This window comes from Helianthus annuus, chromosome 12, assembly GCF_002127325.2.
Source record: "Helianthus annuus cultivar XRQ/B chromosome 12, HanXRQr2.0-SUNRISE, whole genome shotgun sequence".
Classification (NCBI taxonomy): Eukaryota; Viridiplantae; Streptophyta; class Magnoliopsida; order Asterales; family Asteraceae; genus Helianthus; species Helianthus annuus.
The window spans coordinates 30,996,253-31,068,341 of record NC_035444.2 but is presented as its reverse complement, the minus strand read 5'-3'; the positions used below and the strand labels follow the sequence as shown (position 1 = coordinate 31,068,341).

Sequence of the window (72,089 nt, the reverse complement as noted above, 5' to 3'; positions counted from 1 at the left end):
CTTCAACAATAGCAAGTGCAAAGTTGATGTGTGTAAAATGCAACATATAAAACACATCAATTAAGGCATAAAACTAACCCTTTTTAAGTACTAATGTTGGAAAAAGAGTGTTTTTGTCTTCCTTTTGTATTTTCAGGATGAAATGAGCTCAAAATCACAAAAGAAGCAAAAAGACCACTAATTCTACCATAAATACAAGAAAAGGAACAAAAGTGGACTGCCAGGACCCTCAACGGCACCTCCCAAGGCAAAAAGAAGGAAACAGAGTCTGAACACGCCCCGTGTCCAGCGAACACGGGGGCGTGCCCAGGAAGCAGCAGAAAAGACAAACCAGTAGAAGCTTCCATTGCCCACCACGGGGCCGTGTCCAGCGAGCACGGGGGCGTGGTGAAAGTACAGCAGGCGCATTAATTGTAATTCGCAATTACAATTAATGAAGAGAGAGAGTGTCAGGCGGGCACGGGGCCGTGTCCAGCGGACACGGGGCCGTGTCCAGCCTTCTGTTCAGCCTATAAATAGAGGAGCTTGGCTTCATTCTCTCTCATCCCTTGGCACACCACCTCTCTCACACTTCATCCACCACCCACCACCACCATAACACCATCATCCACCACCATCATCCATTGTCCATCGTAGAGTGTGTGAGTCGTCTCGGGATCCAAGATTGATCGTAAGAGTTCTTGACAATCAAGGCCATGTTTGCCTAAGTCTCTTACATCACTTGGTGAAGACAAGTGTTTAGTATAATACTTTTTATTTTTAATCTTTTGCACTTTTTATTTGGTTTTGTATTAATGACTTTAATAACTAGTTACTTATGTTGAAGGTGATCTTTCCTTATCGTTTGTCCGTGGTGTCTTGGCGTTATTTTACTGTCTATATAAAATAAAAGATTTTCACCATTCATATCTCCACGGTCTATATGGAGGTATGTTGGCTACCTGGTCAGGGGTTAAGGGAACGGTTTGGTAAGGGTCTTGCCCTTGTTCAGCGTTTAGAGGTCCTGCTTGGGACCTGGGTCAAATTTAGTAGGATCTCCTTCAATGCCCATAGGTATTGGATGGCGGGGATCCAAACTCTTTGACCCCCTCATAAGTTAACTACTATTAATACTATAACCCGGCTATTTAGGACTGTATCCCTGCTGACTCAGACTACTTAGCCGAGGGTAACGTCGCCGCCAAAAGCGGGGCCTACCATAATTTGCATTAATAACTTAATTCATTATCTTTCAATAATCCGACCCTTTAGGATTGTATCCTTGCTGACTCAAACTACTGGGTTGAGAGTAACGTCGCCTTCAAAAGAGGGGCCTACTACAATAACTAAGATAATCTCTTAAACAAGTGCAAAAGTGCGAAAATAATCAAAGGTTATACTAATACACGTGTCGGAACCAAGTGATTCATCTTGTCTATCTGTCTTTATTTTATTTTTATTTTCAGCATTTAGTTAGTTTTTATTTTTCTTAGTTTAAAACATTTTTCTAACCTTTTTGATTTGATTAGACGTTGAGGATAAACCGGTATTAAAAGCTCTTGTGTCCTTGGACGACCTCGGTATCTTACCAACACTATACTACGTCCACGATGGGTGCACTTGCCCATATGTGTGTTTAGTGTTAGTAAATATCGTGTTTTATAAATTTAAAACTTGGCTAAAAGTGTAAAAAGGGCTTAAATATATATCTAAAAACATATATACACTAACACGCATCAAGTTTTTGGCGCCGTTGCCGGGGACACAAGGATTTTAAGAAAGTTAGGAATCAACGGCCTAATCATATTTTTATTTTTCTTTAATTTTTTAGGATTTTTTTAGATTTTTAGCTTCTGCAGAGCTCAACACGGGGCCGTGCTTGCTGAACACGCCCCGTGCTCAATCATTGGAACTGGCAATCCTGTTTTAAATCAGATAGTAGGCTGAACACGGGGCCGTGTCCACTCAACACGCCCCCGTGCCTAAGATTCAGTTGCTGAAAACAGAACCGTTAGATCCCGGCGGTTGGTAATTTCTGATACAAACATGAGTGATAGTGATTCTTTTTACTTTCGGCACTCTTATGGTTTGTGGTGTCGAATATGTGGAGGCGAACATGAGGAATTAAAATGTTTCTTCCTCACTTATAGGCCCCACTATATAGACCCACCGATTCCTTGTAACCTTAAGAGGGGCGAAAGTAAAAATAAGCACTATTTCTCCCTCGAATGCGCCCAGCCAGATATTCTAGGAGAAATGCTCCTTGACGAGCTATTTCAACTAGAAGAACTACTTCTTAATTGGTCAAAAGAACTTAGGAAGGATTTTTTAGATCCATCCCAAGATGATGACCATGAGGAAATGTTGGAACCGCATTCCGACAACCTCGTTGCTCCCGAAAATACCTTCTTACCTAGAAAGGACGTGGACGATAGTCGTCCCTGTGCCGATTGTGCCGTGAAGGACTCCCCATCGACTTCGTTCGGTGAATACATAGACCTGAGCGATTCGGCATACACCTTCTTTAACGAGAGCCCGGGAAAGGGTTGGACTTGTCCACCTAGAATGAAAATAGGAATTACCCTCACCGACAACCTCTTGCGTTCTCGCCTTAGTATAGGACAATTAAGGTATCTTAGGCACTATGGGGTTGTTCCAACAAGTCAAGAGCCACCCGATATAGATTAACTCCTTAGTAAAGACAAAACTTCATAAGATAGCTTTCCGACACGGGGCCGTGCCCGGCCAACACGCCCCCGTGTCCACCAAAAGATTCCCTCTGATCAGAATGTCAGAATACGGACAAACTGCGTCAGAATTTTATCTGCACACGGGGCCGTGTCCAGCGGACACGGGGCCGTGTCCAGCAGGCTGTCGTTTTCTATAAATGCAGCCAAAAATCCTGCACATTTGGACCAACTTGGGGACAGAGATTTGAAGGAATCTTCTCTCAAACAATCCTAGGTAAGTCTAAAAGAAGTTTCCAACAACCCATCTTGTCCTTTCCTCTTCTAGACATTTCCTTCTTCTTCATCTTTCTTCAAGAACTACCATGAAAAGTTTGAATTTTCAATCTTTGTGGTAGGAAACAATGAGTTTTGATCATAGAATCTTGGTAAAAACATGTTATGTAACATTGTTTAAAGTTATTTACTGACAAAAAGCTTGCATAAACTCAGAAAATAACTTAAAAACCCAAGATTCCTTGCCCCAAAATTCTGCAGAAAGATGAACACGGGGCCGTGCTCAATGAGCACGGGGCCGTGTCCAGAAACTGTTTCGTCATATAAACTGCTTTTGGTTTATTTTTCGTAGAATGGCGAGTGAAAACAGCTAAACATCATCCGTTCATTCCTCAAACAGCCGAAGGGGAAGGAGGCCTTCCGTTGAAGCTACACTTGTGCACTACGTGATAGCGCTAAGGGAAGCTCTCGACGAAATGACGTCAGTGGAGGAGGTCCTCATTGACCGTATTAACGATCTTACAATGGGACTTGAAAGCAGCTTCCAAGAAATTAACCTTTTGCACCAAAGGTTAAACATTTTGGTAGCACCCCCTATGGAACCGGTCCTTCCACAACAAGACTGGAACTTGGCGCTCGGTGCTAACAACCCTACCGGGTGGGGAGACTTTCCCGCAGAACCTCCTATGGAAAACCCACAAGAAGTTCCAGCGGAAGTTGAAACTCCTCAAACCAATGCAAACGAGCCTTCTTTTCTCCTCCCAAGGGAGGTAGAGGAGTGGCTTGCCGACATATGAGGAGAACCGTACCCGAAAGGAGGAGCTCTACAAAGCCTTATCTAACCAAGACTAATATCTTCTTGGAAATTTTGCTAAATTAAAATAAAAACATAGGGCTAGAACTCCATAAGTCTAATATCTATGTAGTTTTTATCTTAGTGTAATGTGTCTCTATGATTTGCAATGTTATGATGGTTTTTATGATTGATGGTTGTTTTGAGAATAAAACACACTCATGGTGGTAATGGATGAAAAAGAGAACGAGAAAAATGGAACCATGCATGAAGAACAGAGCAACCCGACAAAAATCTCCATTACAGAAGGCTCAACACGGGCCGTGCCCAACCAACACGGCCCCGTGCTGAGCCCCTGCAGAAAAATCACCCAGTTCAGGTAACTGGACACGGGCCGTGTTCAGCGGACACGCCCCCGTGTCCAGGCTTCTGTTTCAATTCTAAAATTTTTGTTACTGGCACTTGACCACGGGGCCGTGCCCGGTAAACACGGGGCCGTGTCCAGAGTGCCAGTAACATAAATATTTGCTTTTTAACACACTTTTATACATTTTAATCACCCAAAAATATTGTTTTTGGACACATTGAGGACAATGTGTAATTTAAGTGTGGGGGGGATGCTAAAACCTTGAAATTTTGCAAAATCCTAAACACAAGCCTTACACAAAACTCTATTGGAACCGCTAAACACCCCAAAATTTTTTCAAAAACTTTTTCATTTTTTTTATTTACTTGTCTTAGTTTAAGTTGGGAAGAACAAGTCTAAAAAGGTTATATTTTTACAAGTTTACAACCGATAGCGTCGTGATAAAAAAGGAACCAACATAAGAAAATTATGAAACGGCATAACAAGTCTAGTTTAAAATTCGATTATATATGCTTGGTCACATTAAAAACCCATTCCCACAAAAGTGAGTTTTGAGCCTTTATTGAGCATAAAAATACACATATTTAGATTAAATGCTCATTTTTCGTTTCTTGTGTGAATAGCCGCTCGGTCCTTACAAATCTAGAACTTGCCACGACGATACATTCCCGGTCCTTACCAACTTAAACCCAAGTAAGTAAATGATGGAGGCATTAGGACTAACTATTTTTCTTTCAAAACCATTATTTTTCATTTTTTTTAACCTACCCAAAATCCCCCTAGATAGCCCCTTTGAGCCTAAACCTTTCATTTCATTACCCCAAAAACCATTTTTACCCACCAAAAACCTTTTTCATTTTTTTTTCACCCTTTATTTTAGTAACAAGCTCGGTTTTTCGTCAACTTACCCTTTCATGTGACATCAAAAAAAAAATAATAATAATAATAATGATGAAGTCAAAAAAAAAAAAACAAACAAAAGCTATAAAAAGCTTGTCTGGAGAAATACTTCAAAAATAATAAGTCACTAAAAACAAGGTATTTTACGAAAACCGACGCTTGCTACGATTTTCGCCTTTTTACTAACCACTAACCAACCACCCACCTTTAAACCCAAGCCTTCACCCAAAAAGTCCTCTTGATATTTACAAAGGTAAAAAGTTAAAAAGGAGGAGGATTGATTGCTTGGCAAGCCTATGGAAATACGTAAGTTCCGTGCCGCTCTCGAGTGATTCACTAAAATATACACCTTCGGCCGAGTGTTGAGTGATCTCCCGTGAGGTATGTGAACTTGTATATAAATGGAATTTTAATAAGGCATGTTATGCCCAACTAAGTAGTTTATCTTATGAAAAGTTCAAAATAAATCATAACGAATAGGATTGTAAATAAATAAAAATAAAGCCTATAAAAACCTTGGATTCCCGACACTCTAGGACAAGCTAAAAAACTTCTCTTCTACCTATTCCATTTGGGAGTGTAAGCCACATTTAAAGAGTTTTGCTTGAGGACAAGCAAAAAATTCAAGTGTGGGGGTATTTGATGTGTGTAAAATGCAACATATAAAACACATCAATTAAGGCATAAAACTAACCCTTTTTAAGTACTAATGTTGGAAAAAGAGTGTTTTTGTCTTCCTTTTGTATTTTCAGGATGAAATGAGCTCAAAATCACAAAAGAAGCAAAAAGACCACTAATTCTACCATAAATACAAGAAAAGGAACAAAAGTGGACTGCCAGGACCCTCAACGGCACCTCCCAAGGCAAAAAGAAGGAAACAGAGTCTGAACACGCCCCGTGTCCAGCGAACACGGGGGCGTGCCCAGGAAGCAGCAGAAAAGACAAACCAGTAGAAGCTTCCATTGCCCACCACGGGGCCGTGTCCAGCGAGCACGGGGGCGTGGTGAAAGTACAGCAGGCGCATTAATTGTAATTCGCAATTACAATTAATGAAGAGAGAGAGTGTCAGGCGGGCACGGGGCCGTGTCCAGCGGACACGGGGCCGTGTCCAGCCTTCTGTTCAGCCTATAAATAGAGGAGCTTGGCTTCATTCTCTCTCATCCCTTGGCACACCACCTCTCTCACACTTCATCCACCACCCACCACCACCATAACACCATCATCCACCACCATCATCCATTGTCCATCGTAGAGTGTGTGAGTCGTCTCGGGATCCAAGATTGATCGTAAGAGTTCTTGACAATCAAGGCCATGTTTGCCTAAGTCTCTTACATCACTTGGTGAAGACAAATGTTTAGTATAATACTTTTTATTTTTAATCTTTTGCACTTTTTATTTGGTTTTGTATTAATGACTTTAATAACTAGTTACTTATGTTGAAGGTGATCTTTCCTTATCGTTTGTCCGTGGTGTCTTGGCGTTATTTTACTGTCTATATAAAATAAAAGATTTTCACCATTCATATCTCCACGGTCTATATGGAGGTATGTTGGCTACCTGGTCAGGGGTTAAGGGAACGGTTTGGTAAGGGTCTTGCCCTTGTTCAGCGTTTAGAGGTCCTGCTTGGGACCTGGGTCAAATTTAGTAGGATCTCCTTCAATGCCCATAGGTATTGGATGGCGGGGATCCAAACTCTTTGACCCCCTCATAAGTTAACTACTATTAATACTATAACCCGGCTATTTAGGACTGTATCCCTGCTGACTCAGACTACTTAGCCGAGGGTAACGTCGCCGCCAAAAGCGGGGCCTACCATAATTTGCATTAATAACTTAATTCATTATCTTTCAATAATCCGACCCTTTAGGATTGTATCCTTGCTGACTCAAACTACTGGGTTGAGAGTAACGTCGCCTTCAAAAGAGGGGCCTACTACAATAACTAAGATAATCTCTTAAACAAGTGCAAAAGTGCGAAAATAATCAAAGGTTATACTAATACACGTGTCGGAACCAAGTGATTCATCTTGTCTATCTGTCTTTATTTTATTTTTATTTTCAGCATTTAGTTAGTTTTTATTTTTCTTAGTTTAAAACATTTTTCTAACCTTTTTGATTTGATTAGACGTTGAGGATAAACCGGTATTAAAAGCTCTTGTGTCCTTGGACGACCTCGGTATCTTACCAACACTATACTACGTCCACGATGGGTGCACTTGCCCATATGTGTGTTTAGTGTTAGTAAATATCGTGTTTTATAAATTTAAAACTTGGCTAAAAGTGTAAAAAGGGCTTAAATATATATCTAAAAACATATATACACTAACACGCATCAAAAGTCATATCATCATTGCTAGAATCTTGGACCATAAAAAGCTTGCAAATCAAATAAACTCTTCTAAGACACATAATATCGGCGAAACAACAAGGAACAAACCAGATACAAAAAACACTTAGAGCATCAAGAGATCAGAGCATGATGTCGACGAATTGTTACCTCTACCAGATGAACCAACAAAGCTAACAAGTCCATGCCTTTCCCTATCAATTAAAAGGCTGAAAAGTCAATCGCGGTTCAAATATGTTCAACATATGAGTGAATGTAAAAACCTAATAAGCTTACAGTGATAACATTTCCAACCTGTTCAGCATAGATCTGCATAGGTTGTCAAAATTCATTAACACTTGTAACTCAAAATAAGGAGCAGAAAATGAAATTACCTTAAAGGCAGTATCAAAGCCAAAACTTGTAAGAGCTTCTTTGAAACAAGCAGTACGGTAAGTTTGATGAGACTCAAGGGGTGGGGCCAAATTTGAAACAAGCAGATGATTATCTTCACCGGTATGAGAAGTCTGGTACCACGACCGCTGCTCCACCGCCGGTGACAGAGGAGAAGAAAGCTGAAGAGGTGGCGAACCCATGACCTTACACGGGTACAAAATAGTGTGTAACATCAAAAACATCATGACCGTTAAAAACTTGGGTTTTACATATTTTCTTTGTAAGTGTTGTTTGTTTTAACTTATCGCCAAAAAGAATAAACTACTTCCTATGTGAACTACATTGCTGCTAGACTTAAACGGTTGAAAGTAATGTCCATCCATTAAACATAAAAAGCTTTAACGTAACTATTAAAAGTTTAAAATGTGTAATTTTCTCTCCATCTAAATGATGAAAAAGTGCAATTTACTTCAACGGGAATCGAATGATCTTGCGAATCAAGTCTCCAACTTTAGACTATGTATTGTGGGCTTTGAAAGGGGCATGGAAGGTGCCACCTCAGCGGGGCGCTAGGCACTCACACCGTCACAATAGGGTGCTAGAAAGGACGTATGGCAGGTCTCGGCTATAGGGATGACAATAGGTCCGGTATGGCTAATTTCATATCTGGTGTAAAATCTTGTCCCATACTCGGCTCATTACCCGTCGGGTTTTTATCAGGCATTTAGCCGTCTAGTATCGGGCATACAAGTGGGTATCGGGTATACCCAATACTATTTAAAAAAAATATCTATTGGGATTTGAAAAAATTACTAAACCAGGAAATATAAAAACAAAAGTTAAAAGATTTCAGGTATTGTTTCAGGTATATTGTTTATATTGTTTGGGTAATTGTTACGTGTTGTAATGGGTCAATAAACTTTAGGGGGTATTTTGTAATAATGGAATTCTATAAGGGCTGTATAGTTAGTAGTTAGGGTTAGTCTGTTAGTCGTTATATACGGTTGTAACTGAGTTGTGGAGATTAGCTTGGTAATGAAACAGATTCTTTCCTCTTACGATTCTTCTTGTTTTCTTACCATAACATTGGTATCAGAGCGATCGATCCTTTGGACGCTCTAGAACCCTAATTCACAGAGAAATTATTCACAATTCGATTCAATTCTCACAGGAAATAATCATTTGTTCGATTAATTCCATTGCGTTTCGTTTGATTTCCAGAAATTGATCACTCTTTCGATCAATTTCAGTGCGTTTAATTCAAATTAGGAATTAATCTTCGTTCGATTAGTTCCAAAATGACTACTCGTCAGCAGGAAATGGAGAAATTGGAAAGAGCAGCTCAAGAGAATGCAAAAACTCTTGAAATCTAACAATCAATTTTAGATCAAAATTCGGAAGCCTTTAAAATGTTGCAGATTGGGATGACAACATTGGTTTCTCAAATGACAGAAATTAACAACAAATTGGGAAATGATAGATTTGGGGGTTTTCAAGAACAGCGAATGGTTCGAACAGGTAGGTTGGATTTTCCCAAATTCAGTGGCAGTGAAGTGGAAGAATGGATTATACGTTGTAATCATTTCTTCACAGTGGATAAAACTCCTGATTGTGCTAAAGTGTATTATGTGGTAATCAATTTGGAAGGGCCAGCATTGGAATGGCATCAGGGGTATGTTGAAAGTCAAAACAGAAGTATTGAAGAAATTACATGGGATGAGTATTCAAGGTCAGCCATCAACAGGTTCTCTGAAAGGTTGTCTGAAGATCCTATGGAAGAGCTAAAAAACTTAAATCAAACAGGTTCATTATCTGATTACACTAAAGAGTTTGATTCATTGTTGAATAGAGTCAAACTACATGATGAGTATGCTGCAAGCCTTTATGTGGGGGGTCTTAAACCAGAAATACGTTGTTTGGTTAAAAACTTTAAGCCTAAAACTATGAGGGATGCCATATCCATGGCTAAACAACAAACTGTTGTTTACTCAACTTTGTTTGGTACCAAAGAAAAAGAAAAAGAATTCAAGAAACCAGTGGGTAACAACAGCTCCACTTATTACAGTGGTTCTTCATCAACACCTAGGGGAATAGGAAATCCAACTAATACCCTAGCTTTATTACCTACCCCTACAAACAACAAAAATCAGAAAAGTGTTAAAAAAGTACCTGCAAAAGTGGCTGAAGAAAAGAGAGCTAAGGGGGAATGTTTCTGGTGCAGTGAAAAATACTCTCCTACGCATAATTGTAAGTTCAAACACTTGTATGTGCTGGAAATCCATGATGATGAAGAGATGGAGGAAGACTGTGATCAGATGTTGATACAAGAGAGTGAAATTGACCCTCATATCTCGGTACATGCTATAACTGGGGTCAGCACTTTTTACACAATGAGGGTAGTTGGGACAATAGGTACAAGACAAATTCACATACTCATTGATTCTGGTTCAACACATATTTTGTTAATTCTCAATTAGCATGTAAATTGAACTGTTTAACCAAAGAAGTCCCTCTAATGAAGGTATTAGTGGCTAATGGAAAGGAATTAGAATGTAATAAACCGTGTCATGATTTTCAATGGCTTATGCAAGGGGTATGGTTTAAAACTGATGTTTTACTATTGCCATTGGATAATTACGATATGGTATTGGGAATACAGTGGTTGCAGTCTTTGGATGATATTGTGTGGAACTTTAAGAAATTATCTATGCAATTCAAGGTGGATTCCAAGGTTATTGAACTAAAGGGGAAGTGTCACTGTGTTCAGTTGAAAAGTTGTCCAACTTAATGGGTAAAAGAGATTCAATGGCTAAGATGGAACTTTTCAGTTTACAAAAAAAATGGTAGGTGGTGCATTCCAACATCAGACCAAGGTTGATGAAGGCAAAAACAATGATGAGATTCAAGCATTATTAAAGGAATATGAAGATGTTTTTAGAGAACCAACTTCATTACCACCCAACAGGAGTTGTGATCACAGAATCAAGCTCATTGATGAGAATGTGACCATTAATCAGCGAGCTTATAGATATCCTATGGGACAGAAGACCATTATTGAGAAAATGGTTCAAGAAATGTTAGACATGGGAATCATCAGACACAGTATGAGTTCCTTTGCATCTCCTGTGGTTTTAGTAAAAAAGAATGATGGTTCATGGAGACTTTGTATCGATTACAGGAGGTTAAATGATCATACAGTTAAAAACAGGTTTCCTATACCTCTAATTGAAGAACTTTTGGAAGAGTTGGGGGGAGCAACAGTGTATTCTAAGTTGGATTTACGGTCTGGTTACCATCAAGTGCGGATGTATGAAGATGACATCCACAAAACAGCTTTTAGGACCCATCAGGGGTTATTCGAATTTTTGGTATTACCTTTTGGGCTAACTAATGCTCCGGCAACCTTCCAAGGATTAATGAATTCAGTATTTCAAAAATTACTAAGGAAATCTGTGCTGGTATTCTTTGATGATGTGCTGGTGTATAGCAGAGATGTGGACCAGCATCTTATTGATTTGAAAGAGGTATTGCAGCTGTTTAGAGAGAATCAATGTATGCAAAAAGGTCTAAATGCAGTTTTGCTGGAGAAAAAGTGGAATATTTGGGGCATCTGATCTCTAAAGATGGTGTATCAATGGACCCAGCAAAAATAGAAGCTGTCAAGAATTGGCCTGTTCCTACAACAGTCAAGCAGCTTAGGGGATTTTTGGGCTTAACTGGCTATTACAGACGGTTCATCTCCTCTTACGGTACTATTGCTAAACCCCTTACAAACCTGTTACAAAAAGACGCTTTTCAGTGGTCTAGTGAGGCACAGCAGGCTTTTGAGACATTGAAGTCAGCCTTGTGTCACACCCCGATTTCCACGTGTATCACCGGTGGGCCCGGTGGGGATTATCGTGACGTAGTTGGCAACAATATAGTCAAACCACAATATATATATGCACAGCGGAAACATAAAGATAAATATTATCCAACCATTTATTGTAATATCGATTGTATCACATATAGTTGAATAGTATCCACAGGAGGGATCAAAATAAATAAAAATGTTGTTCAACAGATAAGACATCAAGCTTGCGAGACTTCTTAAGATGCTAAGGAGCTATTGCCAGCCGATTACGTGTAGTACCTGCACTTAATCTTTTTGGGGAAAATACGTCAGTTTACACTGGTAAATACATTCAACCGACACTTTTGTAAAATGTTTATGTAAAATTGATTTGAATGCACGAGGCACAAACTCTTTTATAACTTGGGAGAATTATTTAAAATTATAATCTTGTGAACGAATTACATGTTCCTTCTTTGCGTTCAGTAGCCCGGATCTAGTCCGGGTTAAAGATCAATAGACACACCACATTGCGTAAAACCGAGGTGGGTAAACCATCGGCTACGTCTTTTAATAATATAGACATAATACCGGGTGTACGCCTACACCCGACTGTCAAGGTCGTGGCCATTTCTTCGAATGATGCCAAGGATATCCGGGACATGGTCATTAACCCCCCAAAGGCTTTTAAGTAACAAGACTGTTTAAATGAGCCGATCAAATTATTCAATTAACCACCTAAGCGATGGAAGATTTGATGCTCAATCAAACGGTATTTTATATACCGTAACCCAAGCCCGTATAAGGGAAAATAAGTTAAAAGTATTTACCTTTGCAAGTATTGTCCTTAATCGGTTAAATCACAGATATCTTTTACTGGGGCTCCTATTCTGGAACGAAGGTTTTAAAATAACCTATTAGAATCCTAACGGGTCTTTATATTAGCCGTAGCCTAGACCGGTTAGTTTCGAGGGATAGATACGGTTTAATCGCGTGAAAGGCGAAAACCGAGAATGGAATGTGATTCTGACCCAACAAGTTCGGAGACTTGTTTTATACGGGTTTAATATTCACACTCTGAATCTTGGGGTCAAAATAATATGGTTTGACCCGTATCGGCTAATTTATATAAACTAGTTACATAAGCCGAACCGTGCGCGCAATAGGCGCAACGGGTAACCGTAGGAGTCCTACACTGTTTTCCTAAGTCAATATACTTTAAAGAGGTTGTGGTATCGGTAGGATACCTTCCATAATGCCCGTAATACGAGTTTTAGTTCATTATACGCCCCGTAGGGGTTTTCCGGTCATTTTAAAGACTTTTAAAGGGCTTTCTGAGTTCTACAGGAAACCTGAATTTCCCGATCAGTTTAATAAGTCTAAAATACTTTATTTATTAATTAAAATCAGTAGCAACTGGAATCGGGTCAAAAGACCTTGTAGAACTCAAGTTTTGGCCGAAAAGGGCATATTCGGTATTTACCGAACCGTAGCCATAACCGCAGGTTATGAGCAGGTTAAAATTAATTAAAAATCTTTAAAAATCCGAAATATTATTTTACTATAGTGAGTAAAAGTTGTGGTGACGAAATCTTGGTTTAGGTAGGCGTTATGCTAATTGCGCCGTTTATTACAAAAGTTTCTTATAATTGCGCTATTTAGCATAATTCCCATTCTAGACCTCGGATTGGCGTGAAACTTTAGGGACATGCTTAGAATTTAGTAAGAAAGGTTATGGTCCCTTCACGTGTCCGAAATACTCGTTTTATTTTAAAAGGGGCGTTACGGTCAACTTTTAAGTAATTAACGGAAATGCGTAAAAGACTCGGACAAACAACGAACCGGTCACGGAGGGTGATACCATCACGTGACCTGGTCCTAAGAGAGTCCTAAGGCATATCTACATTGCACTAAAACGGGTCAGAACTGAAGTCAAAGCAAAAGTCAAACTTTTGCGACATTCGGCTCCGAACCGGGTCAATATATCAAATGGCCGAATCAAACGAGTTTAGACAAGTTTATATACTTAATATCATGTTTTATAAGTGTTCAAACAGGTTTCATATCATCTATATTACAGATTATGCAAGAATCGCAAAAATGGCTTTCTGTTGACTTTTTAAGTATACGTTTGACTCGACATTTGCACTAGTTAGAGTGGTGATCAGGGGGAACCCTTTTAGGGGTTTATTACCCACATAAATACCAACACATAACTACTTTCAATTCGAGATATGACTGAGCCATTGTAGACTAATCTCGAAGTCAAACCGTAATTACGACGGTTTGATTTTTAGCTATATACTAAGCAAAACTAAACCACAAAAGAGTTAGACAACTTACAGAAGGTTAGTGCACGACTTAGAATGATAGAGTAAAGCTTGAGAGCTCCAAGAATGATCAGAAGGTGAGTTTTTGAGGTGTGTTCTAATAGTGATCTATGAATGGCCTTTTATAGTGCAAGATGGGCCTTTAGATCATTACAACACATCCTATAAATGAGTATGGATCAATGGCAGGTGTCCTAAGGTGCTATGGGTCGAGTAGGGGACGCCCATACCTCTGGGAAACCCATTCATATATGTTTTACCGCTTTAAACAGCCAACAACCAACTTTCTGTCGCTGGGCATCGCTTACGGATCGTATGGCTGGGGCCTTGCGGTCCGTAAGCTTGTGGCGGAGACAAGCTTAATCATTCACCCCTTTACGGTCCGTAAGGCAGGACCCTTGCGGTCCGTAAAGGTTGTTTTTAAATCTTTTTCAATCTTTTGTAATGATTAACAAAATCCTGGTATTTAGTAACGAAATCTTTGGTAATTAATAACCTGACCTTTCGGGTTTGAAGGGGTAACTTTGCGATTTGGCCCTCGGTTAATTACAATTAAGGGCCTCGTGCCTTTTACCCGTACTGTTAAGCCCCTGGTTAGTTTAATTATTATCCGAACAGCCTTAACTTTCATTGTTGACGCTTTTAACCCCTCTCATACGAATTTGATCATAACTTTATCGTTTTAAAACGGAACTTCGCGGAATTTATATAGTACATTATAGTGAGCGTGTTTTACTGTTACAAAGCCTCGGGTACGTCAAAGGGTCACTCAGAGGTATAATTAAACATGTTGACACAGTTAACCCCTGCAGCTTGTAATCTCACACTTTCTTCCGCGTTTCGCTTCCTTACGATCCATGATTTATTCGTTTGAAGGTTCAAGCATCGTTTAGGGTTACTATACAGTATACTTACCCTTGTTTGACATTTATAACCCTCGAATTTACATACTTTCAAGGTTTGTCAACTTTAGTCCTTTATTTAATATTAAATGCCACGTGTAAACTCAAGACACGTGTCAATACATTATTGGACACAAAATTTCGAGGTGTTACACCTTGATACAAGCTCCAGTTTTGGCCTTACCTGATTGGACTCAAGAGTTCATTATTGAAACGGATGCCAGTTCTAAAGGGTTGGGAGCTGTATTAATGCAGGGTCGACATCCTATTGCATTTGTTAGCAAGGCATTATCTGCAAGACAATGTGCATTGTCTGTATATGAAAAGGAAGTGCTTGCAATACTGTTGGCAGTCAAACAATGGCATCAGTATTTGATTCTCAATCATTTCACAATCAGAACTGATCAAAAGAGCCTAAAGCATCTTTTAGAGCAAAAGATTACAACACCACTTCAACATACTTGGCTGAGTAAGCTGATGGGATATGATTACGATATTGTGTATAAAAAAGGAGTCGAGAACAATGCAGCTGATGCACTGTCAAGAGTACAAAGCTCTACATTGTTCCAAATGGCAATCTCTTCTTATGAGCCACTATTACTTAACAAGATCAAGGCTCATTGGGAGACTGATGTTATTGCTCAGCAATTGATTCATTCGTTGTTACAAGGGAAAGTAGTGAAACACATGAAATGGGATGGAGTATTGTTAACAAGGAAGAATAAGCTTTGGATTCGTAAAAATGATGAATTGAGACAAGAGATATTGTTATTATGTCATGCTTCAACAGTAGGTGGTCATTCGGGTGTCCAAGCTACTTTGCAACGATTCAGGGATTGGTTTTATTGGAAGGGTGCATACAAAGACATTAAGAAGATGATCAAGACTTGTGATATATGCTTAAAGGCTAAATATGAAGCTATTGCCACACCGGGCCTATTGAATCCATCACCTGCACCTCAATCCATCTTTAGTGATGTCTCCATGGGTTTCATTAGTGGGCTACCTAAGTCAAAGGGCATGGATACTATTTTAGTTATGGTGGATCGGTTTATAAAATTTGGCCACTTTATTCCTTTGAAGCATCCATTCACAGCTGTTCATGTAGCTCAAGTGGTATTGGATAATGTGTTCAAGCTTCATGGTTGCCCACAATCAATAGTTTCTGACCGAGACCCTATTTTTCTGAGTAATTTCTGGAGAGAATTTTTGAAATTGCAAGGAGTAGAGCAAGCTCTATCAACTGCATATCATCCACAGTCGGATGGCCAAACTGAAGTATTAAATCGGTGTTTAGAAACTTATCTACGATGTATGGTTATGACAGAACCTGCAACGTGGATGAATTGGCTGCCATTAGCTCAATGGTGGTACAATACTACCTGGCATTCGGCAATTGGAATGTCTCCATTCAAAGCTCTTTATGGTATTAATCCTCCGATTCAGTTGTCGTATACACCATGTACAACTACTGTTGCAGAATTAGACAGTTGGTTCCAAAGTAGAGAAGAAATGTTGATGGTCTTAAAACAATCTTTGGAAAGGGCAAGGAATAGAATGAAACAGTTTGCAGATCAAAAGAGAAGTGAGAGGAGTTTTGAGGTGGGTGATTGGGTCTACTTGAAGTTGCAGCCTTATGTTCAAACATCTTTAAGATTGCATAAGTATTCGAAGTTGTCACAAAAGTATTTTGGACCTTTTCGTGTGTTGAAAAAGATAGGAGGAGCAGCGTACACACTAGAACTTCCTGCAGGATCCCAAATTCATCCTACATTTCATGTTTCTTTGCTGAAAAAGGCATTTGGTCCTCCTGATCAGCCAATAGTCTTACCTGCTGTGGTGGAACCAGTATCACAGCCATTGTCTATTTTAGACAGGAAGTTAGCTAAGCAAGGTCACAAACCGGTTGTCAAGTTCTTAGTTCAATGGAAAGACCTGCCAATTCATGATTCAACTTGGGAAGATGCTGATGAGTTCATGTTGAGATTTCCAGATTTTAATGTGGATTCTTGAGGTCAAGAATCTTATTGGGGGGAGTTTTGTTACGTGTTGTAATGGGTCAATAAACTTTAGGGGGTATTTTGTAATAATGGAATTCTATAAGGGCTGTATAGTTAGTAGTTAGTCATTATATACGGTTGTAACTGAGTTGTGGAGATTAGCTTGGTAATGAAACAGATTCTTTCCTCTTACGATTCTTCTTGTTTTCTTACCATAACAGTAACGAGTTTATAGTTTCAGACAATCGAGTCGAGTATCACCTAATCTCACGCCTGACCCATACAATGATTTTTTAACCTTAAAGCATCAGTAAAATCCCTCACAAGATAGTCGAAGAACCCTAAACTTGGCCCACAAAAACGAAAGAAAATAAAACGGACCTCAAACCCACTACAAAAAGCCAAAACTTTCGATTCCATCTTTGATCTTCCCCCTTTGTTTCTTCATCATTCTCCACAACAACAAAAAGGGGCATATTCACCATCCTATTCCACCAAACCCCACCTTTTTCAATCAAGATTTTGACCCAATTACTCATCAATGGCGGCAGTTAAACCCTGTTCTTCGTCTTCTCCGCATACCCTTTACCGTTATCTCACAAACCCACAACGCATTCATCGTCCTTGTTTGTTTAAACTACCCTTTAACTCCCGTGATCGTAAATTGCGATCTGTTCGTTGTCAAACCCCTGAATCTGAACCCAAAAGATCTGCTGTCAGTTCTGATGTTACAGAGACTACATCTTCTTGTTCTTCTTGCATTGATTTCCTCACGTTGTGTCATAGTCTTAAGGTATGTGTTTTGTCGTAATTGCATTTGTGTTGTTTTGTAAATTGAAGAATTGGTTTTGTTTAAGATTAAGTGGTGAGTTTTAGGTACCCTTTGCATGAATCTGTTTTATGCTGATTAGTTTGTTTGTGATTGTAATTTGGGGGATGTGATTGAGGGTGAATTGTATATAGATTTTTTTTTTTTGAAATTTATGAACATGAAGATGCTTCTACAGTTAAAGGTAAGATAATACCATGGTTTGAATAATTAACATTCATAAAAAAAAGAGTTAACTGCCATTTTCGTCCTGTGGTTTTGTCCAATCATGCCAGTTCAGGCCAAATTTCAAATTTATACCATTTTCGTCCCTAGCGTTCTTGAAACATGCCAGTACCATCCAAAAACTAAGGTTGAATCGAATTTTTGGACAAACCACAAGGACGTAAATGGCAGTTAACTCATGCTTTTTTGGATGGAAATGGCATGTTTCAAAAATGTCAGGGATGGAAATGGTACAAATTTGAAATTTGGTATGAACTGGCATAATTGGACAAACTGCAGGGACGAAAATGCCAGTTAACTCGAAAAAAAAAAACTCTTTTTTTTGAAATAATGAAAATTAATTTACTTTTTTCTGTGAAGTATTTCAATTAATTTACAAGAATGAATAGATGGATAATAAGTATGCTAGAATCTTGGTTATAAAATGCGTGCGTAAGGAGAGCATGATTTGGTGATGAGATCGCATTTCCGCAGTTGATGCGTGCATCACATGATGTGCATGTGATGTGGTATATGAACGAATTAGACCATTGATTGCAATGAGTCTGAGGGTTTTTAAGTCTGATTGAACAAACTGAAAATCGATTGAGCGATGGGTTTGAGTATTTGATCAAATTAGACACCACTGATTGATCAAATCTTACCAGAGCCGATGATGAGAATATCTAATTATCTTACTGTCTATGCAGTTAATATCGACCCCTTAGTAAAATACCGGTGTCAAATATCGGTACCGATATTATCGGCGATATTGACCGATATAACCGATATATCACTGAATTATTGGTGTTAAATTGCTATATATATAAATTCTACATTATATTAAAATTACCGATATCCCACCGATATCTCGCCGAGATAACCTTTATTTCAAATATCGGTCCTTGACCGATATCCGATATTTTACCGCATTAACTGCATAGCTTAGTGTTATAAGTTAAAAAATATATCTAAGTAACTTTTTAGTATTTTTTTTAATAACAAACACCTCGCACACGTGATGAGCGTGCATCATGCTCGCGCATAAGCTTTTGGGATCAAAATGCATCGGAGCGCCACACGCTTATTAAAGCCAAGCTAGAATTAAGCCGACATTGAATGGTTCAAATTATATTTTTAAATATTTATATCAAAGTGTCAGATCCAAGAACCATGGGTCTCTGAATTAATAAGATGCTGCTTTATTTGAGTTCTCTTTTTGTATTATTCTTACAAAATTTGTGATTTATATGTAGCTGAGTTAGTATTTTTTTCCTCTAATGTAGACAACAAAGAGGAAGGGATGGGTCAATCATGATATTAAGGGTCCGGAGTCTATTGCTGACCATATGTATCGAATGGCAATAATGGCTTTAATCGTTGGTGATCTTCCCGGTATTAACAGGGAAAGGTTCGATTTAATTACCCTTTTCTAGCATTATTAACCCTAAACCAGTATAAAATAAAAAGTAACTTTGAGCCATAAACTTCATTTACTTGATAATAGGTGTATCAAGATTGCACTTGTGCATGACATTGCGGAAGGTACATATTAGTCCTCCATTTTTTAGTTACTTTTATGAATTTTTTTTTTTATTTATTTTGAGTAAAATGTCATTTTCGTCCTTGAGGTTTGGCTTTTGCGACTTTTGTCCAAAGGTCTGTTTTTCCGCATCTGGATCCAAAAGGTTTGAAGTCTTGCCATTTTCATCCGGCTCGTTAACTCCATCCATTTTTCTCCCATTAATACCGGGGTATTTTCGTCTTTTTTTCTCCGTGTTTATGTTTTATTAGTAAGGGTATTTTGAATACTTGTACATTATGCTAAATGCTTGTACATAAAGTGAAAAAGACCGAATTGCCCTTTAAGTTAACAAAAAAGACGGAAATACCCCAGACATAGCGGAGAGAAAAAAAAATGGATGGAGTTAACGAGCTGGATGAAAATGGCAAGATTTCAAACATTTTGGGTCCAGATGCGGAAAAACAAAACTGTGGACGAAAGTCGCAAAATTGGCCAAACCGGCTCAAATGGCATTTAACTCTTTTTATTTTTAAATTAGTCTTTAAATATAATCGGACTTTTATAGCGATTGTGGGAGATATAACACCATCTGACGGTGTACCTAAAGTAGAAAAGACTAAACTTGAACAAGCGGCTTTAAACGAAATGTGTAACATTCTTGGTGGTGGAATGAGGGGTACTTTTACTTATTCTTTATCTAAAGTTTGTATTTGTTTCTTTTTTTTTCAACAAATCTGAGCCGTTAATGATTTCCGTAACCAACAGCGGCAGAAATCCAAGAACTTTGGAGAGAATATGAGGATAATGCTTCCCTTGAGGCTAATCTCGTGAAAGATTTTGATAAAGTATGTTTATGCATAAACTTTTTTTAGTCTATTTTTTTTTTTGGTAAAGATGTGATTTTTCAAAACATTGGTTTTTGATATAACAAGTTAGTGTTTTATTATAATTTATTATACAGGTCGAGATGATATTGCAGGCACTTGAATATGAAACAGGTAAACAACTAGAACTTGTTATTACTAGTTTACCACGTACGTATAGCGTGTGAGTTTCTGTTGGATAAGAATGCCATTCCCATCAAGCACAAAACATCCATGAGAGTACATATGCACCCACGGTATTTATATGTTGGTCCCAAAAGAAGATTAATCTGGGACTTATCATGTCAAATCTAATTGTTTGAGTGTGTAATTAGGTAATATGAGAAAAAAGAGCAAAAGAATTGTACTTTGTAGCTTTCTAAATCATGCTCTCTTGTATCGTTTAATTGTGTATTTCTTTTATTATTGTTTTTTGATTCACCTTTCTGAATTTTTTTTCTGTTCTTCTGATATATATCATTCTATTTTTTTTGGTTACTTGAGCTTATTTAGGTTGTACATAGAGATTCTTAGGTTGTACATATGTTTGAGCTTTCTAGTTATAAATAGCTTTTTTGGTTGGGCTTATATTTTAGCTTTTTAGTTGTTTGTACAAAGAGCTTTTGTTCATTATATATCTGTTCTTTTGAGCCAACTCTAGTTGTACATAGAGCTTATTTGATTTTACATATTTTTTTTTTAAACTAAAGATCTTAACTTTTGAATAAGTTCTTCAATATGACAACTTGCCAAGTTACATCAAAACAGAAGGTAGACAGGCTGCGCCGCCACCCCTTTCTGAAATCGTATGTATATTTTTATTAATTCAAGTTTTGGGTGCTCAAGGATTAAAAATGTAGTAAATGTTCTCAAATCACCTCCTGCTTATTAAAACCAAGGGTAATTATAAAAGTTTCATATCTCTAGGTTTAGATTTCTCAAGATCATGGGTAGATAAAGTTGTAGGTCCGTGATATAAATGGCACGAGCTGAGCAATGGATCTAGGGAACTCCTCCATAAATAATACATTTCATAAAGCCATACTAGCTATGTTGTCAAAAGCCCAAGGCACACTCAAGGTGCTTAAAAAGCGAGGGCTTTTTAAAGCTAGGCACATAGTATAAAAATACCATTTTTAGGGGTTTTAGACATGTTTTAGGCTTGTTAAGGGCTAGTTTAGGTAAATCAGCTCCTGAGAGTAGGGGCGTTCAGAATTCGTTTCGAATTCGAAAAATTCGAAATTCGTTTAAATTCGATTCGATTATCAAGAATTCGTTTCGATTAAAAGAATTTGAATTCGAATTCGAATTCGATTCAATTCGAGTCAAGTAAATCGAATACGAATCGAATACGAATTTATAATTTCAAATTCGATTCGATTCGAAATTCGAATAAAAACTATACATTTTTATTTATGATTTTTAAATATAATGCATATAAAACTTTTATTAAGCTATACTATATATTTTCAAATTTTTTTCCAAATATTAAAATTACATATTACCAAACCCACTACATGGCCCATAAGTCCATAACTAAAACCTAAGTAACAAATCTATCAATAGATTTATAACCCTATAAATATTAACTTTTAGTGTGGTGTGGTTATTCGACTTCTCGTTTTGAATTTTAGACTTATGGTACTTTATTTGGAACTTTATAATGTGATATCGTGCTTATGGATGCTTTAAAATTTATGTTTCATTTTGATAGTTTTTACATGTTTATAAAGAATCTGAATTAAATCGAATTTATTCGAATTCGATTCGAATTCGAATTTTTAATCGAATACGAAGCGAATACGAATTGGGTTTTTTATTCGAATACGAATTCGAATCGAATTCGGTAAGTTTTAATCGAATTCGAATCGAATACGAATTCAAGGAAAAATAAGAATTATTCGAATAATTCGATTCGAATAATTCGAAAATTCGATATTCGATTCGATGAACACCCCTACCTGAGAGCCTGAAAGCTCGCTTTTTAGGGCGCCACGCTGGGTTGCGCGTGATTGGGGGCTTTTGACAACATAGCATACTAGTTATGTGTTTAACTATAACTGTCATACTCTAGACATTAAAGATTTCTAGTCACCTAACAAAATAGTCGTCATCATCATCATCATCATACTTAGTAAATCCCACCAATAGCAAAGCAAAGGTAGGGTCTGAGGAGGGTAAGATGTAGACAGACTTACCTCTACCCCGTAGGAATAGAGAGGCTGCTTCCACCTAACAAAATAGTAAAAATAGTAAAATGTAAACCCTTATTTAAACATATGAAGAAGTTGGACACTGAAGACATTTTTTGGGATATGTCTAAGCAACTTAGATAATTACGTCTTAAGTTAGCTAAACTTGATTTATTATATGGTGCTTGTAATAGACTTCTTGTGTCTTGAATTCTTGATTTATCATTTAATGATTGTATTTGACTACTTGTGTCGATGTTTAAGGTTAATGGTGCTTTCTTTTTAATTTCAAGTTTAATGTCCGTTTGTGTTTTCGTATGCTTTAGTTTACGTTTGTTTGTGGTTCGTGACCAGTGTTCACAAACTGTTCGCGAACAACTGAATTCGCTTAACAAACGAACATAAACATAAACTTCTGTTCGACATGTGTTCGCGAACAGTTCACGAACATCTGCATTTCCTCAACGAACGAACACGAACATGACCTCGTTCGTGTTCGTTCAGTTTGTTTACAGCCCTATCTGTAAGTGTAATTTTTTAAAACTTGGGACTAAAACCATAGCATCATCTGTGTACTTAACTCTTAAATAAATTTAGAGTTAAATGCCATTTTAGTCCCTGTGGTTTGGGTCATTTTGCCAGTTTAGTCCAAAGGTTTCATTTTTCGCATGTGGGTCCAAAAATGTTTCACCTTTGCCATTTTAGTCCACTGGGTTAACTTCATCCATTATTTCTGTTAACGAGAAAGGCAATTCGGTCATTTTATATGGCCGAATTTCCCTTCTAGCTCACAGAATTACATATAAAATGACCGAATTGCCTTTTTCTTAATATAAAAATGGATGAAGTTAACCCAGTGGACTAAAATGGCAACGGTGAAACCTTTTTGGACTCACAGGCGAAAAATGAAACATTTGGACTAAACTGGCAAAATGGCCCAAACCACAGGGACTAAAATGACATTTAACTCTAAATTTTAAGTAATTAATGTGCTAATTATGATGAATATAAGTGAAAAAATAAACAAAATCTTTCAATATCGTTTGTTATTGAGATTCTCATGTTACCATGTTATTGCAGAGCATGACAGAGTTTTGGATGAGTTTTTCCTGTCAACAGCCGGTACGTTGAATCTTTCTGCTTACAAACCATCATTCACAATAAAATGATTATGTTCATCTTATGCAGCCTCTATGTTTTTCTTAGGCATTGTATGTGCTTGTAAGCTTTGCGTTGATGTTTGTACTGCAGGAAAGTTTCAAACAGATATTGGCAAGAGTTGGGCAGCTGAGATCATTGCTAGGAGAAATTCCAGATTGGCAAAGAAACTAAACTAGTGAGACTTGTCCCCTTTTGGTCAACCAAATGCATCCATCATCTCTTCCATTTTATTTAATTTTTAAGGGATACATTTCATTCAGTTTGGTATCCTATAGTTGCAGCAACACATTCAAGATCTTAGAGTTTTGAAGCTACCTTCTTATATAACATATTAGCTTTGAGCCAATGATCTGGTCCTTAGTTTAGCAAAAATCCTCGACTTTTTGACCTTTTTTTGTGCTTAAAAAAACTTCTTGTTATGTTTTTGATAATTTGGTAGATATCTTTTCACTTATATACTCCCAAGAGAAGTAACCAAAAAAACGCGTCTTTACAGTCGCTCGTATAGTTTTTCTTACGTGTCAGATTATAGTCGGATCGACGTAGGCTATTAGGTACGACACAAAGGGAAATGCAGATTTTCTCAAATGTTACTCCAACACAACGTTGGGACATAAAGCACGCTAGAATTGTAGGAGGGACATGTTAATTTTTATAGCTCCTGTCTGCCCATTGAAAGCAAAAGAAGTGTTTGATCTGGCAACTAAATAATTAGTGCTAAACAACACTTTTTAATATCATATTTAGAGTAAAATGTCAAAAACTGTCCCAGAGGTTTGCTCACTTTAGTTTAGAAATGGAATTTTTGTAACTGGACCCTTGATGTTTCAATTTTGTTGTCATTTACATCTAAATCGCTAAGTTCAAATGTATCATTAACACGTAGATGATTTTGGCAATTCCAAAACCTCAGGACAATTTTGGTAATTTACCCATCTAGTTTTTTTTTATTTTAACTTTAAATAAAAAGCAAAAAATAATTATAAATATAATATATTAGGGATGAGCATTTGGTACTGGGTACCGATACTGAACTGGTACACTACTGGTACTGAACTGTACCGGGTATTTTCGGTACTGGTACCAATTTTCCTCATTTTTCGATTGAAGGTGCCGGTACCGAATGGTTACCATGCTCATCCCTATGATATATATATACACATGCACACACATTTGTATATACGCATTTATTTTTTTTCTTTTTTACCTTTGGAATAAAAATAATAATAAATTAACCATAATACACGTATTGGCGAAGCTACCCCTGTCCTCAACGTTTTTTCACTCTTAGTGATAATTTTACCGAAAATTTATGAATATTAAAATATTGGATTTTTTAAGAGTTCGACCCCTAACGATTTGGATTTTGAGAGTACGACCATCTGAGTTTTCATTCAAGCTTCGCCACTATAAACACACACACACACACACCATACACACACACACACACACCACACACACTCTTATCTTTTATCCTTCTCTCTTCTCTACCTCTATCACCACCACTGCCGCCGCCACAACCACCCCATCTATACCGTACCTCGTGGATGAAAATGACAACAAAAATAAAACCTTAAGGGTCTGTTTGGTATGGGGTAATGGAATAGATGAAAGAATGAAATGGACGAGGTAATGGAATGGACAACGGAATGAAATGGATCATTGCATTCAATTGTGATGTTTGGTTACTCATACGTGAATAGAATGAATCATTACTTTGTACAATTTGATAAACAAAAAAAGATGAGGTAACGAAACACAACTGTATTAAAAACGACAGAAATATAATTGCCTCAATAATAATAATAATAATAATAATAATAATAATAATAATAATAATAATAATAATAATAATAATAATAATAATAATAATAACAATAATAATAATAATAATAATAATAATATATTAATGATAAAAAATTAATAATAGATTTTTGATATATATTAATATTAGTATGAATATTAATACATATAAATATAAATATAATAATAATAATAATAATAATAATAATAATAATAATAATAATAATAATAATAATAATAATAACATATTTCTTTCCATTCCTTGAAGGAATGGAAAAAAAACACCTACATACTAAGGAATGAAAATTATTATATTTGGAAGGAGTTACATTCCTTTGGAATGCTCCATTTCATTACCACATGATAACCAAACATGTTCCTTTTCATTCCATTAGAATGATCCATTCCATTCCACCTTCCATTCCTTCATACCAAACGCTACCTAGAGGTCGAGTTACAAAAAGTTTCATTTTTAGATTGAAGTGGAAAAGTGATCAAACATCATAAACAATTTTGACATTTTACTGTTGTATTTATTGTAACACGTGACACAACTTAGTTATTTATTTAATAGATGTGTGTGAATTAAATTTGAATGTTTTTTAACTTGCGTAATATATTTATAGATATAGCCTAGAACAGTGGCGGATCCAGGAATTTTTTCCGGTGGGTTCACTATTTTTAGCTGTTCAAATTTTATATAACCAAACATGAAAATTTTCAGGTCGGTTTGACGGTTCGGATCGGGTCAGGTCGGGTCGAGTAAGGTTCGTCACATAATCATTTCATTATGCATTAGCAATTTAACAGTATTCGTATAATCATATTCACATTTTCTAACTTAATAGGAAATTAATAAATTGAAAATTTACATAATTAATAATTCCATTAGCAAATTAAGAAAATGGAAACCAATACTTTGAAAGAAAGAAGAAACATAAATGAACAGTGAAGAACTAATTTGGTCCCTTGCTTCTACTTCTATAAATGGGTTACTGGTATGTACAATTTGGTCCCTTGCTTCTACTTCTACAAACTAGGGGTTAGCAAGTTTAGGTCCGGATCGAAAATAACCGAGAACCGACCCGAAAATTACCCAACCCGACCCGAACCCAAGTACCTAGGTATTTAGATCGGTTCCAATTTTTCATATAAAATCGGGTCGGGTCGGGTCGGTTCTCGGTTCTTTTCATGGTGAAACCCGACTTTGACCTATGGACCGGAACCGACCCTATATTTAGGGTAGTGAATCGGTTCTATATTTTATGTTTGATCGGTTCTCGGGTCGGGTCGGGTTTTTCCTTTTGCTCACCCCTAAACGGGTGCAGTACGTAACAAAATCACAATTCAATTATATTTGCAAAAATTATGATGCTAGTGGGTCTCGAACAAGAGATCCTTTGTTTTGTTAAGAGGAGCCTTAACCACTAAACTGTAAATTGTTTTTGCTTATGGGTGTATTTCCAATAATATTTATGGGTTCATTGTTGTTTTTCAAATATAATCTCTATTAAAATTCCGAAACGTCGTGAGTTCGCGTAAACTCGTATCATTCAATGTAGATCCGCCCCTGGCCTAGAAGTATATTCTTGTTTTTTTAGACACACTGAAAGGTGTAAAGCTGACAAAGTTGGTAATGAATTAGACACGTTTTGCAACGTAACTCTCGATCTAGCATGTGGACATACCATTGTATTGGGTTAGATACACTCTTGTTATGTACATATGTAAGAAACTCCTTAGGGGTGATATCACTATCCAAAGGTACCCTAACTCCATCTAATCCTGCAGTATCACATCACTTTCTTCATCCACTATCCGAAAACACTCATTCGATAGCATTACTACCGTAAAACCCAATTCGATGGTTTTTTTTCCTTGGTTTTTTAGATTCTTTTAGTGGTTTACACACTAAAAAGCAATAATTTCCAAGATCATGTAATATCCTAGAACAAAAATGCCAAAATTTATAAACAAAATCTAGTTTACTGAACATCAAAAAAATAATAAACTCAAAAAGATAACAAAAACCCACTAAAACTAAACACTAATTCAACCAAACCTAGATAAAAAATCATCAAAACAAACCAATCAAACCAAATTCAGCAAAGCAATAACCTACAAACCTTAGGTAAGTAAAAGTGCAAAACCCCTTTTCACAAACAAGAGAATGAACTTCAAATCACAAGGAAAAAAACCCAAAATTAGTACAAAAAAATGAAATTTAGGGAGAAAGGAAGCACCTTTATGAGCGATTACGATCTGTGTTATGGGTGTGATACTATAATCAAGGTAAGAGGGAAAGGGCCGTTGCCCACGGCTCCATTTCGTTGCTCGACATTTTATGTCGGATCATGTTAATCACATAATAAAAATTTGATGCAGTAATTAATATAACATTATCGTTTTAAATTAAATAAAAAAACACAAAATAAATATACCAAAACTCAACATACAATCCAATATGTTGAATAGCGGCCCAAACTTAAAAATCCCTATCTATTCTTTAAACCCAAAAATCTTTTTCAACAAAGTAATCAGAATTCAAAATGATTTTAAACGTATTTCAGCATCAAAATGAATTGCATTTGACTTTTTCTTTTGAATTCTTTATCCTATCTTTTACGACAATTTGACAGATGCCTATTTCTTTTACTTTTCTTTAATATGGATTTCAAAATCACTCTCAATTAAAGACGGACATCAAACCTTCCGGATCTTAAAAGAAAAATTTAGTGACTTGACTTTTATAATCATCATCACCGTTCTCAATGCCATGTAACTAGGAATGAAAAACGAACCCGAACCTGCTAAGTAAACCACATTTTTTAGCTTTCTCCTTTTATTTTCGCTTCAACGTGGGCTTATTTAACTAATGGAGCCACATTCAGAAAAACATTGGTGTCACTCGAAAAAGAAATCGATCTATAAATGGGCGAAAAGTCAATCTATTCTGGTGACTCTGTAAGACTATCCTCATCGGTGACCTTTGTTTAAGTTTGTTGCCACTTGGCAAAATAATATTGGTTGTATTAAAATTAAAAAAAAAAAAAAAGAGAAATTGAAACCCACAACTTGGAGCAACCTAGGTCATGACCCAAGACCATGCTCAACTTTATCCACTTGTCCAAACTTGATTGGTTGCACCTTTTTTATTAATTACTATTTCCCCCATCAATTAAATTACTCAATTAACCTTTTATAATTAAACTTACAAGAAAAACTAAATACACAATATTTCTTAAAATAATTTTCTGAACATCCCGATACAAGTTTAATTAAAAATAGATTTGGTTTAAAAACACATTTTTAATATAAAATAAATTTATATTTAATAAATGTCGGTTTGGGTTGGATTGTTAATAGGAATGAAATGTTGAGTTGTGTAGATTCAAGAAAGAGAAATTAGTTTTTTTTTTTAATTAAAGGTTGGGTTGAATTTGGGTTGTGAATGGGGATAGTGTAACGGAGTATGTAACTACGTCCTTGAATATTGATATAGTTTTATTTTAGATTTTTTTTATTTAGCTATCAAAGAAAAAAAATATCTTTTTATATAGCTACCCTAAGTATCCTAGTGTGAATGTCATATCTTTCGTAGAAACCTAAACTGATTTCATATCCTATTCAAAGTCAGACCATATATACGGTTTCTAAAGTAACACAACAAATGTAACCAATAAAAAAAGCAAACCATAATTATTGAGACAGCTCACACCTAATTACATTTTAGTTTCTTGGGGTACACTACTCCACATGCATTAGGTGGAGTGCGTTGCAAGTCATTACCCATCACCGTATATTTTCATATACCTTTGAGGCTTCAACTATATCATTGCTTCACACCTTTCCATTTTCAACATTTTCAAACACAATAAACACTTCATTACAAAGACATGATTTACATAACTACCCTTGTTATTGTCTCTCTCTCATCCCAGCCATGGATCGACACGAATGGGGCATAATCGGTGGAGATTGTCTCGTGTTATCGTGTTGCTGCCAATGTTTGATTTTACAGATTCTCGTGTTTGTGTTGCTCAAGCTCCCTATCAAAGTTTGGAGAAAAATAAAGGTATGTATGAAAAGGAAGTTTAGAAGGACAAGAAAGGCGGCTCTAGAGCATTGTGCCGCCGCGGTTATGGGTGGGCAGCAACGGCGGTCGCCATGTAGGGTGGCGGCGGAGGGTTCTACGTTGGAAGGATCTAATGGTTGTATGGAGGAAGTTGAGAAGGTGTTGGGAGAAATGTGTGAAAAGGATGAGTTTTCATTTGGGAGTTTTTGGAGGGGAGATGATGATAATTGTTTAGAGGATGATTTTAGAATATGTTTTGTAAACCAACAACTTGGATTTCATGATCATGATGGAAAGTATCATTTGACTCAAGTATTTGGTCCTCTTCTAATGCAGTTAATTTAAAGTTAGACACAAGTTTACATTTATTTATTTACTTTTTTTTATGTAACTTAACCAGTGGTTATAATGAAACTAATTATAATTTAGACATATATTTACATTTTTTTTTTTTGGTAATTTAACCTGTGATGACGTGTCGACGGTATAATTTAGACATATATTTACATTGTTTTTGGTAATTTAACCTGTGATGACGGTGTCGACGGTGGATGTCAAGCAAGAATGGTGGCAACAACAAGGGTAGAGGTGGTGGCGTCAAAGGCAACGATGGTGAGGGAGTAGGAAATAACATTTTCTTTTATTAAATTTTTTCGCATCTTTGAAAGAATTTTGTATTCCTTTATTTAAAGAAATTTGAGGCAATTAATTTTGTTTGAGTTTCATTACGAACTCAATCAAATATTGTATTATTGAATTAGACTATAGTTCCAATAAAGTTCTATGATCAAACAAGTTAAAACTAAAATTCAGATTATAGTTATATTTAATTTAATGAAATAACGCCCTCTATGTTGATAGGTTGTTAATGGTTATGGAAATATTTTGATCTTAAGAAACATTATAAAAACACTAGTTTTTATTGATTTGCATGTGTTACTATTCCAAAATGTTGATTTCCATGTATTTCTATTCCAAAACATGAAGAAGAAGAAGAAGAATAAGAAAAAGCAATAAAGAAAAGGTTACTAAAAATTGTTGTGTTAGGGAAACGAAAATAAAAGAAGGTAAACGCGGCACCAACAACTAATATGTTGCCACTTAAACTCGGTTTAATGGGATCCTGAATTCAGTTATACTTATATGACAAAAAGTATGACATGAAAAAATGAATGATGACACATTTACCATTAAGAATGAAGATGTCACTATCATAACGGTTATACCTTTTCCTAGGCCCACCACCACCCAAATAGAGACATCAAACCTTAATTTTACCAATATAAATACTCCATGACGAGGTAATACATTCATTTACAATTACTTTCACTTGCACTTTTACTCGCTGCAACTTTCTCTATTACACTGATCGGTAGTCAAAAGATACCCCTCTTCGTGTGACGAAGCTGACGAATTCTGTTTTCCATAGTATATTTAGGATGTTATTGACAATTCACGTCCAAAGGTTGATTGGGAGACAATTCCATAGAAGTTTATATCGGTGTTCCGTTCTAACTAGTATGTTCCTTCATGTAGGGGTGTTCAAAACCGGATATCCGAAAATTCGGATATCCGAATTTCGGATATCCGAAATTTTCGGATACCAGATTTCACTATCCGAATCCGTATCCGAAATTTCGGATATCCGAAATTCGGATATCCGAAATTTCGGATACGGATTCGGATAGTGAATCGGATATCCGAAAATCCAACTTTTTATTTAATTTTTATTTTTTTATTATTTTTTTCATATTCGGAAACGGATATTTTGGATAGTTTCGGATATCCGAATGTAAGTTTCGGGTATTTTTCGGATATTTCGGATATTTTTCGGATATTTTCGGATATTTTTCGGATATTTCGGATATTTTTCGGATATATTTTCGGATATTTCGGATATTTTCGGATACTTCGGATATTTTTGGATATTCGGATATCCGAAAAAAAAGAAAATTAAATTTTCGGATATTTCGGATATCCGAAATATCCGAAAATTTTGAAAATCACTATCCGAATCCGAATCCGAAAAATTCGGATATCCGAATTTCGGATATCCGAAATTTCGGATATCCGATTTTTCGGATATTTCGGATTCGGATATCGGATATTTCGGATCGGATTTTCGGATACGGATAGTTTTGAACACCCCTACCTTCATGTGTCCACTCGTTATTTATAAATGAACTCTAGATACCGTCCACGTAACATATGATATCTTACTAGTTATGATACAAAATTCCTTATAGGCAACACCAAACTATCATGGCCTATCAGTCGTTTGACAAAGATGATCAAACATAAATTTTATAGGAAACAGTAAATCTTGAAAAGTAAAATTTATAGGATAAAATTGAATTCAATGACTAAATAAACATGTTGATTGATTAAAACTAAGATTCACACATTGTACAATTTAGATTGATATTAAACAAAATGGCAAAATTAGGGCGAGTCAAAATCAGGGCTATAAGTGAACGGATTTGAATTTAGGCCAAGCGTACTCGAGCGTGACCCAGTGTCATAAAGCGTCATAGCGCCCCATAGCGCCCAAAACACCGCCCCCTTAGCGATATGAGGGGTTATGGGTTGCGCGTGATGATGATAGCGGGGTTATGTTTGGTTTCTCTCACACATATATATACGAGCATATGTATCTATAATTGAAGAGGGATTATGAGGGTTATCCACTACACACATGTTATGGGGGGCTATGTTTGAGTAAAGGGGATTATGACTACACAAGGCGTATAGCATATGACATGCCATGTAGACGAATCAAAAGTTACAATGTTTTCACTTAATTCAACTTTGCATCACGCTTTATTTATTTTCTATTCACTTTATTTAAAAAAAAAAACTATAAAATTGAGTAGTTTGAACCAATTCAAACATGATTTTAGTGAAACTTCTATGATCATAAATCAAAGAAAAAACATAAATTTTAGATCATTAAACATAATTTTCTTCTCTTCAATCTATAAACAAATTCCCTAATTTACAACAAAAATTCACAGCCTGAAACTCTAGAAATTCATAGACGAACATCTTGTCGTCACATATCAATAATTAAAGAATAAAAATTCGACCTGAAAACAACTGACAAAATATTCTACTGCCTGCTGTACAACCACCATACCCAGTAAAATCCCACTCATGGTAAACCTACTCATTTAGGCGGCTGTCGTTCCAAGTTCAAGGGATACAAAGTGTTGTCCCTTGCTATCGACCTAGCCGTGTACCCAACCGTTGTCGTTCGTATAGACCGCTGGCGCACCATCTGAACATATTCTGGATCTTCGCAATTACCTTCGTGTCTGATCCACTGAATCATGCCATGGTAAGCCGGGAAGAACCTCATCTGAACTGCATTGTAACAGAAGTACGGGATCAAAGCAGCAATGCTCGCGAACAGGGTCACGAACCAGTACGACGGGGCTGGTGCAAGCGTTTCGACAAACACCTTGTAGGCGGTCGTTGAAATGGTGGCGGGCATTGCACCGTAGCCCAAGAGGAAGAGGTACCACAGGATGATTCCTCCCCAGATGAAGATGTGTTGGATTAAGGTGAAGTAGTTGACCGCGAGTGCCATCTGGCAGTTCACGACCCATACCACACATGTGTAGATTGTGGTCCCAACGACTTCCAGTCCGGCAGTCTTTCCATTCTTATTGTATGCTTCTGGGTCTAATGCTCTGATGCAGAGGAAAAATATAATTACGCTACTCGCTAGCCCGTTAAGCATCCACCCGAATATGCGACGCCAACGGAAGAGGGTGTTTTGTACGCCTTCTTGATATAGCAATGGAAACTGTCATGAAAAAAAAAACCATCTTAACATCTTATGTGTCATGTTGGGTTGGTGGGTTGACGGGTTGAATGGTTCGACCCGAACACAGTTATACATTTATTCGTGTCATATGGACACACTTGTAATGGTGTAACCTATGCACGACCCGTTTAACCCATTTATCTGAAACGTGTCAAATGGGTTGACGGGTAGTAATCAAGTTGTAAACGTGTTAATTGGGTCGGTGGTTAATAAACGGGTTACACATAATTTAACAGGTTAAACAGGTTAACCCGGACACGACCCGTTTAATTAAATAGGTTAACCCCAACACAACCCGTTTATTGAATGGGTTAGATATGACAACCTGTTAATCTGATTATTAAACAGGTAAGATTCTTATCTATTGAATGTGAAACTACTAACATGCCCTTTAGAGTGTTTGGATGATCTTTTCTAGTACATGATTAGAAGGGCATTTTGGGCATACCTTGAGACAAAATCGTGCAGATACATCTTGGTCGAAGACACCCAAAGCAATGGCGGGAAGTGATGTGAAGAAAACGTTGTAAAGAGACAAATACCAGTCGTTATAGGCTGCTTGACCCGAGAAAGATGCATAAGCTTCGTAAAAGAATATAGTGGTTCCGAAAACAATATTTTTGTAGAAAAAGTAGCATATCTGCAAATATACATAAAGGGTTATAATTCAATTATGTTAACGAGCGATTACGTGTGGTCAAACAAAGTCAAGCTAGTAGATTCTTACCATTGAAGAAATCCGTCGGTAACACCAATGTCCATGCACCAAAAGCAAGCGTTCAAGAAACCGAAACTGAGCAATTGCAATATCACTCGACATAACCGCCTAATTACCATATACAACACAGTTAGATAACATACATCAAAAGGTAAAAACTAAAGTGAAGTTATATGATTAACGATAAGTACCTGCATTCCCTCAACGCCACTAATACCGATACCAATGTCAGCTTCTTGAAGCATTCCTACATCATTCGCCCCGTCACCAATAGCTAAAGTTGTCTTTCCGGTTCCCTCTTTAACAAGTCTAGTAACCTGCATTTCATTTATGTTAAGTTAGTTCTTATTAGTGAACATACGCGGAACTAGAGGAGGTCCAGGGTTCAGTTGACCCTCCGACCAACAAAACGTTTTATTAAAGTAAACTAAACTAAACTAAACTAACCAGTGCTTTCTGTTTTGGGGAAGAACGGCAGCAAATAACAGAAGCACACCCTACAGCTAGCTCGAGAAACGTGTCTTTAATGCTGTCACGTAAAGCGTATGCTAGAGATTTTCCATCAATGATGAGTGCAAACGCCTCGGAAGTTGAAGCACTAAGCTGAGCCTTTCCTGTTAATATTTGCTTCTTAACACTTTCTTTTGAAATCTGCAAGGACAAACTTGTCATTTTAGCAAAAACGCGTGCACAAAACAAGGATAGAAATTTAGAATTAGAAAAACAAGCACACACTCACCTTGGCAATTACGTTTTCGTCCCCCGCCTTTTCTGCTGCTATGATTTCTGGAGACTCCAAGATTATTGTAATCTGTTTCATTCCTTCTCTAAGCAAACTGCATGAGAATCTGCACAATATTTGAATATTAGATATAGTAAGAAAAGTTAGAAATTATTTGGAGCAACCGGACCAAGGCTAGTGGGCTAGAAAAGGGTCCAACTTAAAACGGGGACAACTTTTTATCCCTCTTGTGTTACGGGCCCTGTAATCTATGGACGGAGACGTCTAAACAAGCTGGACGATGTGACGTCTAAGCTATGGCGCTTTTCCCTGACTTTTGGACCCCATTTTGGTCTTGACAGTTTTCCCCAAATTTAGCAATTTTAATTATTCCATTTTTATTGTAAATTTGTAATCGAACCCGAATCCGAACCCGATGGGCAAACCCGAAACCCACAAAATTTGGGACGGATATTCAGGTATGGGACCGAGTATGGGATTAGTTTCAGAAATTTTCACGGGTATGGGATTAGGTGATACTCGCTCCGATTACCCAAAAGGCCGAAACATATAACCCTTTACCCAAACCATATACCTGAAATATTTTTAATTTTAATTCTAGTTCTAATTCTAATTTTCATTAACCGTAGTCTCGTAACGACTCATTTTAATACTTTCATTATGTGAAAAATGACTTTTTTGGAATATGTATTTGATAGTATTGTTTATAATTTTTATCCCCCCCCCCCCCCCCCCTCATACTTTAAGCTATTGTAATTTTTAAGAACATAAATTACATAAAAATTAGAATGGTAAGAAAACAAACGTATTTCGAAATCCCAGATATTACTTTTTAAGAATCTGACGGGTATACCCGATACCCGACCAGTAATTTCCCGACATATACCCGACGGGTATTGGGCCAGGTATGGGACACAATTTTACAACCAGGTATGGAACTGCGATTACCAATACCCGTCCCATTGTTGTCCCTACATGAATCATTGAACTTGGTAACTCATGCGTTTATTTGTCAAATTGTAATTCTCAAGGTTTTGGTAAAACATGCCAAAACTAGGCATGCAGCAATAGTTTAATGCATTCATAAATCGATCAACTTTTCCTCAAAAGAGTATCTTGTTATCCTTGTGCTTCCGCTTTGCGTCACACAATGCCAAAACAAGAAAGAAAATACAACTTACCCAATATTAATGGCGGTTTCCATTTTATCACCGGTAAGAACCCAAATCTTGATTCCTGCTTGAGCAAGTTTGTCAATGCATTCGGGCACCTGCAAAACCAAAAGAGAAAAACACAAAAACCGCATTAAATTCCATTCATTAATCCAAAAATGATTCAAAATACAAATTTCTTGAATCAAAAAAACTCACCCCCTTTTGAAGTTTGTCCTCAACAGCAGTGGCACCAAGAAGTATCAAATCCTTTTCAATTTCCGCCGTTGCTTCATCAATCAAATCATCCCGATCCGCACTGACTGAATTCTTGGCTTCTGTGAACTTTTCATTAAACGCTTCGTATTCTTCATCGGTGAGTTCACGATAAGCAAGAATCAAGGTCCTTAAACCCGCATCCGCGTACTGGTTCACATGTTTTTTCGTATTTTCTTCAAATTTCCTCCCATTTTTCGCAAGTCTAGCAAACATAACACTGAATATAATCCAAAAGAAAACATCAGAATATGAACAACGATGAATATTAAACAAAACAAAGACTGATATGTCATTTTCGTTATTTACCTGTCAGCACCTTTCGATAGTAACAGTAGCTTCCCATCATCATTCTTTACAATAACAGACATTCTTTTTCGCGCACTGTTGAACTCCAAAACGTTCAAAAGCTCATACGTCCTGCAAACACACAACAAAAATATTACTTTTAATGAAAATCCGAAGCAAGAAAAACATGAAAAAGTTGTTACCTTTCGACTCGTTTCTTGGAAACCGGATCTAACTCTACAAAAGAAACGGTCGTTTGTGTTCTTTTGTAAAACTCGAACCCAAGTTCTCTTGCTGCGATAACAAACGCAGCCTCATCGGGTGATTCAGCTTCATACGTAACTTTTCCAGTTTCTTCATCCACATCAGGTATAGCCGTGTGACATATCGCCAATAACCGAAAAAACTTCTGAATCACATCCGAATGCGGTTCATGAATCCAGTAGCCATTTGTGATTCTCTCATCTTCAAAATTATACCCTTTAACAGATGAACTAGAATCATTATCATCGTCATCAAAATATTTATCTCTACCGTTAACAATCAACGGAGACCCCATTCGTTTAGCCATAGCTTTTTCAACTTCCGTAACACCACGCCCATACGCAGTCCCCGCAATCGAACACTTGATGAACTCCATCGAGTTACAAGTCAACGTCCCGGTTTTGTCCGATAAAATGGTGTTGATTTGACCAAGTTCTTCTGTCAAATTCGAGGTTCGAGCGTGAGCCGGTTTATCCGCTTCTTCATAATACATATGAATATCATTGTTGATGAAAATCGTCTGCAAGACTTTCACAACTTCTATTGAAACATATAAAGAAATCGGTATCAAGTAGCTATACAACAATAAATCCGTGAGGAAATGATAGATTGCGGCAATAGGAGCTCGATTCGGGTCAAAGTAGATATCTGATCTATCGGGAGCCAAATACCATCGTTTCTGTCGATCACCGTCTAAATCGTTCTTCGTTACAATCCCGAAATAGACTGACCCGAGAAACGCCGTTAGAAACATGACGAAGAACATGAAATAGATGATACTATCCATTCTTCTTTCGATTCCACTTCTTTTCGAAGGTGGTTCTGTAGAATTTTGGATCACTTTCGTGTCATGACCCGTGAAGATCACCGCACCGTAGATGTAATCTGTGTTTCTGAGCTTCGAACCTCGTAACAGAAGCTGCTGAGGAGAAAGTGCATATTGTTGTCCTTGAAACTCCATTGTTCCAACAAATGTGTACAAACTTGCGTTCGGATCTTCGCATTTAACTGCAGCTTTGAAGTTGCTGAAACTTGAATCATCGTTGATTGTTGAAGTTGCTTCTAGTGATTGTTTTAGCTTTAAATTTGTTTCACCGTCTAAATTCATGGTTTCGACGTAACAGATAGCGTCCTCGTAGCTTGATGAAAGTAACAGAAGATCGGCTGGGAAGAACTCGTCTTTTTCTACCTTTACTGTATCTCCTACCTTTAGTTTTTTCCATTGTCTAGATTCGAAAACGCCTCCACCTCGATGAACTTTGACTTTTCGGTTGTTGACCTCATGATCCTAGATAAACATATGATTCAAAAAGAGATTTTAGCATGATGAATTTTAAACAAACAAGTGGGAAGAACTTAAGAACACAAGTTCCTTATGATGAATCTTGAATCAAAGTATGTACCGACTTGTAAGATCTATCATGATTCTACGTAAGTAACAACAAATTCAAACTTATAACCATGGTTGTAAAATCCCGACTAGTGTCCGATAAGTCGGCGACTAATCGCTACTTGGAGGTTCACCAAGTAATTTTCCTCTAATCGGCCAATTAATCGCTACACGGTCAACGGCAGCCCAGACAAATTCCGGCCAATTACAGGGCATATTCCGGCCATTTTCCGGTCAAGCCTTGTAAATTTCGGTGATTAATTGTATCTACTTAAATAAAATGAGTCGATGAGGGGTTATAACTTGGCATGCTAAAATAATTACACATAAAAATATGTGCTATACACATAAAACTGAAGATTTCCTATACAATCCCAATCCGATTATCCCAATTAATCGCTGGTCCGTACCCTACCGGCCCGACTAGCGCCTAGCGATTCTTACAACACTGCTTATAACTCCAATCACAAATCCCTAAAACTTACAAAAAATTATGGGATCCAACCAAGAAATAAAGATTCAAACTTATAACTTCATACCCAAATCCCCAAAACTTTAACAAAATCCAACCAAGAACTAAAGATTCAAACTTTATAAAATGGATCTAAGAAATTACAAACCTGCTGTTTTCTTTGCCAATCTTCAATACCTTCTTTAATCATAGAAGCAGCAATAACAACAATCAAAGGAAGAACAGCACTAACAGCAGAGTAAGGAGCAAGCTCTGTAAAAGACAGAATAGCAGTCACAAGAAAAAAGAAATTTGCAACTCTTCTAAACTGTTCAAACAATGATTTGGGGAAGAAACTCATTGGTGTATACTTTGTTGACCTCGTATAATTATCTGCATAATAACTTTGACCACCCTCTGACACACCACTAGTTTCATTGCAGTAAACCACTCTTGAGAACCCAGGACCCCCTATTTGAGAACCATCATCATCATACCTTCTTCTCCCACATTGGAATGAATAGATCTTGCTAAAATGCACTCTCTTTTTTCTCCCTGTACCCATTTTTCTTGAACTGTTTTTTTTTATGATATTTTCTGAAGAACAAAAGCTACTGAACTCATTCAAGTTTCAAGAACTGAAGAACACTAGTTTTGAGAGACACCCAGATGAGGAATCCTTAAAGAAACAGCAAAAGATTGGTGCTTTACACAGACCCCAAGTGAATAAATTATGATAAAGCTAATATATGTATAATGGCCTAATGGGCAATATGAAATTAAAGGAAAAATTAGAGATAAAAAGGTGGCTCCATGATTAGATCTGTTCTTTGAGCTTGAAAGAAATACAGATTCATACACTCACATATATGTTAATTTAATAAAAAAAAATTATTATTTATGAACCCCCTCTTTGTTGCAAGTGTAAAATATCTTCAAGTATGAACAGACAAATAGATCCTTGGATGTGTTCACATAATCACATGTTTTAATAAGTTTTGTCACTTGTACCTTATGAATTAAAATGTGTATGTTATTGTAAGAAATACCTTTAGGTGTGTGTAGATTTTTAACTCTTTTTTTTTGAAGGTTATAAATTTTTAAATCAGCATCACTTTGTGAGAAATTGATTAGGTTGATCGACAAAAGTAGTAATTCGGTTTTCCGTCATATGGCTATATAACTAGAACTACAATTATTATAATTAAATTTTAATACATTCGGACACATGACACGTCTGCTATTTTACATGTTTATTTATATCCATTCCCATAGTATATATGCTACTATATAATACATCTCTTTATGTCAATAATGTGACTTTTCTTAATGTCTATATAGTATTCGCAATGGATGTCAATAATTCAATTATATTTTGAAATACTTGAAACAATGTTGTTGTATTTGGTACAAATATTAGTGTATAAATAACTTGCCATTTACAATTTTATCTCTCTATATATTACCATTTAATTAATGCCATTTACAATTTTGTCTCTCTAGATGTTAGCATTTAATTAATAATATAACTTTAGCATTTAATAGTGTAGTGTAATAAAAGACAAATAATAATATATTGTTAAGAGTAAATTTCTGTTTTTGTCCCTGAGGTTTGTCCATTTTAACTAGTTTAGTCCAAAAATCTAATTTATAACAAAACTATCCCTAAAGTTTGCATTTCTTAACGCTTTTCATCCGTAAGAATTAAATGAAAAAGTACCCTTAGGAATGAAAAGCGTTAAGAAATGCAAACTTCAGGTGTGTATTTGTTATACATTAGATTTTTGAGCTAAACTAGTTAAAACTGACAAACCTCATGAACGAAAACAGAAATTTACTCTATTAATATATCTAACATTTATATTTATAATGCAATACTATTTTATAAAAGCTATTTTACTTATTATAAAACTTGTTACACTTTAATCTTTAAGCTTCTATGACATATCCTAATCAACTCATTTTTCTTAACAAATATTGAATTATAATATATTTTTTTGTTTACTTTATAAAAAAATATTATATCAATTTCTAATTATTTAACTTTATTATTAATTTCAAATTCTCACTCAAATTTTTAAACCCAAATTTTAACATTCCATATTAATAAATGCTGTATCTAACAAATAAGAGTTTACCTTTTTTTACAAGAAAAAAAGGTTGTATAAGATTAATATAATTTTTTATTATATTGTTATTACATGTATCTTGATTTTTAAGAATTCTTTTTTTTTTACGTTATTTTGATTGTCAAGTTTACAATGTTTATTTTTATACATTATAAAAACTAGAATTACGACCCGTCGCAATGCGGTGGGGATTCTCCAGTTATAAGTAAGTCGATTTAGGACGCGCACGTTATATTGAACCTGTCAAACGGGAAAAAATAGATGATGTAAAAACGTTCACCCACACACGCACGTTGCATCGTGTTAACTCACAAAATTTAGAACGAAACGTGAAAACGCTAAACCAAAGACGCACATTGCGATGTTTTAAGTCACAAAATTTAGAACAAAGCATAAAGCGAAAAATTTGCGGAAAATGAAAACTATAAAGGACCAAAGTTGAAAGTAAAAAAAAGTTGTGAGAATAGATTGCAAAAGATAAAAAGTTTTGTGTTAAAAGTAAAAAACAAATAGTTTTGGGTTAAAAATAATTTATGAAATACTTTTGGGTGAAAAGTAAAAAAATCAATTTTTTTTAAAAACCCCCAAAGCCAAGGTTATAACAACCATATGCATAACCATTTTTTCTTTGAAAAACCCTCAAAGCCAAGATTACAACACATAAGTAAAAAAAATCAAAGTGGTTAAATCGCAAAATATGGAAACTTTTGAATTAGAAGTAAAAAATCAAATTAATTAAAGGGGTTAAATTACCAAAGATTAAAACTTTAAACTTAAATTGTCAAATATTAAAACTTTAGGGTTAAAAAGGAAAGAAAGATTAAAATTTTAGTCAAAGATTAAAATTTTAGGGTAAATTGACAAAGATTAAAACTTTAGGGTTAAAAAAGAAATAAAGATTAGAAGTTTAAACTTAAATTGTCAAACATTAAACTTTAGGGTTAAAAAGAAAAAATTTCATTTTTTTTGAAAGACTCCCAAAGCTAAAGGTACAACCTTTTATGCACATATAACTTGCTTATTTATAGGTTAATAATATCTTGAGATTACGTGTTCAATGCTACTTTAACCATCTGTTTCAATATAATCTTTCTATACTAATAAATGAAAATTATTTTTTGACACATGTCACTCTCTGGTGCATCCTCAGCCTTATTTTCGTATTTCTCTCTCTATTAAATAAATAATATTAAACATCAATTTAACTAAATCTATTTATCAATTTAACTAAATCTATGGGATTTTTACATATTTCCCCCTCCTAAGCCTTCTTATTACATATTTCCCCAAACTATAAAATCAATTACATATTTCCCTTTTTTTCAAGAAATTACCCAATTACCCTCATAATAACCCATATGTGTAATAAGCATCTGCGTGTAACCCAAACCCTACACAATCAACATCAACGTTTTCTATTCCCAGCAAAACATCGACGTTTCATCTTCTTCTTCATCAGGTATGTTTCTACAAAAATCGAATCTTCATCTTGCTTGTTCAAAATATCGAATCTTGCCATCGTATGATTCTCTGTTTCTGCATCTGCTTCTTCTTATTGCTAGTTCAAAATATCGATTTTTGCTGCAATCGAATGATTGCAGATAACAAAAAACGTTACTACTGTTTTCGCATCTGCTTCTTCTTATTGCTAGTTCGAATCTTTATTAGGGTTTATGTTATCTTTAGTTTTTTCTTTAGAAACGAATATATTATTATATATGCAGATAATAAGAATCGTTAGTGGAAAGAAATTAAAAAAAGCTGTTACATTAACAATAGAAAATAACAAGAATCGTTAGTGGAAAGAAATTAAAGTGGTGGACTTTTAGGTGATTTGAAACTTCTAAAGAAGCCATCTGGTACCCCGTGGCAACTTCTGTTCTCTTTAGTTGTTGGTCTTCATGAATCACCTCCAATGGAATTGAACCTAAAATTCATCCAAACTTAGTATACATATTTTTGTTTAAATTGCTGTCATGTTTTTAACTAATTTAACTACATGTGTTTCTTCTGTTGAAGAAGGTAGACATAGCAGCAGCAATCACAGCGGCCACAGTGATGATTATGAACACCGTGAAAAGACATGCAAAAACTCAGCGCACCTGAAGATCCTACTCAACGTCAAGCGTCGACAAGTAAAAGGGGAAGAGGAAAGATTACAAAAAATATGTGAAAGTAGAAGAATTGTGGTTTGAACGGAATTTATGTTTTTATTATGAACGGAATTTATGTTTTTTGAACGGAATCTATCATGAATGGAATTTATGTTTTTATTATGAGTATTATAGTTTTGTATGTATTGTTTGACAAGAGTAACAAGTAGAAGAATTTGGGTGATACCACATAATCTAGGTAAATATGTAATTGATTTTACATATTAGAATGGAGAAATATGTAAATATCCATTAAATAGTTCATTAAGGGTAAAAAAGTCATAAATAAGAGTCATTTAAATGAAAAGGGGAAATATGTAATATATATGAGTTAGGAAGGGGAAATATGTAATTGATTTTAGGGTTTGGGTAAATACGTAATAAGAAGGCTTAGGAGGGGGAAATATGTAAAAAACCCTAAATCTATTTATCTTTTTTGTTTTTCTTTTGATAATCTGAAATTTAATTTAATAGTTGATTTCTTATACAAATAAAACCAATTCTTCTCAGGGGCGGATCCACCTATTGAGGAGCGGGTTCACGCGAACCCACTCGGTTTCGAATTTTTAGTAGATAGCCTATATAAAATATATGAACGAACCCATAAATAACATGTGGTATGAACCCATACACAAAAGTAATGAGCGGCTTAGTGGTTAAGGGTTTCTCCTTAAAATCAACAGATTCAGTGTTTGATCCTTTTCTTTCCTCTTTTTAAAGCTTTTTTTTTCCTTTTTAGACGCTGAAACCCAAATTTGGGTTTTCACTATATCATGGACCAACATCCCAACGTCCCCATTCCAAACCAACATTTTTCTTTCTAAATGTTTAAGCACATTTCAGCATCCAAATTTTTCTTATTTCTCGTTTTCTATTTGAATATGTGGTGTTCATAAACAATGGAGAAGACTATATGTATAATTTAAGCAGTTAACTATTATGTTATGCTTGAGTAAAAAGCTTGTTGAATGTTTATAGAGTCCTGTGCTCATGTTCTTAGAATCCTATTGTGTATATAGAATTCTAAGTGAACCGATTAAAACATTGCTGATTATGGTTGATCTGTATATGTATAAAACTTTCTGAAGTTAGAAAGTTCAATATGTAATCACTTAATATTTTCGCCTTTTGCATTACTTCAAATAAATTCATTGTTAAAACGTGCCTTACATAATGGAAGTTATTCTACATAGCTATCCACAATCTGGTGTTGCATGTATGCCACAAATGACCCAGGTAATGTGATGAACCTTACCTGATCTGACCCGGAAATTTTTTTTATGTCCGATTCTATAGTTTGGAGCATCTAAAACCATTGAACCCATTGGAAAAAAATCATGAATCCGTCAATGATTCTTCTAAAATGAAACCACAAACTTTTAGATATTGTTAACTGTTAATCTATATTAAAATCAATAGAGTACCATCAAATTAAATATGTATAGTGATAAAATTTTCGATAATAGAAAGTCAAACGTTTTTTTTATGAATAATGAAATCCATAGAAATAATTGTCATTATTCTAGACCATCGTTAGTTAATGGTAGATAATTATTATTTAATTTAAATTATTAAATATTAATTAAATCAATATAAATCTTATCAACTCTAAATTATTGACATAAACCTAACTACAATTTAAATTATTAAATATTAATTAAATCAACATAAATCTTATCAACTCTAAATTATTGGCATAAACTTAACTACAAATCCTAAAGTCTTATATAAACTAAAAAGCATTGTTTCACTTAACATAGATAAACATGCATATTATTTATTGTTAATGTTATTATTGTTAACTATGAGAAATTATATTAAACAACTTATTAATCAAACCAAAAATTTAAAATAGTACTAACCTAATTTAAAAATAATAAAAAAATTCATATTGATTTAGAAAGATTTTTTTAACAATAGATAAACCTGTGTAATACACAGGGTTTTTAAAGATATAACATTTTTTATTATTTCCTATATAAAATTAGATTTATTCAACCCGTACAATACATAGAGTTTTTTTAAATATAACTTTTTTTATTGTTTAGTATATAAAATTACATTTCTCCCACCCGTGAATACACATGGTTTTTTAAAATATATATTTTTTTTATTGTTTGGTATATAAAAATACATTTATTCAAACTGCACAATAAACGAGGTTGTTAAAGATATAACTTTTTTTATTATACAATATATAAAATTATATTTACTCAACATGTGTAATAAATGAGGTTTTTTAAAATATATTGTTTTTTCATTTAGTATATAAAATTACATTTATTTAACCCGTGTAATACACGGGGTTCTAACCTAGTTCAAAATATAATAAAAGTAGGGTTATTATTTTATAGCTATCTTGCTGTAATACGTGTGTTTATTTAATCTGAGCAATACATGAGTGTTTTTTATATACTTAACTTTTTTTGTTATAATTAAATGTATATAACATTATCTTTACCCCAACTGTGTAACACAAGGGATTCTTATGATATATAAATAAATTATATAATCAACTATTCACAATATCACCGCCTAAATCTCTTTGATTTCATAGTTAATTCTAAAATGTAAATAGCGTGTCAAAGTTCATCTTTTAACTATTTTATTACTTCGTATATAAACTTATATTTAATCAATCTATGTAACACACGTGGTTCTAACCTAATTATTCCATATATAACTTTGCAACTTCTTTGTGCATCATCACTTGTACGTTGTGCTTTGGGTGTTTTCAAAAAAAAGTTTGTTTTTTTACTTTTAACCCAAAGATTTTTATCTTTTACAATTTTAACCCTACATAATTTGTTTTTTTAACTTTAACCCAAAACTTTTCATTATTTGCAATTTAACTTAGGGGGGTTTTCAAAGAAAAAATGTGTCACACCCCAACTGTCACACCCCAACTGTCACACTCCAACCGATGGCGGAATCATCGGGGCGCGGCACTAAGCGAAACAGATTGTTCAAAGAAATTCCATAACAACTACTATTACCGAATAGTTTAAATACCACGTCCCATACCGTGACCCATAAGATAAATTTAGTTATTACAGACATAGATATCCTTTAAACAAAAACATGTTCCGACAACTCAGATTTAAACACATAAATATAAATTGTCTTGGTTTCTAGACTCTTTCCTAGCCTCGATTTCACAGCAGAGAAAGCAAGTAAGCATCCTAGACACCTGTCACATACGTTAAAATAAAGTCAGTACATATAATGTAAAGGAGAGCATACAAGTTTGATAATAGCATATAGAGTTCGAATAGTTTACGCATAACCAGCACGTACACAGAGGGAAATGATGCACGTTAATTATCGACATGGACCTAGCAATACCAACGACTGCGGGTTGACTGTCCGAGACAGTTCACAATACATGATCACCACCGTAAATCATGCAAGTAATTATCCTTAACAACCCCCGCGTGAACGGGTGCTGAGTCCAAACTATAGTACTACGTTGCTAAGGCAGGTAGACAACATTCCACGTGTAAACATAACAACAAGCATACATTTAATCACGTAATACATGCAATCGGTTAGCGTTCAAATAGTTTGAATAGTGTGTTCGATTGTGATTTTGATAAGTAACGTATGTAACACCCAAAAGTGCTAAAGCAAAAAGGGTTCGAGTATACTCACAGTGATTGATTATGGATTGAAGGGAGCGCTGAGAGTAGGGTTAGCCTGAATAGTTCGATAGCACAACAATGAGTAACGTGGAAAATAAGACAAGTGTGAATGGATCGAATAGGCTGGTCGATCGAACGGCAGGTTGGATCGAACGGTCTGTTCGATCGGCTGGTATATCTGATTGGACAGTCCTGTTCGATCGGCCGGTAGGCTCGATCGGCTAGGCCATTCGAGTGGATTATTTCTTCCTCTGGTGTGTTTGTGTTTGAGGATTTGAACTTTTGAAGTTTTCGTTGTAGTATATGAGAACACTAAGGTGTTCTTACCTTTCAGGTCGATCGATCGAACGGTCCGTTTGATCGGCCGGCTTAACCGATCGGCTGGGAACTTTTGAAGTGATTCTCAACAGGATGTCGCTCGATCGAACAGACTGTTCGATCGGCTGGCATTCCCTACTACGAACGACTTGTAAAACGATTAAGTGTTGAAGCATAGTATCTCATGATCCGAAGAGTAATGTTTACCAATCGAGTAGCGTATTCGATTGATTCGCTTGAATACCACACCAAACATATAAGTAAACACGCACAAGTAACACATAAGGCACACATACACGTATAACAATACCAGAGTTCGCATATTTCGAGTCTCGAGCTTGATTGATGAATCGATTAGCTTGATTATTGATTAATTAACTTTATCGCATTGTTACTTCCTACTATTCACAGTCGTAAATCGGTCGCATTGATTAAACATTCGATCATTTCATTTATACAACACTTACTCCACATAATACAAAAGTAAAAAGAGCATTAACAGTCAAAGAAGTCAAAGTTGACTTGGACTTTGACTTTGACTTTGACATTCGAAAACACGGGGTGTTACAGCCTCCCCTTGTTTAGGGAATTTCGTCCCGAAATTAAGTCGAAGGCTACACAACGCCGTGATTTACCAATTTGATGCTTCAGATCTATTTATTTAAACAACTGCGGGTACTTGGCCTTCATGTCGCTTTCGAGTTCCCAAGTGAACTCCGCGCCTCGTTTGCCTTCCCATAGGACTTTCACGATCGGGATGCGGGAGCGCCTGAGTTGCTTGGTTTGGCGATCCATGATTTCGACAGGCTTTTCCACGAAGTGTAACGTTTCGTTGACCTGAAGATCGTCGAGTGGTACGATTAGATCATGATCAGCAAGGCATTTTCGGAGGTTGATCGGAGTGTCGCGCTCCGGTCAAAGATAATATTTATAAGCCCAAATTACCCTTAACAATGTGTTAGTGGTAGTAAGGGGTCGATCCACGAAGAGTATGTGGTTTGTGTGTGGATTCGAATGAATTAAAACAATTGTCACGATTATGAAGCTTACTAGAATAATTTTTGTGTTTTCGTTTAATTGAGAAATATGATTTTTAACTAAATGAATTGATGAGAATGATTAACACTACTAATTAACGATTGCAATAAAAAATGGTTACTAGAACAATAATAATAAAAAGGAATCACGCCCGGTTTCGGTAATTATTAACCTAGGATTTCTACAAGTTTTAGTTTCAACTCAATTGCATTCGATTAACGGATTTAGTGTACCGTGACTTAGGTGCTACTAGCTATCGACGTCCCGAAGAACGGACAAAAAGACACTTTGTAATCAACACAAGTAAATCCTAACAACAACAACGTACAATTACATATCACCGTTTCGCAAAGTCATAACTTTTAACATCGTTCGACAATTTACGAATTCGTAACAACTGTAATACTATTGTCAAAAGTTTCAAAAACCAAATACAAATTGTCACTAAGATGAAACAAGAACAAATTGAAACCCTAAAATTAACAACTACCTACACCGGGGTGAAACCGAGATGATTAGCCGCTCATGGTTGATGCAACTTGATCACCGAATGTTTGGAATGCGGATGGAGTCATCTTGAAGCTTGTAGGATGAAGGAATGGTGGAGAATTAGGGTTTATGGAATGATTGATGATGGTGAAGTGGTGAATGGATGAAGAACTAGGGTTGTGGAGGTGAATTGGGGATGATGAAGAATGAAGATGGTGATTCGGATGTTGTGATGATTCTTGATGATAGAGATGGAATGGTAGGTGATGGTTTTGTGATTATGGCTCCAAGAACAAGATTCAAACCTTCCAAGGAGTGTAACTCCCGAGTTGAATGCCCCAAGACCAATTAGAATCGTTCCTATATCAAAGATACCCAATTTTTCGCGTTTCAGGAAACCACAACCCGTCGCCGACGGCCTGGGACCCGTCGGCGACGGCCTCCCCATTTGCTGAAATCACCCGACGGCTTGTTTGGCTGTTTACGGGCATTTTTTCACGACGGAACTTTCTAGAGCCCGTCGGCGATGGCCTAGAGCCCGTCCCCGACGCCCTCTAGTTTTTCCTGTTTCGTCCGAAACTGTTTTCTTCATAACTTCTTCGTTATAGCTCCGTTTTACTCACCGTTTTCGCCCACGTACTCGTAATTCAGCCCTCTATCATGCCATCTTCCAATATATTCATTTTAAATCCATTAACATTCCCAAAACACATCCAATCTTCGTGATTAACCCGGTTTTGTTCATTTCACATCCCCGGTTGATCCGATTCACGTCCCGGTGCTCCGTTTAGCTCCCGATTAGCTCCTTAAACTCTTTTAGACCTGTAAAACACAAATCCCATTAAAAGTAAGCTATTCAAGATTAAAAGCTATGTAAAAACATCAACTTAAGCACAAACGATAACAAGTTTTCGACCACGTATCACATCCCCACACTTGTCTTTTGCTTGCCCTCAAGCAAATCTGTTTTTTCACTTTCACGTGGGTCGAACAACGAATACACTCCCCATTCCCGAGACGAAGGTTAAGGTCAATTGTCATACTAAAGTTCAAACTGTTTACAATTTTCAACATATTTAACGGTGAAGTGACTAATCACAAAAAAATGGTTATCCAAGATTAGCCCGCCCATAAAACTAACAAGTCATGCACATCCCTCACAATGTTCTCTCCACTCGGTTTATAACTTGGCTAATGTGTATAATGTATTAGCACTTCAATCAATTAATCGCTCAAAACCGATTAGAACACGTACCCGCATAGGCTTGCAACTCAATCATTCTCCACCACCGAGCACGAATATCAAGCACAAGTCATAAGGTCTTTGAACGGGTTGTAACAGGGCTAGGCTAAGGGTAGGAAATAGGATATTTTAAAGTGGCTAAGGTGATGCAAATTCAATTTTTATTACAAAACAACTAATCTACGCACAACTAACTACCAATATCAAACTAGAAGGCAACAAGCTTTCGCCTTTTATTTCTTAACTAAGAACAAATATTTTTGTTCTTTTCTCAACAATTTTCTCGTCTTTTTCATAACATTTTCTGATTTTTCTCTTTTTTTTATATGCAAACAAACAAACAACTATACAAACTTGACTCCTATAATCGAATTTCCATCACACGGGTTAAAAACAAAAAGGTTTAAGGTTATGGGCTAAAGGGTGGTCAAACGAAAGGGTTAGGCTCAAAATTGGCTACTAAGGGATAATTTTTTTTTGGGTAAGGATATATAAATGGTGTAAACGGAAAAGGTTTACCTAATGCCTTAATCATTCTCGTGCTTGTATTCGGTCTATGGTCTCAAACGTATCAAAAGTCGCAAGTTCTACAATACGTGGCTAATGGTCCACTCAAACAAAGAAACATGTATATGTAAATCTATGATATAAAAGTGGCTCAAAACCTCACGTATAAGGGTATGGTATGTGATATACATAAAATGCTAGTTCTTTAGGCGAATTATTCCCAAATAACCACCCGCTAAATACCCGTCATGCTATTAATTTGAGCTTGACCATGACAAAAGACCAAATGGGTTGTGCCATCCCCTGTTAACTTAGTTACTTGTGCTTTTAAGATCGCTTTTGAAACAAGAAATTTTTGAAAAATTTTTGAAATTTTCCCCCATCCCCACACTTGAGGTAAACATTGTCCTCAATGTGTAGTGTTTAAATGAACGGGTCAAAATCGAAAACTTTTACTACTCCCCCATCCCCACACTTGAGGTAAACATTGTCCTCAATGTGTAAGAACTAGAGTTTTAAAAATGCACAAGGGATGTGACACGGCTAACCTTCCCAAAATTTCACCCCGGAAAAATAAAATACAAAATACAATCCACTTATTAGTAAACTAAGAATCAAGGTAAAAAGGAAACGCATGCACCTGATTTTTGTCGCTTGATACCCATATCTTCTTCTTCTCTTCATAAAACGGTTGTCCCGGGAACATAATGTACCTACAAATTTTAACCCTTGTGTAGAAGCATGCTTCTCACAACCATTGAAATTTGTTAGCTACTTAGTTCTACCATTTTTATGAAAGTGTTACCAAATCATGCGTTAAATTACCTTGATTTTTGTGGAAAAGAATGTACAACAATAACAGCCCTAACTCACTTTCGTAGGAATCACGGTTGCATTTAGCGTATGCAACAAGCCCTTTTAAACCTCCCAATAGCTTGGGAGGACGAGTAGGTCTCGTAAGGGTTATATAGGGAACACACCCACAACGTTCATTTAACTACTAAAACGAAAAAACAAAATTATACAACAACAACAATACTAACTAAACTACGGGTAACAACTAAAACGAAATGCGAAATAAAATATACAACAACAATTGACTTACCACCTCATGGTGGTCGAATGGCATGCTTGCCGCCTACAAACTCCTCGAAATCACCCACCGGTGATTCATACCATTTGTTGCCAAACGGTCCAAATTTCCTCACCTCATCTTCCTTCTTCTTTTCTAGAGGTGACTTTTTCGCCTTCTTTTTCTTGACTGTTTTCTTCCTTGTTTCTTCAAACCTACCAACCATAGCACACACCTTTTTGTTTGGATTCATGTCCTTTTTAGGACACTTATCCTCACCGAGCGGGTTAGTGAAATTTGGAAAAACATTTAAATTTAATTCCCGGTCCCCAAACTTCATGCTTACCGTTCCCGTTGCACAATTAATTATGGCATTAGCAGTTGCCAAGAACGGTCTACCCAAGATAACTACCGGTTGGGTATCCTCAACACACCCAACATAGTCTACTACCAAAAAGCCAACTGGGTAGTAGCAATCATCCACCTTAACAATCACATCCTCCACCATCCCCCTTGGATGCGTGAGAGTCTAAACGGCCAATACCACGGGAGTATCAAAATTTTTTAATGGACCAAAATCGTATTGGTCATACAAACTCCCGGGTAAAATGCTCACACAAGCTCCAAGATTGAGGAGCGCCCTCTCAATTTTGAAGGTTCCAATTCGAATTGGAATAAGAGGATCTCCCGGATCTTGAGCTTTTTGAGGAATGGCACTCGATAGAACGGCACTAACATGTGATATCAAATCAACCGGTTCGGGTAATTTGTTGTGCCGTTTTTCGATGCTTAACTCCTTTAAGCATTCCACATGAGCCGGAACCTTTTTAATGTCATCGAGTAACGGTAAATTAATTTTTGCTTGTTTAAAATTTTCCCACCTCTCATCCTTCGGTGGGTACCGTTCCTCAACTTTTGATGCATTAATCGGTTTAATTTGATTTAAACAATTTTCACAAAAAGAATTTTTATTCATTTTTTCAATTTTAATTTGTGAAATCGTTTCTTGTTCATTTTTACTTTCCAACTCATCTCTTGTATTTCCCACTACACCATCAACGCATTGTGGTGGAATGCTTTCAACACTACTACAAACCTCATCATTTGAAAGAAGACTTACCGCGCTAATGTGCACATTCCTCACATTGCCCGTGCTTGAACTTTGATGCTTAGGGTTCACCGTGGTGTCACTTGGGAGCTTTCCCATGCTCCCCCTCATTTGTGCCATTTCCTCCGCAAGTTGGCCAACTTGTTTCGCTAATGCTTCATGCGATTTGTCCCGAATTTCATTCTCTTTCTTGGACTCTTGCATCATCAAAAGCATTGCATCCATCTTTGCATTCAAATCACCACCACCTCCTTGATTATTCGTCAACCCGCGACCATCTTGGTTGTAACCTCTTTGGCGAGTTTGGTGCGAATACCCGCCTTGATTTCCAGATTGGAAATTCGGATTCATTTGGTTAGAGGCATTACCATACCTAAAGTTAGGATGGTTCCTCAACCCGGGGTGGTAAGTGTTAGAGTTCATATCATATTGCCTTCGGTCCCCATACACTTGATTCACCTCCACGGTGGCTTGACAATTCTCGGTCCGGTGACCGATGTCACCACATTCTTCACATACGCTATATTGTACCGCACCCACTTCCTTCTTCTTCATGCGGGCCAATTCCCGCTCCAACGTATCAATCCGATCCTTAGAACTTGCATCACGATCGGGCCATGACCTTGAGGTAGGGTGCTTTTTGGCTCGGTCGGCCGATTCCTTTTCCTTTGACCGTTTGCTCATCCGCTCCAAAAACTCCCAATCATCATCTTCATGGTTGCTTAGAAGGGTCCCATTGCTCGTTGATTCAAGTCGGTTCCATGTGTTGTCGTCCAAACCCCGTACAAAGCATTTGACCAATTCCCACTTTTCTATTTGATGATGTGGGCACTTTCGCATCAACTCCCTAAATCTTGTGAAGGCTTCATGCAACAGTTCGCCCGAAAATTGGCGAAAAGACCTAATTTCATCACGAGCATCGTCGGTCTTTGCCATTGAATAATACTCATCCAGAAAAGCTTGTTGCATTTCTCCCCATGTGCGAATGCTATTGGCCGGAAGTGTAAGGAACCATTGCTTCGCTTTGTCTTTCAATGAAAATTGGAACAAGCGAAGTTTGACCTCCTCTAGTGCGAAGTTCTGCCCCCCAATAGTGTTGCAAATGGAAGAAAACTCTGCCAATTGTGTGTACGGTTCGTCGTTAGACCTTCCATTAAAATGAGGAAGTATGTTGATGTAATGTGGTTTACAATCAAACATCCTCCTCTCACAAACGATTGGTGAATCACTTTTGGTGACCACCGGCCTAAAACGATCATTCACTCCCCGTGGAGGTTGTTGACGACGATAGGGACCGTTAACTTCTTGATCACCCACTCTTCAGTTATCCCTTCTATCATCTCTTCTTTCTATCATCCCTTCTCTCATCCCTTCCTTGATTCCTACCTTGGTTACCCCCTTGATGACCACCTCCCACGAAACGAGGAATCCGGTTAGGGTTAGCATTGTTGTTGTTGTAAAACCCATCATTCCGGTTCCGTTGGTGGTTGTTTCGTGGTTTGCGGTTATTTCCGTAACCGTCATTCCTTCTATTCCCATAACCATAATCATCCTCCCCAACGTAATTGGCATTTTGATAGCCAAACTCTTCATCTTCATACTCTCTTGCATTGTAGACATTACCCCTATTAATGTATCCCCAATCTTCATCGTCATCCACTCGATCATCAAAGTAACCCCCATCATCCGAATTTTCTGTATGAATGCTTACATGTTCCGGCGATTGATAACCGGGAACACTATAAGGTTCATCATCGGGGATTGCATTTCTCAAGTCCTCGATGTTGAAAAATGGGTCTTCGTTCGCGGGATTGCCGCGATCACGATTACCTCTACGATCGGAATTAACATTCCTATCATCAAGGTTGATGGGTAACGACGCTTGTTGATGAAGGGTTTGTTGTTGGGGTGTTCGTTGGGTGTTATTGGGATTTTGGTTTCGGAAAGGTGGAGTGGGTGGTCTAGCGTTGGTGTTACCACCGGGTTGTTCTTGAGGTATAGGTTGAACATTTTGGGCGGGATAAAAGGTTCCTCGGGATTGAAATTGATTTGCATTGAGGTTTTGGTTGGAATTTTGGTTCGCCATTGAGTCGGTTTCAACGGTCGGTGTGAGTGGTGGTGTTTGGTTGATTTGATTAGAAGTAAGAGTTGCTTCTAACCGGCTTGCTAGGTTCCTTCTTGCAACTCTTTCGATTTCCGGTTCGTAGACTAACGGTGAAGTCCTTCCGGAATTTCGCGTATGCATGCACTACCTGTAACCTGCACAAGTAACACACCCCGCGTAACAAAAAAAAAAAGACAAAGTGCAAAAAGAAGCTAAACAATTTAAACAGTTAATCACACGAATTCAAACAATATCCAAACACAAAGCGCACGCACTCCCCGGCAGCGGCGCCAAAATTTGATCGGAGTGTCGCGCACCGGTCAAAGATAATATTTATAAGCCCAAATTTACCTTAACAATGTGTTAGTGGTAGTAAGGGGTCGATCCACGAAGAGTATGTGGTTTGTGTGTGGATTCGAATGAATTAAAACAATTGTCACGATTATGAAGCTTACTAGAATAATTTTTGTGTTTTCGTTTAATTGAGAAATATGATTTTTAACTAAATGAATTGATGAGAATGATTAACACTACTAATTAACGATTGCAATAAAAAATGGTTACTAGAACAATAATAATAAAAAGGAATCACGCCCGGTTTCGGTAATTATTAACCTAGGATTTCTACAAGTTTTAGTTTCAACTCAATTGCATTCGATTAACGGATTTAGTGTACCGTGACTTAGGTGCTACTAGCTATCGACGTCCCGAAGAACGGACAAAAAGACACTTTGTAATCAACACAAGTAAATCCTAACAACGACAACGTACAATTACATATCACCGTTTCGCAAAGTCATAACTTTTAACATCGTTCAACAATTTACGAATTCGTAACAAATGTAATACTATTGTCAAAAGTTTCAAAAACCAAATATAAATTGTCACTAAGATGAAACAAGAACAAATTGAAACCCTAAAATTAACAACTACCTACACCGGGGTGAAACCGAGATGATTAGCCGCTCATGGTTGATGCAACTTGATCACCGAATGTTTGGAATGCGGATGGAGTCATCTTGAAGCTTGTAGGATGAAGGAATGGTGGAGAATTAGGGTTTATGGAATGATTGATGATGGTGAAGTGGTGAATGGATGAAGAACTAGGGTTGTGGAGGTGAATTGGGGATGATGAAGAATGAAGATGGTGATTCGGATGTTGTGATGATTCTTGATGATAGAGATGGAATGGTAGGTGATGGTTTTGTGATTATGGCTCCAAGAACAAGATTCAAACCTTCCAAGGAGTGTAACTCCCGAGTTGAATGCCCCAAGACCAATTAGAATCGTTCCTATATCAAAGATACCCAATTTTTCGCGTTTCAGGAAACCACAACCCGTCGTCGATGGCCTGGGACCCGTTGGCGACGACCTCCCCATTTGCTGAAATCACCCGACGGCTTGTTTGGCTGTTTACGGGCATTTTTTCACGACGGAACTTTCTAGAGCCCGTCGGCGATGGCCTAGAGCCCGTCCCCGACGCCCTCTAGTTTTTCCTATTTCGTCCGAAACTGTTTTCTTCATAACTTCTTCGTTATAGCTCCGTTTTACTCACCGTTTTCGCCCATGTACTCGTAATTCAGCCCTCTATCATGCCATCTTCCAATATATTCATTTTAAATCCATTAACATTCCCAAAACACATCCAATCTTCGTGATTAACCCGGTTTTGTTCATTTCACATCCCCGGTTGATCCGATTCACGTCCCGGTGCTCCGTTTAGCTCCCGATTAGCTCCTTAAACTCTTTTAGACCTGTAAAACACAAATCCCATTAAAAGTAAGCTATTCAAGATTAAAAGCTATGTAAAAACATCAACTTAAGCACAAACGATAACAAGTTTTCGACCACGTATCAGAGGTTAGAGACGTGGAAAGTCGGGTGGACGTTACTAAGTTCCTCCGGTAATTCGAGTCTGTAGGCGACTTTTCCGATCCTTTCCAGAATCCTAAAAGGTCCAACATATCGAGGCGCTAGTTTCCCTTTCTTGTCGAATCGGGCTACACCCTTCCAAGGTGATACCTTTAAGAGTACGTACTCACCAACTTCAAATTCAAGGGGCTTGCGTCTTTTATCGGCGTAACTTTTCTGTCTGTTCCGAGCTTTCACCAAGTTGTCTCGAATCTGGTGGATTTTGTCAGTCGTTTCTTGTAGAATCTCGGGACCGGTTAGTTGCGAGTGACTGATCTCGTGCCACACAATAGGCGATCGACATCTTCTACCATACAAAGCCTCGAAAGGTGCCATTTGGATGCTGGCATGATAGCTGTTATTGTACGAGAATTCCACCAATGGCAGGTGTTTGTTCCAACTACCACCAAAATCTATGACACACGCTCGGAGCATGTCTTCAAGAGTACGGATCGTTCTTTCAGTCTGTCCGTCGGTTTGAGGATGGAATGCAGTACTCAGATTAAGCGACGTACCAAGGGCCGCTTGAAACGTTTCCCACAATCGCGAAGTGAACCGAGCGTCACGATCTGAAATGATGTGACGAGGCGTACCATGATTACGAATGATCTCGTCGGTGTAGATTTTGGGCTAGTCGCTCCACCTTATAGTCTTCTCGTATCGCGCGAAGTGAACCGAGCGTCACGATCTGAAATGATGTGACGAGGCGTACCATGATTACGAATGATCTCGTCGGTGTAGATTTTGGGCTAGTCGCTCCACCTTATAGTCTTCTCGTATCGGCAAAAAGTGGGCTGATTTCGTTAGACGATCGAATATGACCCAAATACTGTCGTGACCTGATGGCGTGGGCGGGAGTTTTGTTATGAAGTCTATAGCTATACACTCCCACTTCCATATAGGTATCGGCGGTTGTTCGAGTAAGCCAGAAGGTCTTTGATGTTCAGCCTTGACTCTTGCACAGGTTAAGCAACTTCCAACGTAGAGGGCGATATCCCGTTTCATGCCCGGCCACCAGTACTTATAGCGAAGGTCCTGGTACATCTTGTCAGCGCCGGGATGAATGGAGTATCGGGATTTGTGGGCTTCGTTCATGATAATCTTTCGCAAATCGGTCCGTTTAGGGATCCAAATTCGGTCCAGATAATAGAATATCCCATCTGATTTGCTTACTAACTGAGCTCCATCGTGATAGATCCTCTCTTTCTTCAATGTACGCTCGTTAAAGCAAGCATGTTGAGCTTCGCGGATAAGGATCTCGAGATTGTGTTGGGCTTGGATGTTTCGGGTACTGAGCACGTAACTCTTTCTGCTGAGCGCGTTGGCAACCACATTTGCCTTGCCTGGGTGATAACGAATCTCACAGTCGTAATCGTTGAGAAGTTCTACCCATCGGCGTTGACGCATATTAAGTTCCCTCTGATTAAAGATGTGTTGTAAACTCCTGTGATCAGTGTAGATTGTACACCTAGTGCCATACAGGTAGTGTCGCCAAATCTTCAATGCAAAGACAACCGCGCCTAGCTCGAGGTCATGGGTTGTATAGTTCTTCTCGTGGATCTTGAGCTGACGAGATGCGTAGGCTATAACCTTGTCTCGCTGCATGAGGACACAGCCGAGACCAAGGTTAGAAGCATCACAGTAGACAATGAAGTTGTCGCTTCCGTTGGGCAGCGTAAGAATCGGAGCGTTGCACAGCATATGCTTGAGGGTTTGGAAGGCAGTCTCTTGCGCGTTTCCCCACACAAAAGGCTTGTCCTTATGCGTAAGAGCGGTAAGTGGCACAGCGATCTTGGAGAATCCTTCAATGAATCGTCGATAATAGCCCGCTAGTCCGAGAAAAGAACGAACTTCTGACGGGTTCTTAGGCGTAATCCAGCTTTTAACAGCTTCAATCTTCGCAGGATCGACATGGATACCTTGACTATTCACGATGTGACCCAGAAACTGAACCTCCTCCAACCAGAATTCGCACTTGGAGAACTTGGCATAGATTTGGTTCCCCTGAAGTAACTCGAGAACCAAACGTAGATGTTGCGCGTGTTCGGTTTTCGTTTTGGAATAAATCAAGACATCGTCGATGAACACGATGACGAAACGGTCAAGATAAGGCTTACACACGCGATTCATCAGGTCCATAAAAACCGCGGGTGCGTTGGTTAGACCAAAGGGCATAACAACAAATTCGTAATGGCCATAACGGGTTCGAAAAGCGGTTTTTGGGATGTCTTCCTCTTGAATCCGCAATTGATGGTAGCCTGATCGTAAGTCGATCTTCGAGAAACATGATGCACCTTGTAGCTGATCAAACAAATCGTCGATTAGGGGCAAGGGGTATCAGTTCTTGATGGTTAGCTTATTCAATTCCCGATAGTCGATGCACATCCGGAACGACCCGTCCTTCTTTTTGACGAAAAGGACTGGCGCGCCCCAAGGAGAGGTGCTTGGGCGAATAAAGCCTTTTTCGAGTAATTCATGGAGTTGGTTCGAGAGTTCCCGCATTTCGGATGGAGCGAGTCGATAAGGGGCTTTGGCAACAGGGTTAGCTCCAGGAATGAGGTCGATACGAAAGTCGATATCACGACTTGGCGGTAGTCCGGGGAGATCGTCAGGGAACACCTGAGGAAACTCACGGACCACTGGAACATCCTTGACTTCAACTTTCTTTTTCTTTCCCTTCTCCGCTACTACAATGTTGGCCAAGAAGGCTCGGTTAGGGGTGAGCAAACTTTAATACCTGACCCGACCCGCCTTTTACCCGACCCGACCCGACCCGACCCGATACCCGATCCAGCATAAAAATATTAACCGATCAGTGGACCTACTTTAAATAATAGGGTATCGGTTCTTAGTGTCTCGGTCCTCTCGGTTCCTACCCCATACCCGAACCCGATTTTCATTTCAACTATTCAAGTGCAATTGATAAATGGAAGATGTAATTTCAGTTACACACGTATGAAGATTCATCTCACAGTGGATTATATCACAATTGCAATCACTATTTCAGATTCCAAAATTGGTGGATTATATCACAAATTTGAAGGTATGTATGTTCTAGTCACTTATAATTCTGGTATCACTGTTAATTGTTTGATTGGTATGAAACCACTGTTGTAGTGTTTGATAGCTATCATTAAATTGGTGGGTTGATGTTGATTATTATCCATTGAATAGGCTAGTATCTAAGGTTGCACTTTTTCGCACACAAGGTGTTCGATAGAATGTCGAAGTGAAATAAGTACCATAACTAATATGTTTGCTATAATAACTGAAAACTGATAGGAATTTGCAAGTATTTGATGCTTAAACATCCAAAATTTGATAACTTAAACATCCAAAAATTCAAAAAAAATATTAACGTCAAACATAACAACGAAAAACATGTAAAAGTCCAAACAAAATCCAACAAATCCAAAGCAAACGAACTGAAACCGATACTACTTTAAGAAGTTTAAATCCTTTCTCGTTTTTCCGTATCCATCTCCAGCTATCCGTTAATCGACATCGATGTTCATGTGATCCGGTTCAACTTTATCATAAATTTCTACATGAAAACAAATATAATGATAATTACAACGTAAACAACAAACAAGGATGTATGTCGGTGTATGTCAAAATTACCTTTTCCAATGTCATCGAACTCTGCCGAATCTTCGATGTAGATTTTCTTTTTAATTGATGCACGAATCCAATCCTCTGTACATATCAATGCCTTGACAATCGGAGTTGATAAAGAAGTTCGATAAGTATCGACAACTCTTCCGCCTGTACTAAACGCCTCTTCAGAAGCAACACTGGATACCGGGATAGCCAATATGTCTATAGTGATAGGAAGAAAATCTAATTAACACTATCGTATTATTATAAGTAATAAAAATAAACTACTAATTAGAAAACATACCTTTCGCCATTTTCGCTAGTACCGGGTATTTTGAAGATGCAGCCTTCCACCAACCCAGAATATCAAATCCCTTGTAATGGTCCTCCTCTCCGTCGTCTAGGTACCTCTCAAGTTCTGACTTGGTGTTATAAGATGTAGAACCGCCACCCGCTTTAAATTCTGTAAAAAAATCACTCTCTCCTTGTGATGATGGTTCAAAGTTCTCCTGACTTGGTGAAACTTTATCTGAAGCTTGTTTTTCACTGCTTGATGCATAATGCTCATACAAAAGGTTCAATTCATCCTTTATACTATTAACTACAATTTTAACTCGTTTCTTCAAATTATCTTATGTCTCATCGTCTTTTTTTTTCAGCCCTGAATATTCTCTCAAATCCAAACTCAATAACACGAACCTTTAACCTCGGATCTAAAATTGCAGCAAAATAGAGAATGTAATTAAATGATCTGCCAGTCGGTAGATTTCTCCGGTACTTGTCGAACTTCAGGTGCATCTTAGCACCCATAAGTCTACCTTCCAAGTCAGATCCGTCTTTCATATTCCTTAAATGCTTATCTATATCCATAACCTCGTTAAAAAATAAATTAACGATAACTGTTTTTGTAGCAGAAGCGTTGGCAGTTTTACGCTGAAACAATTCTAACACACTTGCCACTGCCGCCCTCGCCATCATCGCCTTTTTTCAAGAAAATATTGCTTTGGTTTTTTAATCGGTCCGGATGCTTTTCAAATCTCCTACTGTGTTTACTCAACGCCGATGTGCCATTTTTATACGGGTCCGCAGCCAAATCTTTCGAGCAATGCTTGCATCTTGCCCGTTGGTTTCCGTCCTCATCTTTATACTTCTCAAAATCAATCCAAACAGTAGATTTTCCCGATGTTTTAGAACCTGTCGTTTTCTTCGTTGTTGTGGTTTTAATTTTCTTTTTTGCGGTTTGTTTTTCGACATTTTGTGACTTCCTCTTTCTGGTTCTATCTCCGTGAGAGTCGTCGCTTGATACATTCTCGATGTCGACAATTGGTGAATCCATCTACAGTTTACGAAACAGAAAACATGTCATTTGTATGTTATAAATGGTATTAGTGTCGGCTGCATGAAAAAAGGCGATTTAAGGAATAAAACAAGCTTAATGTTGCCAATAATTCTTTTCATGTGAGAACATATTTTCTGGTCTGTTATCACCAGGGGTATAACGGTCATTTTTATGACTGTCACCAGCATGTAAAGAAAGAAGAATTAAACTGGTTAAAAGATACCTGAATATGTGTTTATTTTCTTACAGTTTAAGAAAGTAGATTAAAGGTGTTGGCGGGGCAGCTAACTGCTAACAGACCATTAGTTTGACTGGTTAAAAGATACCTGAATGTGTTTTTATTTTTATGCAAGTAATGGCATTCATGGTCTAGTTTGACTGGTTTATTTTTTCTGGTCTGTTAGCTGCCTACATTAAAAATCTACAACAAGTTTAAATGATTCTAAGTTTGCCATTATGCTACTACAGAAAAAGTTTGCATTAAAGCAATATATTGCTTCAACAGATAAGATGCCTTACCCTTTTATAATTAAGTAGCTTTAACTTCAATATAAGGTTTAATAATATCTTCTACAGATGCTAAAACCCCTAATGGTATTGCAAATTCACAAATAATTAGCCATATTCTAGAATTAATAATCCATCTTTGTTAAGTAGTTTCTCCAGAATGTAAAACTTTATTACAAACCGCCTATCAGTCAACAACTATCCTTTATTATTCCATATTCCCCTAACAAATCAAGAGGCTTCACTTTACAACAGGTATACAAAAGCAAATAAAAGTAAAAAAATAACCTGAAACCGGATTTTAATAACTTCTAGAGGCGAAGTTAAAACTGTAAACAAAATTGCAAGTAAACAAGTTTTCAGTGAGACTGCAAACCTGATCAGAGCAGCGTTTTTTTGTACGGTGCAGACTTCTGTTTCTTGTATGGGTTCTGCAGTCTTTACTCTTCAGCCGTCCCTTATTGATTTTAGGTATAAAAAATATTGCATGTATAATATATAATGATTACAATCGTATATGTTCCTGCGTTTTTTACAAGTCTGTCTGTGGGCCCTGGCCCCTTATCGCTTAATCGCTTATGAACTAACTAATTCACACTTATCGCCTTTTCAAAAACTTATCATCTCATTAATTGGCCATGGCTCTTATCGCTTAATCGACTAATCAACTCATTAATTCACACTCATTGCTTAATCGTTTATTAGCAGTTCGTCTAATCATAGACTTATGAACTCTTAATTTTACACTTATCGCTTAATCGCGTATTTGGCTTAATCGCGTATTTGTTACTTGTATTCGCTTTTCATTCTATAACTTGTTTTCATTTACGTATGAGTGTATGCGCCCACGTACACTAAATAACAATAAAAGAAAATTATACCATATCATAGATTTTAAAAATAAGTCAAAAACCTTCATACAAATTCAATTAAAAAAAACAAAAGTACAGTGATCAAAGAAAACATAAAGCCTTCATCTTCAAATTATTTTTAATATTCATCCACAGGACCACCACCGTTCGCTAATCATCAGTATTTCTCACATCTTTCGAGATGCCTTATCATTGCCAGTTTTCCGATTTTTTTCTTGTCCGCATTCACAACCGTCGAGCAATGCTTGCATCTTGCCTTAGCCTTCCCGTCCTCATCGGAAAACTTCTCAAATTCGTCCCAAACATTGATGTTTGAATTAATCCTGTTTCGAACCATCTAAGAAGACATGATAAAATCGTGAGAAATTACAAACTATATGATTCGAGCGATTTGTTTTCTTTGTATATACTTTGTAAATCAATTGTGGATTAATATATGACTTGTGTATTCTCTATTGACAGGTTATCAAATCACTACCTCGTCAATGACCAGCCGAGAAGTTTAATGCAGATGAGATGAATGATCAGCCAGTCCTATTTTGTTATGAATGATGCGTCCTCTTTTGTTATGAATGATATAGCAATCGTTTAGGGATTATAATATCAAAGGCTGCTATTGGGCTTTTAGCCCATACTTAAATGAAATATAACTCAAATTCGGTTCCTAGGTCCAACTCGGTTTTTAGTCATATATACCCGGAACCGACCCGAGACCGATTTACCAAGAATACATGGAACCGAACTTTGTACCTACTAGCTTAGGTCCGGGTCGGTATCGGTTCTTTTTAGGGTCGGTTCTCGGTTAATTTTGGTCCGACCCTATTTTTGCTCACCCCTAGGCTCGGTATTCCTTGCGGAGATACTTGCTGGCTTGAATACACGACATAAGCTTGAGAATAGGGGTGCAAACGAGCCGAGCGGCTCGCGAGCTAATCGAGATCGGCTCGAGAAAAAGCTCGAAACGAGCCGAGCCTTATCGAGCCTGAGCCGAGCTTGAGCGTCAAAACAAAGCTCGTTTGTTTATCGAGCCCGAGCTCGAGCCTCACATGTGAAGCTCGTTAGGCTCGTCGAGCCTTATCGAGCCTTAGTGTAAACGAGCCGAGTCGAGCCGAGCTTATTTAAACTTGTTTACAAGCCGACCTCGAACCTAAAAATAAGCTTATTTAGTAAACGAGCCCGAGCCCGAGCTTTACTTATCGAGCTCGCAAGCCTAAAAAGTCTCTTATTTATATTATTTTTATTTAATATACTAATTAATAGATAATAAACGAGCCAAGCCCGAGTCGAGCTCGAGCTTGATAAAATACAAACGAGCCGAGCTCGAGCTTTGGAAAGAAAGCTCGAATTGAGCCGAGCTCGAGCCCGAGCTCTCATAAGTTAATCGAGCTCGAGCTCGAGCCTGGCCGAGCTCGGGCTTGGCTCGGCTCGTTTGCACCCCTACTTGAGACCTTTCGACGCTGTTTCACCGTACACACACAATATATCACCATTCGCGAGCGAGAAACGAATCATCTTTTCGAAGCATACGACTTCAGCAGGGTTTTCGCGAAGAAAGTCCATGCCTATTATGACATCAAAGCTTCCGAGTTTCATTGGAATAAGGTCGATTGGAAAGATGTGATTATTGAGTTCGAGAGTACAATCACGGAGTACTGAATTAACGGTAATAGTTCTTCCCGTAGCGACTTCGACTTCGATGACGAGGACATATAAGAGCGCTTACGACTAAGGAGCTTCTCAAATTCAAATGACACAAAGCAGTTATCGGCTCCAGTATCAAACAGACATGATGCATAAATACCATTCACAAGGAACGTACCATTAACCACGTTGTTATCCGCCTGAGCCTGACGGGCATTGATGTTGAAGGTTTGGGCATGGGCTGCTTGCTGCTGTTGTTGCTGTTGCTGCTGGGGCTCTTGCTTAACCACCCTGTTCGGGCACCTGTTTGCAAAGTGGTTAGGGTCACCACATGCAAAGCAGACTCGAGCATTGACTGTAGGTGCTTGAGCTGCTTGTTGGCCTTGAGGGGCGGGAAGTAGAGCCTGGTTGACAGTAGCTTGAACCGGGGCTTGACGGGGACCATAGCGACAGTTCGCAGTGAAATGACCGTAAAGGTTGCAGTGAGCGCAAAAACGACAGGCTAGACCCACCGGGTGATGATACGAACACGTTGGGCAGAGTGGGTGAGGGCCTGTATATGCACGCTTTGCTGGCGGTGCATTGATCACTGGAGCTGAGCGAGGGTGCTGCTGCTGTTGAGCTGGTACAGCTTGTAGAGGAGTGGCGTTTGTCGCGGCAGCATAGCTCTTGTTGCTGGAGCTGTTGTTGTTGTTCCTCTTCTTCCTTCTTGATGACTTGGAGGATTGAGCAGATGAGTCGGTGGGTGCTGCGGTGGCTTGGTGCAGAGACTTGGTTTGTTTATCCCAAAAACCAGACTTCACTCGCTTGTCGTTGATCTCAGCGGCGAGTAGGTAAGTCTCTTCGATCGTTGCTGGCTTGGCGGCGTGAACAAAGTCGGCTACACAGTCGGGTAGAGCTCGAATGTACTTCTTGATGGCTTGATCTGAGGTCTTGACTTGATCGGGACATATGATGCTAAGCTGTTTAAAGCGAGCAGTGAGAGCAGCGTTGTCTCCATCCTTCTGCTTGATACCCCAGAACTCGTCCTCCAGCTTTTGGCATTCATGAGGAGGGCAGAATTCGTCGATCATGATTGCCTTCAACTCCTCCCATGTTAGCTCGTAAGCTGCATCATTTCCGTGCTTGTTTCGTTCGGTCGTCCACCAGTCTAGAGCACGTGTGTCACGGCCCCCGACCCGGTTTGACCCGTTTCAGGAGCCGCGGGACAGAAATCCCGTGGTATTTAATTTAGGCGACAGCGGAAGACTTTTAAAACAGGATCTTTTAATAATTTAAACTGCCCGTTTCATAATTTAGGGATAAATTCCCGTAATTTACAATAATGTGATTTCTCAGGGAAATCTTTATTTTTCAAAACATGTTTCTTTTATTTATTTACATTGAGCCACTTTTCTAAGCTGAGAGTGCTCCACGGAACTTTTCCTTGCTCACAAGAGATCACCTGAAACATGTTTGAAAAAGGTTTTGTCAGCGGGGAAATACTGAGTGAATCATTCAGTTTATTAAAACGACACACTTGTTATAATTTACAGTATTAAGGGGAATTACAATGTTTCTGATATCAAACCAACTACCCACAGTACTTGTCACTCGACTACCCATTGGCTATCTCGTTGTCCAAATGGTGTCTGTGACTGTGGTCAGATCACCCCTTGGCTAACTCGTTGTCCAAGTGTGACGGGAAATAAGTAATGTATACAAAACCCCACATACCGGCTGTAATTTGGTGATTACAAAGACTTAATCCCTGTAATTATAACTTTGAAAATAACTTGGAGTTTTGTAAAATAGTTGATAAAAAGAGAATGACTCACATTGCAGATTTTACGAGCAGAGTTTAAGCCTTACTGTTTTCCTGTGATTAACCTAATTTAATTAACAATGCACATACAAACGGGTTAGTAACTAATTCAGCAGTTACGTCAATTCACGAGATTAAACCCTCACAACAATTAATAAGTGCAATACTTAATAATTCAATGGATTCACAACGAATGACAGAGCATAGTCCGAATTCGAACAGCACTCAAACATTCAAGTCAAAATCATAATGAATAACAAAGTATCAGCTCAATTGGAGCAGCACTCAGACAATCGTTGGATAGTTATAATCGATCGGATGTTGAATCGTAATAGCGATCGAGTTATTACCCTGATTGCAGCAGCACCTCGTGATCGTGTGTGTTTAATTGTGATATAACAGCCTTATCTCGACGTACACAGAAGATTTGTGCGTCGTTTCAACTTCTCTGTTCATGTCCCAATGTCTGCTATTTATAGTAATTTTTGGGACCTGCTTACGGACCGTAAGCCCTTTCCCTTGCGGTCCGTAAGCTAAGCAGTCTAATTCATAGGCTGCCTAGGCTCGGGACTAGCTTTGGTGATTCAATAAATTGGCCAATCAGAACATAGCAACGTTTAGATTTAGATAATTATTCAACTAGGGTTTGCCACCCTTGAGTTTTAGGGGCCCTGATCCTGATTCCGATTGTTCTGAAAATTTTAGGGCTAGTGCAGAATTACTTGGGTGTCTCAATTAGGGTCTTCTTATTGACTAATTATCGTCCTAATTATTGATTTTAGTGACAGTTGTTACATCCTCAATTAGGGTCTTCTTATTGACTGATTCCGATTGTTCTGAAAAAATCTCGTCCTCGAGATTTACTGAAATAGATGAGGGTACTTTCGCTTCATTTCTGATTCCAGTTCCCAAGTGTACTCTGGTCCTCTCCTGGATTCCCATTTGACTTTCACTAGCACTAGTCGTTTGTGTTTGAGAAACTTGATCTTCCGGTCTTCTATTTGTAGGGGTTTCTCTACGAATTTCAGCTTTTTATTTACCTCTATATCTTGAAGAGGTACTACCAGAGATTCGTCTGATAGACATTTCTTGAGATTGGATACATGAAACACATCATGTACTCCAGCTAATTCTTCTGGTTGTAAACGATAAGCTACTGATCCTATTCGTTGGATTACTGGGAATGGTCCAACATATCTTGGACTCAGTTTTCCTTTCTTACCAAATCGTACCACTCCTTTCCAAGGAGAAACTTTCAAGAGTACTTTGTCTCCTACCTGAAATTCTAGTGGCTTGCGGCGATTGTCTGCATAGCTCTTCTGACGATCTCTAGCAGTTTTCAGTCTTTCCTTGATTTGTGTTATTTTGTCAGTGGTTTCTTGCACAATCTCTGGGCCTGATAATTGACTTTCTCCTATTTCTGCCCAACAAACGGGAGTTCTGCACTTGCGTCCATACAGTGCTTCGAATGGAGCAGCTTCGATGCTTGAATGATAACTATTGTTATAGGAGAATTCAATTAATGGTAAATGGCTATCCCAATTACCACCAAAATCAATTACACATGCTCGGAGCATGTCTTCTAGGGTTTGTGTCGTCCTTTCACTTTGTCCGTCTGTTTGAGGATGATATGCAGTACTTAAATTGAGTCGGGTTCCCATTGCCTCCTGGAAACTTGTCCAGAAACGGGAAGTGAAACGACTATCTCTATCTGATACAATGGAGAGTGGGACTCCATGTAAGGATACTACTTCATCTACATACAACTTGGCTAACCTTTCCATGCTAAAGGTTTCCTTCATTGGTAGAAAATGAGCTGATTTGGTTAATCGATCCACAATTACCCAAATAGCATCATTACCTTTTCTGGTTTTGGGTAACTTAGTAACAAAGTCCATTGTTATGAGTTCCCATTTCCATACAGGCATTTCTAACTGTTGTAGTAGTCCTGAAGGTTTCTGGTGTTCGGCCTTAACTTGCGAACAAGTAAGACACTTGGTTACATATTCAGCTATGTCCTTTTTCATTCCTATCCACCAGAAATTATTTCTTAAATCTTGGTACATCTTATTGTTTCCTGGATGTACAGTATACCTAGATTTATGTGCTTCTTCTAGAATTTTATTTCTTAATTCTCCCTTCTTAGGTACCCAAATTCGCTTCTTGTGGAATCTCCAAATTCCATCCTTCCCTTGTTCTAGTTCCTTTAGGTAACCTTTCATTCCTTCGGCATCGTCCTTGATTGCCGTTCCTTGAACTTTCTTTAATTGTTCCATTAAATCTAATTGTAGATTTAACCTAAGAGCACGGACACGTTTTTGCTTTTCATGAATCTTACGACTTAAGGCATCAGCTACTACGTTCGCTTTCCCTTCGTGATATTGAATATAACAGTCGTAATCACTCAGGATTTCCATCCACCTTCTTTGCCTCATGTTTAACTCTTTTTGCCCAAATATATACCTTAAACTTTTATGATCTGTATAGATAGTAAACTTACTTCCGTACAGATAATGTCTCCAAATTTTAAGGGCAAAAATTATGGCTCCTAACTCTAGGTCATGAGTTGTATAATTTTCCTCGTGCTTTTTCAATTGTCTAGAGGCATACGCAATTACCTTTTTGCGTTGCATCAACATATATCCATATCCTAATTTTGAAGCATCACAGTATACTTCAAAATCTTCGGTTCCTTCGGGTAAAGCTAAGATTGGAGCATTCGTCAATTTGTGCTTTAGAATCCTAAAAGCTTCCTCTTGTCTAGGTCCCCATTCAAACTTAACTGCCTTACAGGTTAGCTTAGTCAAAGGTACAGCTATCTTAGAGAAGTCTTTAATAAATCGTCTATAGTATCCAGCCAATCCTAGAAAACTTCTAACTTCAATAGCCGTTCGTGGAACCTTCCATTTAGTAATTGCTTCTATTTTAGCAGGATCTACGTGAATTCCTTCGTGATTCACCATATGACCTAAAAATTGTACTTCCTGCAGCCAGAATTCACACTTCGAGAATTTGGCATAAAGCTTTTCTTTTCTTAACAAGGTTAAGAGTGCATGCAGGTGCTCACAATGTTCTTCCTGACTTTTGGAATAAATTAGTATATCGTCAATGAACACGATTACAAATTTATCCAAGTATGGTTTACAGATTCTATTCATCATGTCCATAAATGCGGCTGGAGCATTTGTTAATCCGAAGGGCATGACTGTAAACTCATAATGGCCATACCTAGTTCTGAAAGCAGTTTTAGGTATGTCCTCCTCTTGTACTTTCAACTGGTGGTATCCAGATCTTAAGTCTATCTTAGAGAAATACCTAGCTCCTTGTAATTGATCAAAAAGATCATCAATCCTAGGTAGTGGGTATCGATTCTTAATTGTAACCTTGTTCAATTCCCTATAATCGATACACATTCTCATTGACCCATCTTTCTTTTTCACAAACAACACTGGTGCACCCCAAGGGGATGAACTAGGTTGTATAAATCCTTTGCTTAGTAATTCATCTAACTGCTTTTTCTATTCTAGCATTTCAGTAGGTGCTAATCGATAAGGTGCCTTAGCTATTGGTGTAGTACCTGGAATTAGATGAATTCTAAACTCTACTTCCCTATCCGGTGGTAACCCAGGTAATTCTTCTGGAAAGACATCTGGGTATTCTAAAACTATAGGGATGTCCTGGAGTTCCTTACTTTTAGTGTTAATGATTACAGAAATCATATACACCATTTCTTGTTTCCTTGAATAACTAGCCAATTTCATTACTGAAATGAATTTTAATGGCTTCCGAGGTCTATCTCCTGTAATTAAGATTACTTCTCCTGTGGGGGTACGGATTTCTACGGAATTCTTATCACACAGGATTCGAGCATGGTTGGCTATTAACCAATCCATTCCTAATACTACATCAAATCCGGCTAAATTTATAGGTAACAGGTTTACAGAAAACTTATGACCTAACAGTTCTATCTTTCCTTCTTGCAATACTTTGTCTATGTCGAGAGAACTTCCATCTGCCGTTTCGACTGTAAAAATCTGCCTAAGAGTAGTTAAGGGTAAGTTAAGAGCTTGGCAGAATGGAGTATTGATAAAACTTTGGTTTGCACCGGAGTCAAATAATACTTTTGCATAGATGTTATGCACTAAGAACGTACCCGCTATCACGTCTGGAATGAGTTCGGCTTCTTGAGTGGTCAGCTGGAATGGGCGAACATTTTTCTTGGTTGTCCCTTCAGTTGGTTTGCCTTTATTATCTGTGGTTTTGACTAGCTTAGGGCAGTCGGGTTTGATATGCCCTGTTTCTCCGCAGTTATAGCAAATTCTGGTTTTTTTCCTACAATCCTCCTCACGATGTTCTTTTGCCTTGCAAAAGTTGCAAACTATATTGCATTGCCCATAGTGTTTCTTATTGCAATTTCTGCAGACAGGAGGTGATGAGGATTGCCCTGTTCCTCTTCTTTTGAAGGGGTTATTATTACCCGTACGAAATCCCTGGGTAATCTTCTGAGCCAATTCCTTCTTTCGATCTTCTTCTCTTGTGCGCACCAGTTCATCGGTTAAGGTGTTGGCTAACTCTACAGCATCGTCAATAGTGCGTGGTCTCGCAGCTTTAACGATGTTACGGATTTCTCCGATTAATCCCCAAATATAACGGGATATGAGTACCGGTTCTGGCGAAGCCAGGGTAGGTACCACTCTTGCATATTCGAAGAATGTCGAAGTATATCCTCGACAGTCAACGCCTATCATATGATGACTCAGAAACTTGTTTGCCATTTGTTCCTTTTCGTATTCGGGGCAGAATTTTCTTTCTACAAGACTCTTAAATTCTTCCCAATTCATTGCATAGGCCACCCTTATTCCTTTTGCTTGTAGCACTGTGTTCCACCATTCTAGCGCCCCTTCTTTGAACAGGTTTGATGCATACATCACTTGATCTTCTTCAGCACATTTACTTATTGCAACTACTGCTTCGGTTTTCTCTAACCATCGCAGTGTTGCAGTTGCCCCTTCATTACCTGCAAATTCTGCTGGTTTACAGGCAAGAAATTCTTTGTAAGTGCAACCAGGCGTTGCAGCTTTCATTTTCTTAGGGAGTGGGGCCTGTTGCGGATTGTTATCATGATTATCATGATTGCCGCCTCCATTAACACTATGGCTAAAATTATCTTCCTGAGTACGTTTACTAGGAATGATTTGTTGTGATTCAACAGGTTTCCTAGCAGCAGCCATGATTTCTGGAATAGCATTGGCTATCCCTTGAGTGATGATATTTTCAATATCTTGTCTAGTCATGTATTGGTTTTCCTGATTTTGCTCAGATTGATTCTCTTCATTAACTGGTTCATTACTAACGTTTTCCATCTGATAATTGGTATAAGTGTAATTTATTAGTGTCAAATAATTGCTAGTTAAATATAATAAAGCAATTACACATAAACACATAAATCCTCACAACACATATCTATAACCAAAATTATCGATTTTCTCGACTTCTGTTCTGTTTTATAGATTATACCTGCTTCAATACACACCTTTTATCTTACATTGTTTTATTGCCCATTTTACAGAGTTAGTTTTACTGTATTAGTTATAATACAAACAAATTTTTCCAAACCCTCCCCACTATTCTTGGATTACTGGCAGTTCAGTAGTGACGTTCCCTTTCGTCATACTTCCAGGAAATCTGCTCCCCAATTTCCCTGATCCAATTCCCAGTGCCTATCAGTTCTTCATCAAACTGATGCAGTTCAACTAAATTTTCATAGCTCATTGGCGGATTAGGGATAGGTTCTGGATCAAACTGTGGGAGAAAACTATAGGGACTATTGACTATATTCTGGAATTGCCAGTCATTGGTCCACCATTCTTCCATTTGGCCTAATGGTCGTGTGTGTACTAGTGGGTCTGGAATAACAGGTTCTAGGTTTATTGGGAATTGGGCTGTAGCAGGATAAGAGAAGAGATTATTGTTGACCGGTTCTATGACATCACAATTGGCCAGTAGACGGTCTATTTCGTCCTGGAATGTGATCTCCTCCGGCTGTTTAGAGCTTTCTCCGATCTCTA

General features: G+C 37.5%; 4 protein-coding genes and 1 long non-coding RNA gene across 6 annotated transcripts; 3 read left to right on the top strand and 2 right to left on the bottom strand.

Moving 5' to 3' along the window:
• The first annotated feature begins 17,133 nt into the window (after positions 1-17,133).
• LOC110894556 (5'-deoxynucleotidase HDDC2) lies at positions 17,134-23,907 on the top strand. The gene is made up of 8 exons (XM_022141775.2): positions 17,134-17,580; positions 19,107-19,231; positions 19,328-19,365; positions 19,911-20,021; positions 20,111-20,190; positions 20,307-20,343; positions 23,481-23,522; positions 23,652-23,907. Exons 1-8 carry the CDS (start codon positions 17,329-17,331, stop codon positions 23,735-23,737), a joined length of 771 nt encoding a protein of 256 aa, XP_021997467.1. The 5' UTR covers positions 17,134-17,328; the 3' UTR covers positions 23,738-23,907.
• Positions 23,908-29,307: 5,400 nt separating this feature from the next.
• LOC110892674 lies at positions 29,308-29,784 on the top strand. The gene has a single exon (XM_022139823.1). The coding sequence runs from the start codon at positions 29,308-29,310 to the stop codon at positions 29,782-29,784; it is 477 nt and encodes a 158-aa protein (XP_021995515.1).
• A 2,574-nt stretch (positions 29,785-32,358) lies between these two features.
• LOC110894557 (putative phospholipid-transporting ATPase 9) lies at positions 32,359-39,486 on the bottom strand. 2 transcript variants are annotated; one of them, XM_035980883.1, is made up of 12 exons: positions 38,920-39,217; positions 38,718-38,821; positions 36,647-37,995; positions 36,465-36,575; positions 36,099-36,375; positions 35,910-35,998; positions 34,726-34,834; positions 34,434-34,637; positions 34,178-34,303; positions 33,996-34,094; positions 33,717-33,908; positions 32,359-33,247 (listed from the first exon to the last, which is right to left on the bottom strand). In XM_035980883.1, the coding sequence occupies exons 1-12, from the start codon at positions 38,984-38,986 to the stop codon at positions 32,606-32,608; spliced, it is 3,369 nt and encodes a 1,122-aa protein (XP_035836776.1). In that variant the 5' UTR covers positions 38,987-39,217; the 3' UTR covers positions 32,359-32,605. The 2 variants fall into 2 exon arrangements, with proteins under 2 accessions (XP_035836776.1, XP_021997469.1); XM_022141777.2 differs by having other exon boundaries at positions 38,718-39,486.
• A 2,437-nt stretch (positions 39,487-41,923) lies between these two features.
• Positions 41,924-42,959, top strand: LOC110896554. Its single transcript, XR_002567988.2, has 2 exons — positions 41,924-42,136; positions 42,700-42,959. It is a non-coding gene; the product is annotated as an uncharacterized LOC110896554 (long non-coding RNA).
• Positions 42,960-51,175: 8,216 nt separating this feature from the next.
• LOC110892675 lies at positions 51,176-53,215 on the bottom strand. Its single transcript, XM_022139824.1, has 3 exons — positions 52,159-53,215; positions 51,755-52,050; positions 51,176-51,667 (listed from the first exon to the last, which is right to left on the bottom strand). Exons 1-3 carry the CDS (start codon positions 53,213-53,215, stop codon positions 51,176-51,178), a joined length of 1,845 nt encoding a protein of 614 aa, XP_021995516.1.
• Between the last annotated feature and the right edge of the window lie 18,874 nt (positions 53,216-72,089).

What these genes read in the sequence shown, in the direction of transcription:
- LOC110894556 (XM_022141775.2), top strand. Translation starts at nt 17,329, where the DNA reads ATGGCGGCAGTTAAACCCTGTTCTTCGTCTTCTCCGCATACCCTTTAC. An exon ending in CGTTGTGTCATAGTCTTAAG is followed by an intron (nt 17,581 to 19,106) that starts GTATGTGTTTTG and finishes CCTCTAATGTAG; the next exon opens with ACAACAAAGAGGAAGGGATG. An exon ending in TGTGCATGACATTGCGGAAG is followed by an intron (nt 19,366 to 19,910) that starts GTACATATTAGT and finishes GGACTTTTATAG; the next exon opens with CGATTGTGGGAGATATAACA.
- LOC110892674 (XM_022139823.1), top strand. Translation starts at nt 29,308, where the DNA reads ATGGATCGACACGAATGGGGCATAATCGGTGGAGATTGTCTCGTGTTA.
- LOC110894557 (XM_022141777.2), bottom strand. Translation starts at nt 39,113, where the DNA reads ATGGGTACAGGGAGAAAAAAGAGAGTGCATTTTAGCAAGATCTATTCA. An exon ending in AGGACAAACTTCAAAAGGGG is followed by an intron (nt 35,999 to 36,098) that starts GTGAGTTTTTTT and finishes TTGGTTTTGCAG; the next exon opens with GTGCCCGAATGCATTGACAA. An exon ending in CCCCAAAACAGAAAGCACTG is followed by an intron (nt 34,304 to 34,433) that starts GTTAGTTTAGTT and finishes AATGAAATGCAG; the next exon opens with GTTACTAGACTTGTTAAAGA.
- LOC110892675 (XM_022139824.1), bottom strand. Translation starts at nt 53,215, where the DNA reads ATGCAACAAGCTTTTCTGGATGAGTATTATTCAATGGCAAAGACCGAC. An exon ending in TACAAGAGATGAGTTGGAAA is followed by an intron (nt 52,051 to 52,158) that starts GTAAAAATGAAC and finishes ATGCATCAAAAG; the next exon opens with TTGAGGAACGGTACCCACCG. An exon ending in TCCTCAATCTTGGAGCTTGT is followed by an intron (nt 51,668 to 51,754) that starts GTGAGCATTTTA and finishes TTGGCCGTTTAG; the next exon opens with ACTCTCACGCATCCAAGGGG.